The sequence below is a fragment of the Pelodiscus sinensis genome, chromosome 9 (genome assembly GCF_052426305.1).
Source record: "Pelodiscus sinensis isolate ZL-2025 chromosome 9, ASM5242630v1, whole genome shotgun sequence".
Taxonomy (NCBI): Eukaryota; Metazoa; Chordata; order Testudines; family Trionychidae; genus Pelodiscus; species Pelodiscus sinensis.
The window spans coordinates 5,015,119-5,086,399 of record NC_143060.1 but is presented as its reverse complement, the minus strand read 5'-3'; the positions used below and the strand labels follow the sequence as shown (position 1 = coordinate 5,086,399).

The following is a 71,281-nucleotide window of genomic DNA, read 5'->3' as shown; positions in this document are numbered from 1 at the left end:
GGATACCCAGAGTTGTTGTCAGGGCACTGGAGGGGGGGGGGGCACAGGGTCATGGCCTCATCACTTTTTACCTGCCATAAGAGCAAGCAATGGGGGGATGGGTGGAGGGGAGTGAGTGGGGCAGGGTGTCAGGGGAAGAGGTGGAGGGGGCAGAGTATAAGGGAATGGAGGAACATGAGTGTGGCCTCAGGGGAATGGCAGGAGCTTCAGGGAAAAGGGGTGACATGAGCCTTGGGGGAAAGAGAAAGGGGGAGGGCAGGGCCTTGTGGAAAAGGGGGAGCAGGTGCAGGGTCTTGGGGGAAGGGGCAGAGTGGGGGCAGGACATCGGGGGAAGTGGCAGGGCGGGGCCTGAGGGGTAGACAAGGAGCAGGGTGAGGTCTCAAAGGAAGGGAGACCTCAGGGGGAAGAGACAGAGCAGGGGAAGTGGCAGGATGTGGCCTCGGGAAGGAGCAGAGTGGGGGGGATGGGGACACATGTCAGGTGCTGGTAGGGACCCTCCCACCCACGCGGAGGGAGCTTCTGGTGCTGTCGTCATGGTTCTGAGAGGGATATTGAACCTCACGGCCAGGCAAAAGACGGGACTATGTAGCACTTTAAAGACTAACAAGATGGTTTAGTAGGTGATGAGCTTTCGTGGGCCAGACCCACTTCCTCAGATCAAATAGTGGAAGAAAATGGTCACAACCATATAGACCAAAGGATACAATTAAAAAAAAAATGAACACGTATGAAAAGGACAAATCAAATTTCAGAACAGAAGAGGGATGCGGGGGGTGGGGACGGAGGAAGGTAAATGTCTGTGAGCTAATGATATTAGAGGTGATAATTGGGGAAGCTATCTTTGTAATGGGTAAGATAACTAGAGTGTTTGTTGAGACCCACGCGTAAAGTGTCGAATTTTAGCATGAATGACAGTTCAGAGGATTCCCTTTCAAGTGCAGATTTAAAAGGTCTTTGAAGCAGGATGCAGGTAATTAAGTCGTTGAGACAATGTCCTTTCTGGTTGAAATGGCAAGAAACTGTTTTTTCTTTGTGATCCTGTCTGATATCTGTTTTGAGGGCATTGATTCTTTGGCGAAGTGTCTGAAACGTCTGTCCAATATACATAGCAGATGGATACTTTCGGCACATGATGGCATAAATTATATTTCTGGATGCGCAGGAATATGTGTTCTTGATCTAATAACTCACTTGGTTAGGTCCAATAATGGTATCAGCAGAGTGAATATGTGGACAAAGCTGGCAACGGGGTTTGTTGCAAGGGAAGGTACCAGGGTTGGTATTAGTGTGGTATGACCAGGATAAGACCTAAGTTGGATGGGTTCGTAGACTCCTCTGGAGTCATCTTGTCCAGTCCCCTGCCCAAAGCAGGACCAACCCCCAACTCCATCATCCCAGCCAGGGGTTGGTCAAGCCGGGACTTCAACATCTCTAGGGATGGAGATTCCACCCCCACCCGAGGGAACCCATCCCAGTGCTTCCCCACCCGCCTAGGGAAATTGTTTTTCCTAAGACCCCACCTAGATCTCCCCCAGGCCTCCTGTGGGCTCCTCACACCTTCCTCAGAAGCAGCTGGTGGTGGGGAACTGAATATTGGCCCTCGAGTCCATTCCAGCTGGCAATTCCTGGTCCCTTGACTCCTTCCCCAAGCTCCCCTCAGGGTTCTCCAGCATGTTCTGCCCTGGCTCTGTTTAACGGGAGGCAGATGCCGTGCCTGGCCTGAGGGGATTTCGTATGCTCTGGTGGCTCTGGTGCCAGCTTCTTGCCTGCTTTCACTTTTCCGGCCTGATCCCGAGATGCGCCCGACGCTCCTGTTGAATTGCAGGTGGTGCAGGCCTGGGGGTCCAGCCTGTGCACCTGAGTCATTTTAACTGCCTGCTCTCCCCCGGTTTGGAAAATCAGCCTGTGTTCAGGGAGTCTGCCATCCGCAGCATCTTTTCATCCAAGGCTGGCCAGGCAGTGCTCTGGGGACATGTTGCTAGGGCAACAGGGAGACAGGAACCACGATGAGTTTCCCCATGGGACTGGCTCTCTCCGGCCCACCTTTCTCCATCCCTTCCCTGCCATCGGAGAGGGGTGTGGGGTTTGTCCAGTTTCGCAGGAAAATGGCCTGGTATTGGTTGTCCATCCTCTGCTATGCCAACTTCCGGCTTCCCAAGAAACAGCAGTGCGGGTCTGTGACTAATCCAAAGCCCTTTGTATGTCCGTCCAGCGCATTAGTAGCCATTAATCAGAACTGGGGCATTAAAGACAAGATAACAAAGTATTTAGGCTTAGTGTGCTGATAGGATTACATGGTTTATTTTTAGGGGCAGCCAGCAATGACTGATCATGCAGGGTGGGCTAGCAACACACCCACAACCAGTGCCTGTGCATTCAATGCCAGGCCGGAGGGTCATTTCTGCAAAAGCCGGTGAGCTGTTTAGTGCTAGCCCCTAGGTTTGTCGCTAATCCGAGTGGTCCGGTTTTGCCAATCTAAAATTTCACCTGCAATTTGACTCGCAGGCCTACAGGGTCGATCAAGCGTTGCTATGGCAACACGCAGCTTGGCGGTTAATCATTTGTTGTGCTACAAGAACCCCAAGAGACCCCAACCAAGATCAGGGGGCCCTGTTTTGCTAGGTGCTGTACAGACCCATTGTAAGAGACTGTCCGTGCCCTCTGGAGCATCTAGTCTAAAAAAAAAAAAAAAGATTGGCAAAAAGAATTATTGGCCCCATTTTATGGATGAGGAGTGGAGGCTCAGAGCAACTGAGGCCAGACAGTCAAACGAGGGCAGCACGTTGGGGGCTGAGCTCTTCACGATCTAGCCACAAGTGTCACAATAGGAGTAGGGAGGTGAGCGGGTTGAAGAAAAGATTTCAACCAGCATCATTCATCCACATTGGCTCATTGTATTGAAGGGCATGGAGATCTAAAGCGGAAATCTGCAAATTTGCAGGGCTCTAGATACAAAGTTTGTATCCTCATCCCAGATCCAGATTCACCAAAATGAGCCATGGATATCTGCGGATTTGCAGGGTTCGACGGCTCAGGCTTCTGACCCGGGCAAGATGTTATAGTTCTGGGAGCAAGTCTGGGAGATTTGCGGGTGCCTTTCTCAGTGATTCATGAGTAGCTCTGGGAGCATTTGTGAACTCTAGCTTTTCGGGGCTGCCCATTCTGTGCAAAGCCATTAGGAGGGACAGCCCAGGCTGGAGAGTTAAGGGGGCACAGCTGGATATTTAGGGGGGGAGGGATAGCTCAGTGGTTTGTGCATTGGCCTGCTAAACCCAGGATTGTGAGTTCAATCCTTGTGGAGGCTGTTTGGGGCAAAAATTTGTCAGGGATAGTAATTGGTCCTGCTGTGAAGGCAGCAGATTAGTCTTGATGACCTTTCAAGGTCCCTTCCAGTTCTAGGAGATAGGCAATCTCCATTAAAAAAGTTAGCTGTACCCCAGTTCCAGCTTGTAGCCCTGGGGATCCTGTCACATTATTTCAAGACACTGGTCAATTACTGCTTGTTAGTGTTGCTTAATCTCTATTCCATCAGCCTTTGAAAACCCTGGATATAAAAAAAAGTTATAATATGACTATACAGAGAAAACTGTTTGCTCTGCTTTGCGGCTGAGATCATTTCAGACATCCAATCAATAAAGATTTATTCTGATGGGGGGTAGGAAATGGAACATTTCCACAGCATCTTTGAAAAAAACTCTCTTTTCTGCCTCCCCTAAGTACTGCAGATCTGTGTCTATTGCAGCTCTGGGGGACAGCCGGTGGATAATATTCAGATCAGGTCCCTGATACTGTTCAAGGGTTCTTAATCTGGTTTAAAGGAAAATGGGGGAACAGAGATAAATGATTTTCCTGGGCTTGGAATCATAGAATCATAGAATACTAGGACTGGAAGGGACCTTGAGAGGTCATCGAGTCCAGTCCCCTGCCTTCATGGCAGGACCCAGCACTGTCTAGACCATCCCCGATAGACATTTCTCTAACTACTCTTAAATATCTCCAGAGATGGGGATTCCACAACCTCCCTGGGCAATTTATTCCAGTGTTTAACCACCCTGGGTATGGCTACACTGCCACCCTAATTCGAACTAGGGTGGCTAATGTAGGCATTCGAAGTTGCAAATGAAGCCCGGGATTTAAATATCCCGGGCTTCAGTTGCATCTTGCCGGGTGCCGCCATTTTTAAATCCCCGTTAGTGTGGACTCCGTGCCCGTGGCTACACGCGGCATGGAATAGGTAGGTCGAATTAGGCTCTCTAATTCGAACTACCGTTACTCCTCGTGGCGCCCAGCAAGATGCAAATGAAGCCCAGGATATTTAAATCCCAGGCTTCATTTGCAACTTCGAATGCCTACATTAGCCACCCTAGTTCGAACTAGGGTGGCAGTGTAGACATACCCCCTGACAGTTAGGAACTTTTTCCTAATGTCCAACCTCAACCTCCCTTGCTGCAGTTTAAGCCCATTGCTTCTTGTTCTGTCCTCAGAGGCCAAGATGAACAAGTTTTCTCCCTCCTCCTTATGACACCCTTTTAGATCCCTGAAAACAGCTATCATGTCCCCCCTCAGTCTTCTCTTTTCTAAACTAAACAAACCCAATTCCTTCAGCCTTCCTTCAAGTTTTCTAGACCTTTAATCATTCTCGTTGCTCTTCTCTGGACCCTCTCCAATTTCTCCACATCCTTCTTGAAATGCGGTGCCCAAAATTGGACACAACACTCCAGCTGAGGCCTAACCAGCGCAGAGTAGAGCGGAAGAACGACTTCTCGTGTCTTGCTCACAACACACCTGTTAATGCATCCCAGAATCACGTTTGCTTTTTTTGCAACAGCATCACACTGCTGACTCATATTCAGCGTGTAGCCCACTATAACCCCTAGATCCCTTTCTGCCGTACTCCTTCCTAGACAGTCACTTCCCATTCTGTATGTGTGAAACTGATTGTTCCTTCCTAAGTGGAGCACTTTGCATTTGTCTTTATTAAACCTCATCCTGTTTACCTCAGACCATTTCTCCAATTTGTCCAGATCATTTTGAATTATGACTCTTTCTCATGGGGCGGCTCAGAACCGGCTCCCTGCAGCCAAACTGAAAGCGAGGCAAAGAGGGGATTGGGTAGAAATGGCGCCTTTTGAGGCTTGGTCTGCATTTGAGAGTTAGGGTAACGTGGCTACAGTGGCAGGGGGGGTGATGGTGAAAAATCCACCTCTAAAAGGCTGCAGCTTTGCCGACCTAACCCCTGACATGCACGGGAGTAGGTTACCAAGCATTTGTCCGCCAGAGGACTGCCAGCGACGGAAAAACTCCTGCTAGGGCTGTAGGAAGCATCCACCTTACAGCCCTTCAGCACCCATAGCGGAACATGGGGTTATGCGGTACGGGCCCAGTCCTGCAAACGGAGACCTCCCATTGCACCCAGAGAGCACGCAGGATCAGGCCCCATTTCAGCTCCGGGCGGTGAGTGACATTAATCCCACCCACAGAGTGGCCAGGCGTGTCCCACAGCGTCTCATTGGACTGGGAGCTGGGGGCAGCTGGAAATGTCTCCAGTGTAAGAACTGTCTTGGTCACCCCCAGGGATTGGGCTGGAATACTACAGAAGTTGAAGTGGGAGCCTCCAGCACATGAGTGAAAGGACTGATTTCCGCTGCTTGGGAGCTGTAGCAGAGCCCGATCCTCTGTGGATCAGGCCCCGAGAGGGACCCGTAAGGTTACACAAGCCCATCCAAAGGGAACACACGAAGCGCAGTTCGGATAATCAAGCAAAACAAGACTCTTAAAAACACTTGCAGCACCCTGTGGAAAGCAGGGGCCTGCGACACTCTCTGAGGCCTCTCACGGTCCGATTTGACAGGAGGAAGAGGACAGCACACTAGCCAGGGAACCAGGACACCTGGCTTCTAATTCCAGCTCTGCCACGGACGTGCTGCGTGACCTTCTGCATGTCACTTTGCCTTTCCCTGCCTCAGTTTCCCCTCCCCATCCTATTTAGCTCGTCGGCTCTTTGGGGCAGGGACTGTCTCTTGCTCTCTCTCAACAGTATCTCACACCTTGGGGGCCACAGTACAGCTCATAAAAGGGTTTGGATGCGACCGAGTGTGATCAGACTCCTGGGCTATACAAATCTTTGTGCAAAGTTATTTCTGCCGGAAGAGCCGGTGCATTTGCTGTGTCATCTGTGCAGCCCTCTATTGTAATCAGCACCTCCCCCTCGCATCGGAATGCTCCTTGATTAGTTCTGATTAGCCCTATTCTGCTCGGCACCTTGATTAAAAACCTACGTTCATTTCCCTGGCTACGCACTGCTTCCTTCCAAATCAGACACTCTCCCCCTCCTCCTCCACAGCCTCCCACACTGCCTGTCATGCTGCTCATCAGACAGGGACCTTGCCTAGAAGGACACAACGCCACAAAACTTCCTAAAGCCACAAACGACAATCCAAAGGCACTGCCGTCAGGAACGGCAATTTCTTCCTACACAATGATGGTGGCCACTAATATGTTCTTGACTTAAAACCCTGCAGGGAGATTTACTTATCTTAGCATCATGGCCACACACACACACCCCCCAACACACCCCAAAATGGCTCAGGTCAAATAGAATCGGATTTCAAAAAAAATTGGCGACATGAAAAAGTCCCTTTGGGGTCGTCCCAGTGCAGGGATTTGAACCACCACCTCTGCCAGCCATTTCGTGAAGGGCCAAAACAATTCACATCCAGTAAATTAAGAGTTCAGGGTCGACCGAAATGGCATGTGTAACTGAAAAAAAAAAAAAACTAATCATGGAACAAATGTTGCTAAGCTCTAAGCACGACTGATGTTCAAGGTGTACCGTCAGACAGTGCTGTGAGACAGCCGGATACAGCCACAAAAACACAAGAGTTACGTCTAGACTGGCATGATTTTCCGGAAATGCTTTTAACGGAAAAGTTTTCCGTTAAAAGCATTTTCGGAAAAGAGCGTCTAGATTGGCAGGACGCTTTTCCGCAAAAGCAATTTTTGCGGAAAAGCGTCCGTGGCCAATCTAGACGCGCTTTTCCGCAAAAAAGCCCCAGTCGCCATTTTCGCAATCGGGGCTTTTTTGCGGAAAACAAATCTCAGCTGTCTACACTGGCCCTTTTGCCCGAACGGGAGCAGCATAGTATTTCCGCAAGAAGCACTGATTTCTTACAGTAAGAAGTCAGTGCTTTTGTGGAAATTCAAGCGGCCAGTGTAGACAGCTGGCAAATTTTTCTGGAAAAGCGGCTGATTTTCTGGAAAAACTGGCCAATCTAGACACAGCCAAGCAGAACCCAAACCTTCTCAGAGCTCAGCAAAGCCATCGGTTGGTGTTCTGGGACAGATCTTCTTGGTACCCAATAGAGATTGCCTCTGTGGGCTAATCTCCCTGCAAGTTACCTACGGCTGGTTGCAATTTGAGTGTCGCCAACTTAAAATAAAGAGCAGGATTGAGGAGAACGAAGGCCAGCGTGGTCGATTTCTCGACGACCTGGGCATGATTAGAAAATGGAAATGCACAGGATGTCTGGGCTGCTCTTTATTTTTATATTTTGGCACCAGCAAGCAAGCACTAATTAGTTAATCTAGCATTTGAATATTCACCATGACTAAATAAAGGGAAGACATCTTCTTCAGCTCTTATGTAAATTAAATGCAGATTTTGTTAATTCACTGGCAGATTGAGAACCCCTTCTTTCCCCCCTCCCCCCATAGGCTGTAATGACACATGATGATGATTCTATTGAAGGCCACACTTTCACTGTATTTGCACAAAAACTGGTTGGGTACATCGACAGTGCAGAAGAAGTTCGAAGCTGCAGCCAGCCGTCAATCTTCCAGGGTTCAAATTAGCGGGTCTAGTTAAGACAGCTAATTCAAACTGAGAGGAGCACTCCGGTCGATGCTGGTAACCCTGCTAACACGAGGAGTAAGGGAAGTCGAAGGAAGAATGTTCTCCCTTCAAATTCCTGCAGTGTGGACAGCGCCAAAATCCAAGTTAAGCTACTTCAACTGCAGCTAACGTAGCTGAAGTTGCATAGCTTAAGTCGACTTTGTCCTGTAGTGTAGACGTACCTAAAGAGTACAGCACTACACCTGCTAAACTACCATAACAGGGTTGCAACCGATCTGTAAATAATCAACAGACAAAAGATTTAAGGGAGGGAGAAAAGGTGATGCTTAAGATCACGTCTGGATATGGAGGGCCACCCATTTTATTTACCCTCTGAAATATCATAGAATCATAGAATACTAGGACTGGAAGGGACCTCGAGAGGTCATTGAGTCCAGTCCCCTGCCCTCACAGCAGGACCCAGTACTGTCTAGACCATTCCTGATAGACATCTATCTAACCTGTTCTTAAATATCTCCAGAGATGGAGATTCCACACCCTCCCTAGACAATTTATTCCAGTGTTCAACCACCCTGACAGCTAGGAAGTTTTTCCTGTTGTCCAACCTAAACTTCCCTTGCTGCAGTTTAAGCCCATTGCTTCTTCTTCTATCCTCAGAGGCCAAGATGAACAAGTTTTCTCCCTCCTCCTTATGACACCCTTTTAGATACCTGAAAATGGCTATCATGTCCCCTTTCAGTCTTCTCTTTTCTAAACTAAACAAACCCAGTTCTTGCAACCTTCCCTCATAGCTCATGTTCTCTAGATCTTTCATCATTCTCGTTGCTCTTCTTTGGACCTTCTCCAGTTTCTCCACATCTTTCTTGAAATGTGGTGCCCAGAACTAGACACAATACTCCAACTGAGGCCTAACCAGCACAGAGAAGAGTGGAAGAATGACTTCTCGTGTCTCCTTCACAACACACCTGTTAATGCCTCCCAGAATAATGCTGTCTTTTTGCAACAGCGTCACACTGCTAACTCATGTTTAACTTGTTGTCCACTATAACCCTGTTGCGGGGTACCCCACCCCGCACAGTTAGGCCCTGAGGCCTAGTCCATCACAATCGCCAGCCCGGAGGACTAGGCCAATGCGAACGCAGGCCATGAGGCATAGTCCAAGCTCTGGGAGGATGGGGTGGGAAGCCAAGGCCCTCCCTCTCCACCGGGCCCCAACCCCGGGCTCCGGAGGTTGGACAGGAGTTCCTCTCTCCCTGGAGGCCAGCCCCAACTGAGCTGTCTCCCTGGCTTTTATACCTGGCCCACAGTTGGAGCATGCCCAGCACTGCTGCGGGGGTGGGGCTTGCCCATCCCAGCAGTCCAGCTGGCTCCTCCCTTGGCCACTGCGGGGCTGGACCACCCTGTCACAAACCCCTAGATCCCTTTCTGCCGTACTCTTCCTAGACAGTCACTTCCCGTTTTGAACGTGTGAAACGGATTGTTCCTTCCTAAGTGGAGCACTTTGCATTTGTCCTTCTTAAACTTCATCCTGTTTACCTCAGGCCATTTCTTCAATATCACCTCATTCATAAAACATTGGATTTGTCTCGCCTTTTTTATCCAGCCTGTTTGTGAAGTTGGCTTCATTTATTTGTCCCCGTGTTACGCCTGGGAGATGGAGCACACATCGGGGAAGGGATGTCACCACGTTGCTGGTGCTGTCAGCTGTTGGCTGTGTGGTTTTTCTGCATGCGGCATCACCCCAACGTCATCTTGAGGAGGGGGGCTGCAGCGGCCTTGGGGAGCCACTTCTCAGCTGGTGCCAAGCTGCTGCAGTGAGAGAGGGCTGGGGGTGTCCTCTCTCCCTAGGGCAGCCAGCACCCTGACCCCATCCTCCTCCACCCCACCCCAACGCAAAGATTCAAAGGAAGAAAACCAAAACCAAATTGAGTTAAAGACCTGAGCAAATCTTCTAATACTACATAAGTGCCAAATATGATCAGAGCCAAAGGATGCACCTTTGGGGTAAACCAGCCAGAAACATGGTGCCACCACCCACGAAGCCTTAGGAGACTCCCAGGATGCACCTGTAGGACGATAACACAGGCCAGTAGTGAGGACCAGGCCTTAGAAGTACAGGGAGCGCTCGAGTCCGGCCTGTACATGAATCGGCACAGCTGCGTGGCAGCCCGGAGGTCAAGAACAGCCAGGGCACTGACAGGTCGCCCCAGGGAGATGTGGGTGGGAGGCCACCAGGGCTGAAGCTGGCACCATTAGGCACTTGCTTTCAGGAGCAGAGAATTACCTCACCAAATGGAAGAGTGTGTAGGGCAGGGGTGTGGCGGGCCCCTCCCACCTGTCCTCTTACACCCAAGGCCCTCTGGCCCGAGTCTGTAACACAGTTAAGGTTGGCCCTTTAAGGCAAGGCCAAGGCCCTCCGGCCTGGGTCCAAAATGCAGTTCAGGGTTGTAGTGGGGGACCCCAGGTAGGGGGACCCGGGCCCACCCTACTCCACCGGGTCCCAGCCCAGGGCTCTGCGAGCGACCAGGCAGCAGGTCACTCCCTCGGCGAGGCAGTCCAGCCGAAACACACCGAGGTTCTCTGGGCAGGAGAGGTGGCTCCTGCTCCTGCCCTGGGCCACTTCCTACCTGGTTCCCTGGGGTTCCTTCCCCTGCACTTGCCCCGCTTGCTGCGAGCTCCGGGCCGGCGTCTCCTCGGCAGGCAGTGCCTGGGTCACACCAACTCGCCTCCGCGGCCTCTCCTGGAGTCCCTGGCAACAGCTGTGCAGGAGCCTCCTTCACCGGTCCTTCTCCTCCAGCTGTCTCCCCTGACTGAGTCCTTCCCCAGGCTTTTATAGTGGAGCTACAGCCCGGGCATGCTCAGTAGGGCTGTGGGGGAGGGGCCTCTGCAGCCAGGTAACCCTGGCTGGGCCCTGCAGGTTCAGTGCGGAGCTGCCTCGCCCCGTCACAGGGGGACAACCGATTTGTGGTCCGTGGCAGAATGATGCCCTCTCCCAGCGGCACAACAGAGGTTGACTTACGTTGTAAGTGCACAACCTTAAAGGGGCTGGTTTTAACTTACTCCACGATCAAATAGAACAGGGCCAAATTAGGTCGCACCAATTAAGCTGGAGAAACTCAAGGGATGCAACAGCCCTGCTAGTTCCCTGCCTGGCATCTTGAGGAGCCACGGACACCTGTATGTAGTAATAACTACGGGTACATCTACACGACAAGCGCTACAGCGGTTAGCAGCCCTGCTGTCGCATGGATACTTGCTGCAGTGGTGGAAGGGGATTTTCTGTCGCTGTAGTAAATTCACCCCCTCAGTAGGCAGTAACTAGATGAGCAGAAGAATTCTCGTGTTGTCCTAGCGGGAGCAGTTTTCAAACTTTTCTCCTCATGATCCACTTGAAGAAAATAGTTAGGGTTGCCAGATGGTTTCAGAAAAAATATTGAACCCAAAAAAAAACCATGCCAAGAAAAAGTTTGTTGAGCAACAAGAAGAAAAAAAGGACCCCGAGAGTCGTTAAGCAAAAAAAAAAAAACTATCCTGGCCCCTTTAAAAACCGCGTGGTGAGGCTTTTTGGCCCTTAACAGGCCATCTTGCCTCCCTGTACCAGGCCGGACATCTCCCCTGAGGAACCCTGTAAGCACTAAGCTGCCTCCGTACCTGGCGGGGAAAAAATCAGAAAGTACTGGACATTTTAGGTGTCCGGTATTTTCTGAATTTTTTTACCGTACAGGAGGCGAAAATACCAAACTGTCTGGTTCAATACTGGATACCTGGCAACCCTAAAAATGGTTGATGCCGCGACCCAACATAATGTGGCTAGGGTATGGACTCCAGGGTGAGCTGAGGAGGGAGCTTTGGGGTGCAGGAGGGGGCTCTGGCTTTGGGGGGTGTCAGGGCTGGAGCAGGAGGGGTTTACCTTGCAGTGTGGGGGCTAAGGCAGCTTCCTGCCTCCCCTGGCATCACAGACCAGGCTGCACCCCAGAAGCAGCCGGCAGCAGGGTCCCAGCCAATGGGAGTGCGGGGCTAGTGCTCAGGGCAGGGGCCGTGCACGGAGCCCTGTGCACCCCCCCACGCCCCCAGAAGCTGAGTCTGCTGCCGGCTGCTTCTGGGATGCAGCACAGTCTGCAGCTCAGGACATGCAGGGAGCTGCCTTAGCACCGCCTCTGGTCTCCTGATCCCCCTGCAACAACGAGACCCAGTGCCCCACATCTCACCCCCCAGTTTTGGATCTTGACCCCACGTTCGAAACCCCCTGATCTAGAGGCATCTGTACTGGAGCTTAGGGCGGGTTCATTACATCTTTCAGAGATGTGAATTTTTCACCCCCCTGAGTGACATCACTAGGTTGACAGTGTAGATCAGGCTTATGAAAATAGGAAGGATGCTCCCGTGGGCAAAAGGGCTGGATTTTACAAGGAGAAACTAAAAAGATCAGGGTGGTCCATGTTAGCAAAGCAAGGACTGTGAGGGGGGGATATAAGAGAGGTCTATAAAATAGTGAGTGGTGCAGAAAAAGTGAAGACAGAAGTGTTATTTACCTGCTTCTGCAATACAAAACCCAGGAGCCACCTGATGGAATGACTAGGCTGCAGTTTTAATGTCAGCAGGAGGGAGTACGTCACACACTGCTCCTTTTAACCTGTGGAACTCCTTGCCAAGGGATGTTGTGAAGGCCAAAAGTCTAGCAGGGTTCAAAAAAGGAGCTAGATGAGTTCAAGGAGGATTTGGCCGTCTACAGCTATTAGCCAAGATGGCCAGGGATGCAGCCTCAGAGCTTACATGATGGATGGCCAGAAACCAGGAGTGGAAGAGAGGTGGATCACTCCCGAATTGCCCTGTGCTGTACACTCCTGTGAAGCTTTGGTATGAGCCACTGTCAGAGACCAGCTGCTGGGGTAGGTGGACCATGCTCATGGCTGTTCTTATGTCTGGGGCTCCAGAGATAGCTCTGCCACAGCCTTCCCATATGAACTTCAGTTTGTCAGTCATCGGATAAGGATAACCCCCCTTCCATTCTCCCATTGCTGGCCTCTTTAGATTGCACATTTGGAGTGGGGTAAGGACTTCCCCTGGCTGCACAGATCCACACTACCTAGCACACCAGAGCCCCTACGGGCACGGCTCACCAACTTTGCCTTTTCTTTGCATGGGCGCCTCTAACGCCACGGCAGTGGGGAACTAGGAAGAAGATTAAGGAAGCTATTGATGTAGCAAAGCCAGCGGGGGAGGGAGGGAGACAAGCCAGCAAGCCTGGATGCATGGGTTGCCGCACACCATTGTTCAGAGGAGAGTGATCTCACGTGTGTCATGCCCGCAGAGAGGCAATGCCAAAGGCATCCCCGCTCACGAGCCGGAGAGCTGGCTTTGATCTCCGCACGGGGGAGAAAGCGGTGTTGGAAACCCACAGACGGGAGGCGTGTTTCATTGTGGCTCCTGACAGCCCCTTCGTGAGACGGGAACGTGACATTTCATCAAGAAAGAAAAGCCCGGGACGGCGTCTGTTTTGATGTGGGTGGTTTTCAGCTGGATTTGGTTCGTTTCCATGGCTGAGGGAAATGAAAGGCTGATTGGCCGATCAGTCTGCCTAGCTGCTTCCCCACCCCCTCTCACAGGACACCGAGGTGGGGGGAAGCCACCGGGCCCTGCACCCCATTGGCAGCCAGGCAGACTTGCAGCTGGCAGGGAGAACAGAAGGTTCATTAGTCCACAGGGACACAGCGTAGAACAGACTTGTCAGCACAGGAATCAGAAACCGTTGGTACAACCCATCCTGGGGAGAGGGGGCTCAAAGCCAAGGGTCCTGCCCCCCATCTCTGCACCCCAAGCCCATTGAGACTCGCTCACACACCCAGCAGCCTGTCTCTCCCTTCAGTCAGCCCTTTCCCCCAGCCTTTGTCCAGCTTCCTGGGCAAAAGGTGTCACCTGGTCACACCCCATCCCAGGCTCAGGTTACAGAAAGCATCTGTCATGATGTACCTGAGGGAGACACTCACACTGAAATTCCCATCCCACCTAGCTATTGGTGCAGTGCCCAGGGAAACTGAGGCCCACACAGAGGGTTACCACAGAACAGTAGAAATCCCATGCAACATAAGAAAGCGAACAGAGCGAATACAATCCCCACTCCATCACACCATCCTACCACAGTGCCTCACCCGCACTCACACACTTGTCCTCAGACACCCCTGCAGGGCAGGAAAGAGCTACGATCCCTCTGTTACAGGGAGGAAACTGAGGCGCGCAGAGAGAAGTGGTTTGTCAAACCTCAGTCCTGCAGGGAAACTGGCAGCACCAAGTCTCCTGAGTCTTGTATTGTGTCGTCAACTGCCCATCTTCTCCTAAAGCCAAACAGGCACGGTGAAAGCGTTTCTCTAGCAAGGCGTTTTCATGCCTCATCGGCGCCTGAGACTCCCCAGAGCCCCTTCTCATGCGAGGATCTCAAAGCACCGCCAATTTTAAAAGGACACTCCAAACTCCTGCTCTCTTCTCGCAGTGTTTCCATAGCTGGTCTCCTCCCTTTCCACCTAAAGAGACTATTTTTCTCGTCAGCAAGCTGGCAAACTCAGCATGGGAGCTGCGAGTCACGTTAGATTCTATCCAGCTGATGAGCAATAAAGCCCCCACATGCCAGATTTACCCGTCAGTTTCCTTCTCTTATCGCTGATGCGGCACAGTGGACTCTACCCAGCAAGTAGAACGGCATTCGCCATTTTAGCCAGAATCAAAACCTGCTCCCTCTTCCTTACAGGAGACGGCCCTGCAGTACTGCCAGGTGCAGAAAGCAATGGAAACTTGGCAGAGACAGTGGCTATGTCTACACTGGCAGCGTCTTGCACCAGAGATATGCAAATGAGGCTAAGCATGGAATAGCGCCGAGTCTCATTTGCATACCGAACGAGCCGCCATTTTTGCAGAAGAGGCTCTTGCGCTAGAAGGAGCGTGTACACTGCCCCTTCTTGCGCAAGAAAACCCCTCTTGCGCAATGCCGCTACGCTGATTATTTTCAGGAATAGCGGCATTGCGCAAGAGGGTTTTTCTTGTGCAAGAAGGGGCAGTGTAGACACGCCTTCTGGCGCAAGAGCCTCTTCTGCAAAAATGGTGGCTCATTAGGTATGCAAATGAGGCTCGGCGATATTCCATGCTTAGCCTCATTTGCATATATCTGGAGCAAGAAGCCGCCAGTGAAGACATAGCCAGTGGGTATCATAGGCAGGGAAGGCCAAACAGCCCCTGGCCCCGCCCACATTCCAACCCCAGACTGTCTACCGTAGGTGTACTGGGGGTGGAGTGTTGCTGCCCTCTCCATGCTCTGGGGCTGCCCGCTTTGCTCCCTCCCTGGTGCTCCAGGACTGGAGAGGCTGGGGCCACATGCCACCCCCGCTCCCCATACTGATGGGGGGTGGGGCCTGGGCAGGGTTAGGGCAGATCTGGGCTTGCCTCTCCAGCCCTAACTTCACCCACCGCCCATGACACTTGGTTTTGTCGCTAAAGGTGGTCATGATCTGGAGTGCACGGGGAGGAGCAGAACCACTGAGTAAGGGGGGGGGGCGTGTTTTACACCTGAACCCTCCCAGCCTTTCCTCAAACACGACAGCGCGTTGATTCGTTTATTTGTAATCTGGCTCACAGAAAGTCAGGTTCAGCTCAGTGGCAGTCCGACCCAGCCCCCATCCTGTGCTCTATTCTCTAGGGAACCCCTACCCCCATGCCAACCATAGACTCACCCCAGTTGTCATTGCCAACGTGCGACTGCCAGCGGACGAGCTGAGCAAAACGTCTCCTCACCGCGCACTCACTCATTCCAACCATTTCGGTGAGAAGGGCCCCGCTTTAGAGGATTCAAACAGAGGAACCCAAACAGGCTGGTTCCACTATGGCACCTTTAGATGGCTGTCTCTGCCCATTTTAAAGGGCCTGCCCTCCCTGAAGAGCTGCATGCTGGGAAAGAGCTTTCTATAAGAAGGCATACTTGCAGCAGGGCAGAGTTAATAGAGGGGAACAAAAGTCAGGACTATGCAGCACTTTAAAGACTAACAAGATGGTTTATTAGGTGATGGACTTTCGTGGGCCAGACCCACTTCCTCAGATCAAATAGCGGAAGAAAATTGGCACGATCATATATACCAAAGGGATACAATCAAAAAAAGTGAACACATATAAAATAGACAAATCAGATTTTAGAACAGAGGAGGGATGGTGGGGGGGGGGAGTTAATGTCTATGAGGTAATGATATTAGAGGTGATAATTGGGGAAGCTATCTTTGTAATGGGTAAGATAATTAGCATCTCTGTTAAGGCCCATTCGTAAAGTGTCAAATTTAAGCATGAATGACCGTTCAGAGGCTTCTCTTTGAAGTCTTGTGTTAAAATCTCTTTGAAGCAGGATGCAGGTAATCAGGTCGCTGAGACAATGGCCAGTCTGGTTGAAATGGCAAGAAACTGTTTTTTCTTTGTGAAACTCTCTGATGTCTGTTTTGTGTGCATTGAGTGTCTTGAGACGTTTGTCCAATGTACATAGCTGACGGACACTGTTGGCACATGATGGCGTAAATTATATTTCTGGCTGAGCAGGAATATGTGTTCTTGATCTTATAACTGAAATGGTTAGTTCCAATGATGGTGTCAGCAGAGTAAATATGTGGACAAAGCTGGCAACGGGGTTTGTTGCAAGGGAAAGTTCCAGGGTTGGTATTAGTGTGGTATGTCCTGTGGTTGTTGATAAGAATCATCCTGAGGTGAGGTGGTTGTCTACAGGAGACTATGGGTCTGTTTCCCAGAGCCTCTCGGAGTGTAGTATCCTGTTCCAGTATAGGTTGTACTTTGTTGATAATGTGTTGGACGGGTTTAAGTTGACTCGATGGAGCTATGTAGATTAGGCTGATCGGCAAAGGGAAATGAAGCCGCGATTTAAATAATCGCGGCTTCATTTAAATTTAAATGGCTGCCACGCTGAGCCGACAAACAGCTGTTTGTCGGCTCAGCGCGCTAGTCTGGATGCTCATAAGAACATAACATAAGAACATAAGAACGGCCGTACTGGGTCAGACCAAAGGTCCATCTAGCCCAGTATCCTGTCTACCGACAGTGGCCAGCACCAGGTGCCCCAGAGAGGGTGGACCAAAGACAATGATCAAGCGATTTGTCTCCTGCCATCCCTCTCCAGCCTCTGACAAACAGAGGCCAAGGACACCATTTTATCCCCTGGCTAATAGCCTTTTATGGACCTAATCTCCATGAAATTATCTAGCTTCTCTTTAAACTCTATTATAGTCCTAGCCTTCACAGCCTCCTCTGGCAAGGAGTTCCACAGGTTGACTACACGCTGTGTGAAGAAGAACTTTCTTTTATTAGTTTTAAACCTGCTACCCATTAATTTCATTTGGTGTCCTCTAGTTCTTCTACTTAGGGAACTAATAAATAACTTTTCTCCATGCTAGTCTGGACGCTCCCACGCCGACCTGAAAGCCCTTTATCGACCTCCTCGTTATGCCTCGTAGAATGAGGTTTACCGGGGAGGTCGATAAAGGGCTTTCATGTCGGCAGGGGAGCGTCCAGACTAGCGCGCTGAGTCGACAAACAGCTGTTTGTCGGCTCAGCATGGCAGCCATTTAAATTTAAATGAAGCCGCGATTATTTAAATCGCGGCTTCATTTCCCTTTGCCAAACAAATCTACATGGCTCCGTCGACGGAGCCATGCAGTTTAGACGTACCCTAGGTGATGACAAGTGATGCTGAGTATTGCGCTGCTGGCTTGTGACACTCACAGGGAAATCCTGAGCTGAAGTCTCTTATAAAACACCCCTCTTTGGCTAGTGTCTCCATTCCCTAAAGAACCAGAGCAGGATTTCTCTCCTAGAGAACGTTTGTCTAGTTTAGTTTTAATCAGTCTCTTCCCTGGGGAGATTGTTCTAGGTGATGCCTCACAGGAAACTATCTGTGACTTCGGCCTAGGGTTTTTCTCTCACTTTTCCGTTAAGCCATTTAAATTCCTTCCTAATCTGTCTCTTCTTTAGCATTTGCAACCTTCAACAGCCTGGGGGAGGAGGTGATGTCAAGCGTCCAGCCGGCATGAAGCATTTATGTGGCTTGAGTGACATAATCAGATTCTCCCAAATCTAAGCCTTGCTGTTTGAAAGGCAAAGTCGGCTTCTAGCTGGCAGCAGAAAGAACCTACCAAACCGTAAGCCAAGTGTAACTGATGCAGCGATAGCTTCAGACAGCCCTGGGTTAGAGCTTAGAGCAATTCCCCTGTCTGCTAGTGATCTGATGGGAGAATCAACTTCCACCTTAACTATTTCATCACTGGGCGTTTTAGTGGCTGCCTGCAAGGTTGGATGTTGGGAGTTGCTGCAGGGAATGCCGTGCAGGGAAAAGACCAAAGGAGATTTGGGAGAGAAAGGGGAAGGAGCATGCAGAAGGAAGTGATACCGAGGGCGTGAAGGGGAACAGATTTTGTGGCAAGAAGAACAGATACACATCACCTCTCAGACACACTCACCCAGGAACCTACCCCTGCAATAAACCCCAGTGCTATCTCTGTCCACATAGCGATACAAGCAACACAATCACAGGACCTAACTACATCAGGCACACCATCAGGGGCTCGTACAACTGCACATCCTCTAATGCAGTGGTTTTTAACCTTACTGCAGCCTGCACCCCTTTGGTTCTCAAAATATGTTCTCGCACTTCTTATTAAAAATGGTTGAAATAGGTCAGTTCTTTAAACTAAGATAGATCATAAAAATCTGGCATGTCTCGCACCCCCAGAAAGGACATCGAGCACCCCCAGGGGGTGTGTGCACCCCAGGTGAAGAACCACTACTCTAATGGGATCTATGCCATCAAGTGCCAGCGATGTCCCTCTGCCCTGTATACTGGCTAAACCAGACAGTCTCTGCAACATGGACACAAATCAGACATCAGAAATGGTAACACGCATAAACCTGTAGGGCAGGGTTACTCAGCTTTGGAAGCTCCAGGGACCACAATAATACTCACATCACATGCCGAGGGACGCAACTTAAATGTGGATGCATAGACATGCAAATATATATGCAAAAAGCTTCTTTCACACTGATGGCCATGAATACAAAGCACTTCCCACAATGCGCTGGAACTCCCAGCACCTTTTATTTTTTTTATTTTTTTCTCCCTGGGGACTAGAAACGCCGACACCCTGTACTCATCTGTGCCAGCCAGCCAGTCCACGTGCGTCTTTCAATGCTCACCCTGCCTGGGAGATGCCTCGCCGTTGTGGAGCGTGTTCCCAGTAGAGGCCACGTTCAAAAAATCCCACCCGTGGGCTGCGTGTTGAGCCCCGCGTAAACCCAAATTGCACCGCAGGCCGCGAACAAACGGCAACAAACAAACAAACATTTAACTCCTCGTTGACATTCAGGGCTGGACTAAGGCGTGGGCTAGCCGGGCAGCTGCCCAGGGCGCCAACCTATAGGGGGTGCCCAGCTCCCGGCAGGCTGCAGCGGCCGCCCGGGGTGGGGGCCATGTTAACCTCCACAGCACCGGCCAGCAGCGCCCTTCCCCCTGCGGCCGCAGGGCCCTGCACAGCCAGGCACAGATGGCCCTGGGCTGCGCGCCATCGGCAGTGGCCGGGCCTACTGGGCAGCGCATGTGCCGTGCGTCCACCCATGCACCCCAGGGGCTGGCCCATGTATGCGCCATGCGCCCCGAGGCGGGGCCATGCACCCCGGGGACAGCACCACGCACCTGGGGCTCCAAAATGGTTTGGGCCTGCCCTGTTGACATCAAAAGCAAAGTATGGGACACTGCCAGTCCACTCAATTAGCCTCATTAGCACCGGCACTACAATGAACAGGTATTTTTTTTACTCCCTTCTTTTTCTGTTATAAATTCTAGGTACCCCTCCCTTTTTTCCCCCCCACTTAGGCTCATCAGAGGAAGTGGGTTTTGCCCATGAAAGCTGTCAGCCAGCATTTCAAATTGGCCAATCCCTTAAAGACCTGACAACATGCGTCTTACAACAAAGAGACTTTCGCACCAGATTACAGAGGGAGACCTCAGATCTTTTATTTAAGATAAAATTCGACACGTTGTGAATGGGCCTTAATCGAGACAATAATTATCTTACACATTACAAAGACAGCCTCCCCACCTTTTGATATTTGTAGTGACCCCAGATTAACCACTTAATTGACTCTTACAGTAAGCAATTTCCTCCTTCTTTGTCACTCCCCTCCCTCACCCCCACCTTCTGGTCTATGTAGCTGATTTGTTGGTTCGTAATTGTTTTACTTTTGTCATTGTATCCCTCTGTTAGTTAATGGTCATGCCAATTCGCTTTCAGAAAATGATCTGAAGAAGTGAGTCTGCCCCACAAAACTCATCACCTAATAAACTTGAAACAAAAAACAGGACTACGTAGCACTTTAAAGACTAACAAGATGGTTTATTATATACTAATAAACTCGTTAGTCTTTAAAGTGCTACATGGCTGCTTTTTTTGTTTTACCAAGATCAGACTCACATGGCTACCTCTCTGTAACTATATTTATATATGAGAGTCTCCAAGGTGCCACAGGACTATGTATTGTAACAAAAATTCAGTTAGTCTATAGAAAGGCCGTATCTTCCCCAGAATCTTGGTGCAAATCTAACATCAGCCGGCACGTTACTGAGTTTGGAGCAGATATATAGGCCTGAATCTTTGCTATCAAACCCAGGTTTCTGCTCTCTCCTTGGCTTGTTTGACATCCCTCTTTCCGCAAACCCCACTTCATAATTCTGAAACTCAAAGGGTCCATTTTCTCTGGTCCGTGACGCGCCTGCAGCCAACTCAAGCTCTGCACACTGCCCTCCTACTGGAGTCCGAACACCTATCTTGCTTCAGGCTCATTTCCAGATACACCCCCACCTGAGGCAGCGAGCAGCTGAAAACAGGAGCTGGCTGGTTCATATTCAATGCAAAACTGTCTGAGAAACTCATTCCAGTGACTGATCCAGCCCAGACAGTCCCAGAAAGATCCCCCAGCTATGAGCCACTCCAGGACTTTGGAGCAGCCCTACAGAATCCTTTCTGGATTTTGCACATGTGGTACAGGAGAGTCTAGACGGCTCTTTGTAGAGCCGCTAGTCCTTCCCCTTAATCCGGAGGCTTAATAAAGAACAGCAGCCACTTTTTCAGCAGAGTGCGGAGAACGTTCCACTGATTTCCAGCTGCAGGAGTGAGTTTCCTGTCAATTATGTTTCCGGCAAGCACCTCAGCTAATTAAAGATTATGAAATGCATTTACCATTGACTCAATTAAAATCCATTCACACTTAATACCTTCCTCTTTCATCTTTTTCTTTATTATCTCTGGGAGGGGAGCCAAACCCTCAAGTGGATTCCCTGGAAGTTATTTGATATTTGAAACAAATCCCGCTCTGCTTATTTACACAATTTAGCTCCCCGGAGAATGCAGCCTGATTGGAATCTAATTTATGGCATTCATCAACATACGATTTAACGAGGTAACGCTGCAGTCTTGCACCATGAGATCTGGCCCTCTGGCAATTCTGGCTCTTAGTCACTCCAAGAGGGAAAAGAAGCTTTCCATCATCTCTATATGGCCCCTCCCTGGGCACTGCTGTCATCCACTGTTAAGTGGCCATCTGCCTTTACAGTGGAGAGAGAATGAGTCCGTGGTTGAGACAGAGGATTTTGAGTCAGGAGACCTAAATTCTATTCCTGGCTTTTACACTGAGTCCCTACGTGACCTTGGGCCTTATCCATGGAACTGGAAGTCAGTGGGAATCCATTTAGGGATGTATATGGACTTGGGATCAGGCATGCCACACCTCCGTGCCTCAGTTTCCTCACCCAATTTAAGGGAAAGCTCATACTTGCCTACCTTCTAAAGGTGTCATGTGTGTAAACCTATTCATGTGTAACGTGCATCGAGAAGGTGTTATACATAGGAAAAAGGTGTGTGTGTGGGGGGGGGGGTTTCTCATGCACCTTTATTATCCAAGTTCAAACTCTAAGGCTGTGTCTAGACTGGCCAGTTTTTCTGGAAAAACTTGCCAGCTGTCTACACTGGCCGCTTGAATTTCCACAAAAGCACTGACTTCCTACTGTAAGAAATCAGTGCTTCTTGTGGAAATACTATTCTGCTCCCGTTCAGGCAAAAGTCCCTTTTGCGCAAACCTTTTGCGCAAAAGGGCCAGTGTAGACAGCTCAGATTTGTTTTCTGCAAAAAAGCCCTGATCGCGAAAATGGCGATCGGGACTTTTTTGCGGAAAAGCGCGTCTAGATTGGCCACGGACGCTTTTCCGGAAAAAGTGCTTTTGCGGAAAAGCGTCCTGCCAATCTAGACGCTCTGTTCCGAAAATTCTTTTAACAGAAAACTTTTCCGTTAAAAGCATTTCCAGAAAATCATGCCAGTCTAGACGCAGCCTAAGCCTACGATGGACAAATTACCAAATGAAATAAAATCCGTGACGTCCCAGGTGCATGTTGGACTATTACCAGATAAAATCTAAAACCCGAATCACTTCTAGAGACACATTTGCTGATCTGGTGGCTGGAAAGTCTGGGCTATTGGACAGGGTTGTACAGCATAGAAATGGTAGATGGAAAAGGCCTCTTGCCCAATCTCTGGCGAGGGCCGGGGATTGTTCTGTGTACATTAAAGCAAATCGGTGGCCACCTAGCCACTTCCTGCTTGTCAGACGGAGGCACTTCCTGTCTCTATTTGGGAGCTTCCTAGCAACCTGGAGGATGAAACTCAGCACTTCCTGCTTCAAAAGCATTCAGTTCCTTCTACTAGACACTCGGTGCGGTAGTTTCAATTCTATCCAACAAAGGGCAGTGGTGGGCACCCATATACATTTTCCCAGTCGTTCTCAGACTTTTCCATCCTGAGCCTTTCCTCCCATCCAGTTGGGGGGCTATCCTAGAATCCCCTTTCCATCTATGAGAAAAGCAGGATGGGCACAGCCCCTTGACATCTGTTCATGGCCCCCCAGAGGTTGCAAGCTGGGAAGCTATGCACTAGCCAAATGCATGCTCTTTCGGAAGACGTTTTTTCGGAAAATCTCTTCTAGAAAAGCTTCTTCCAAAAGAAGCCTGCAATCTAGTCATAGCCTCAGAAAAATCCTGAGGGTCGCTATCTCATGAACAGCCAGAGGGGGCACTAAAAACTGCATTCCTGTTACACCCCCATTCTCCTGCATCCTACTACGCAAGGTCTGTGTAGGGGGAGACTGGGACACAGACTAGTTGGGCCAGTTGAAATTTTTGCATCAAACTTTGTTTGTTTGTTTGTTTGTTTGCAGTTAAACTGGTCTTTTTTTAAATGAACCTTTTTCTCAGAGACTCTCCAGGCTGGTGGAAAAGTTCCGGTTTTCTGATCAGAAAAACAAAAGGAAAACTTGTCTGTTTTTTCCCCTAACGTTTTTTTTTTAATTGGTGTCTGGGTTGGTTTTTTTGTAAATTGACACTATGTGAAGAAAATGGTGAGAACTAAGGCTATGTCTAGAGTGCAGGCTTTTTTTGGAAGAAGCTTTTCTGGAAGAGATCTTCCGAAAAAACGTCTTCCGAAAGAGAGCGTCTACACAGCAAAGGCGCATCGAAAACGCAATCTGCTTTTTTGAAAGATAGCGTCCACACTGAATGGACGCTCTCACATATCAGCTGTGATTATTATGGGCGGAGTGACCACCAGGGCACCTGTGCTTTTTCCTCTTTCCTCTTCTTCCAAAAGAACTCCCTCTTCCCCATCCACACACACCTTTTTGAGAAAGAGCTCTTTCACAAAAAGGCTTCTTCCTCATAGAAAGAGGTTTACCAATGTCGGGAAAAAAACCCCTCTGTTCTTTCAATTTTCTTTTGAAAGAACACGATTGCAGTGTGGACATAAGTGAAGTTTTTCAGAAAAATGGCCGTTTTTCCAAAAAAACTCTGCAGTGTCGGCATGCCCTCAGAATGGCTGCGGAGGGTTGCTGGCAATCGAGAAGAGTTACGCAGGTAAAGTTGGAAAAACATGCCGTTTGGGTGGAGGGCAATTTCCAGGGAAAACTGGGCATGTGCCAAGCAGCTCTCCAGCGTGGCACATTGCTCACCAGGCTACAGATACTCTTTGGTAGCGAGCCATCCATCGGTACAATGCCGCTTGCCCATGTTCATTGTCAGCGGCTGCTGCCTCCCACAGTTCAAAGCGGAGCCACTGTACCGAGTTCTATGGAAGCAATTTCACCTCAGCCAGGCAAGATAAATGGGTCGGATAAACCCTGACAGGTCTCATTCCGCCGGACAATGGTCAGGGATAAGGGGCTGATCGAACCTAGGAGAGGGAGGCAGGGGGGTGGCCAAAGCTGCTGGTGGTGAGACGCTGCACAAAATGCAGCGAGTCACCGAGAGGATTGTGCTTGTGGGCAGAGACTCTGGCTAGCCCAGGGCTTTGAATAATGTAGCGGCGGTGGGGAAAGGAGGAGGAAGGATTGGAGCCCCTGGCCATGCTGTGGGGACAAGGCAAATAGAAATAAACAGGGTGAGTTTGTGTCTCTAGGCCAGGGGTGGGGAACCTAAGACCTGGAGGCCCTGATGGAGCCCCCTAGAATCATAGAATCATAGAATAATAGGACTGGAAGGGGCCTCGAGAGGTCATCGAGTCCAGCCCCCCGCCCTCAAGGCAGGACCAAGCTCTGTCTGCACCATCCCTGACAGATGTCTATCTAACCTGTTCTTAAATATCTCCAGAGAGGGAGATTCCACCACCTCCCTGGGCAATTTATTCCAATATTTGACCACCCGGACAGTTAGGAATTTTTTCCTACTGTCCAATCTAAACCTCCCCTGCTGCACTTTAAGCCCATTACTCCTTGTCCTGTCCTCAGAAACCAAGAGGAACAAATTTTCTCCTTCTTCCTTGTGACACCCTTTTAGATATTTGAAAACCGCTATCATGTCCCCCCTTAATCTTCTTTTTTCCAAACTAAACAAGCCCAGTTCATGAAGCCTGGCTTCATAGGTCATGTTCTCTAGACCTTTAATCATTCTTGTCGCTCTTCTCTGTACCCTTTCCAATTTCTCCACATCTTTCTTGAAATGTGGCGCCCAGAACTGGACTTGACTTGATCCAGCCCCTGATGCTCAGGGCTCCCCCAGCATTGGAAAGCCCATGCTGGTGAGGGGTGGGTTGTTTTTTTTGTTTTGTGTCTCTCCCTTGTGTGCAGCCCCCGACAGATTTTTCTGTGGGTCAGTGGCCTCTAGCCCAAAAAAGGTTCCCCACTCTCGCTATGAGTAAGGGGCCAGGTATAACTTGCACCATTCCCACTGAGCCACATTTCCCCTCTCACCTGCCCATGTCTGTCTGCTACACTCAGCGCCCTGTGAACTTGTAACGCCGACAGGTGGAACTGAACCGGGGACCTCTGGAGCCTCTGCAGCCTGAGCTAATAGCCAGCTGGCTCCCAGCAAAGGCCATAGAGCAAACTCCTTTTCTCGCTCTCTCATTGGGCCCGGTGCCACTCTATGGGACAGAGCCCCACACCCAGCAGGTCCATGGGTTACACCCTGTCTCTCTGAAGGCTGGTCCTGCTCGCCAGGGAGTGGCTGGCATGTTTTGTTTCTTGAAGGCAGGCGTGAGAGGGGCGTCGCTTGTTAATTGACAGGCCGCACTTCAGTTCAATGTCCATAACGCCCGCTCCCTTCCTCCAGATTTGAAGACAGCGGCACCTCTCTTATGACCAAAGCACGGCCCCCCAGCAGCCTCGCCCTGCTCCTCAGAGCCTGGCGGAGGTCAGACGCAGCCCGGATAACCACAAGACAAAGGACATGCCTTTCAGCTGCCAGTGGCTCCATCTTTTCAGTCTCAGTCCCCTCCGTCCTGCTGTCCAGGCTGAGCACTGGCGCCCAGAAGGAAGCCGCTGGATTTTAAAGCCCATTCAGAACACGGCCCCCAGGTTGACTCAGCCACCCACGGCTCCGTCATCTTTCTCGGCCGCAAGGGTGCAACTCATGTGGCAAGGGGACAGGATTTTCTTGGTGGCTGGCCCACGATGTGGGAAGAGACAAGCCTGGACACGAACCTCAGCAGAATGAAAAACCCAGCTTCCTGCAACCAGCCTGCTCCCAGTCATGTGCATAGAAGCCCCTTCCCGCAGAATGGGAAAAGGAGAGGGGTTGACTGAGGTCCCCTCACTTGCACACTAGAAAGCGTGTAAAGCAAACCAGTGCCCAGGGGTGGGCACAGTCCGAGAACCTAGACAGACGGATAGAAAAAGCGACAGGGACTTAACTCCCATTGTGCCTCTCAGGAAGTGCTCACGGCCTCACAGACGGGGCCCTGAGCACACACAGTAAATGAGTCCATCACAAAGTCACAGGACGCCGTAGGATTAGTACGTCCGATTATAGCAGGGGCCACCAGGTGGCGCTGTTACATGTAGTCTTGCAAGTTCTCTTTCTTAGTGGGAGAGCAAATGTTTAGTCTTGGAAGAAATGCCGAATTGTCGGTTTCCTGATGTGGTTCTGTTGGCAGCATTTGACCTCTGGCTTAACGTCTCTTACGCGAGTCAATTCTTGAGGTAGGAGTGCTCTGTGAAATGGGACATTGGTGTTGAGTTGGGATAGCCCTGCATGCTGGTTGTGGCCACCTCTGCTCTAGGACTGATTTATAGGTGTAAATAAATCCATCCCCTCCAGTGAGAAGACAGCTGGCAAGGCGCCTGATGGTGCTGCTGCTCAGAAGAGGGAAAACAGCATTTTAGCTCAGATAAAAAAAATCGCGAGGTTTGCCCATTCCTTGTCTATTCTGCTGGAAGATGATCACAGAGCTCTGCAGGGGATAGATGTTCTGTTTCACAAAGGATTTTGAGACTTCAGAATTTGGCTTCCTTCCCAGTTGGAGGAAAATCCATAAACTTTCCATGAAAGGAATTTAAAAATAAACAACGCTGCTTTGGGTCATTCAAAACAGTTCATTTCCCTTTTAGAAAAGAAAAAATTAATTTCCAAATGCAAAAGTGGTTTCCAAATGAAAAAGTGAAATGTTTCATTCTTGAAATGGGACATTTCAACATGGTTAGAACTTTTTTCCCCCCAAACCATTCTAGCAAAAGCTACCTGTGTTTGGGGAGCAGTTCCCTTTTGATGGAACTAGACACTCCAAAAAATATGGATTTGTCAAAGTGTCTCTGACCAGCTCTAGATGGTGGGGAGAATCCTTCTATTATATAGTAACTCTCAGAAAACTTAGCGTTTCCCATTCTTAGAGCTCACTTCAGTTCAAAAAGAGATATAGAATCATAGAACACTAGAACTGGAAGGGACCTCAAGAGGTCATCAAGTCCAGTCCCCTGCCCTCATGGCAGGACCAAACACCATCTAGATCATCCCTGATAGATGTCTATCCAACCTGTTCTTAAATATCTCCAGTGATGGAGATTCCACAACCTTCCTAAGCAATTTATTCCTGTGTTTAACCAGAAAGTTTTTCCTGATGTCCAGCCTAAAACCTCCTTTGCTGCAATTTAAAGCCCATTGCTTTTTGTCCTATCATCAGAGGCCCAGGAGAACAATTTTTCTCCTTCCTCTTTGTAACACCCTTGATACATGAGCATAATAACTTGCATTCTACAAATTGGAAAGTGACTTGACCATGGTTACCCACTGGCAGAGTCAGGATTAGAACCCAGCTCTCAACGCTTAAGCCACAAGACTGCATTGGGTTTCCCATGTTCCCTAGGCACTGGTTACTATCACCACCAAGACACTCGAATAGATGGCTCATTGGCCTGTTCCAATATGGCCATTGTCATGTTTACTATGGCTGAACTCATGAAATGGGTAAATTTTGCACTCTGAGTCAGTTTCGTCTGGACCAGTGCACTGTATGCAAATGAAGCATCAGTACTGCTGCTGTAGCTACACAGATGGTAGTCTGCAAAAGTGTGTGTGTGTGGAGGGGGAAGGATAAAATATATGCCTGGGGTACAACTAGAGCAGATATTTTAGACATTCATCATGCAACAGGGGGCAAAAATATTTCCTGATCCACTAAAACCTAATTTGCCTTTGTCCTCAGAAGTCAAAAGCAAGCCCTCCCAGGTGAAAGATGTGCCACCTCTTTTATGCACATGTCCTTAACTGTAATTTGTTCAATTGCTTTAGGATCAACAGCCAATCCCGCCATCCATTTGGCATCCATAATCAATTCCTCTGTCAAACAGCATTGAGTTGGAATTGTGGTGATTATGAATTTTATGTAAAGTGATTTATCGAAACCATTAGCAATGTATGCTGAGTGAAACCGACTGCTAGCCTTTAATCCTCCGCTGATTGGCACAGATGCAAACAGTTTCTTTTGAATAATAGAGACATTGAAAAATAAGGTTCTTAAAATCTGTAGTTTTCTTTTTCTCCCGTCTCTCTCTTCTTAATGGGATGGAAACCAAAATTATGAAAATATACTAAAGTGTCTTCCTAGTAGAGGAGATGCAGGAGGTGTCTGATGAACAAGTAAGTGACTCTCTAGTAGCTCTGGATTTATATGGGTATGAATGAAAATGAAAGAGAGCCTACTTGGCTAATTTCACCGCAGAAGAAATGCAAAGTTGGTTTTTCATGAACTCACGAGCTGCAAAGTTGCCAGATCCCCACTTGCCCTTCCGCTACACTGTTTCTGAAGGGATCCATTTCTGCTCCCATTTAAACCCATGGCAATTTTTGCCCCTACTCCTGTGGGCCATCTAGATGAGGTTCTGTGCTTAGGTTTTCATAGGAATTGTCATACCAATCAGGCCTAAGATGGAGACTCTAGCCAGTGCCAGATGCTTTAAAAGACAGTGCAAAAAACCCAGGCCAGTTATGGCGTAACCTGGAACCTGACAGTGGCCATGGTACCATCCAATGGCCACTAGGATCGGGGTTCAGGCCACCAATGTATAGGCTAGCTGTGATGGGGCGTCTGCCCCACACTGGCCCTATAAGGGTTTAAACCCAGCCCTGGGAGAGGGTTGAGATGGTGGCGCCCACAGCTGAGGCAGGAGATGATGTGGCTGGTGAACACTGTTGTTTGGCTGCCTTACTTTTTTATGAATACATGTATGCTTTATTTGTGTTTTGGTTTGCACATTCCCTCATACGATTCATGGACAAATTTTCTTTTTAAATTCTGTGTCTTTTTTTTTTTATGGTGAGCCTGGGAATATTAAGGCCAGGGCTTGGTTGTTTTATTTTTGGTTGCGTTAATTTTTGGAGGTTTCTGTAAAAACCCTAATTTTCAACTTTTTAAAACAAAAAAAAAGGGAGCGCAGAAGCGAGGTGAGGAGGTTCGTGTGTGTGTGTGTGTGTGTGTGTGTGTGTGCGCGCGTGGGTGCGTGCGTACGTGTGTGGTTTGAACAGCAACCTAGAAAATTAGCAAAGCCCGAACCAAGAGAGAAGTGAGTTGTGCCCATGAAAGCTCATGATACTACCTACATGTTTTGTTAGTCTATAAAGTGCTACCAGACCATTTGTTGATGTTTTTTCTGTACAGACTAACTCGGCTACCCCTTGAAGCTAACTTCATAAAGTTAAGTATCAGAGGGGTAGCCGTGTTAGTCTGAATCTGCAAAAGCGACGAGGACGACATGCATCTGACGAAGTGGGTCTTTGCCCATGAAAGCTTATGCTCCTACACTTCAGTTAGTCTATAATGTGCCACAGGACTCCTCGTCGCTTTCATAAAGTTATTTTAAGGTACAGGCGGCAGCAGCAAGATTAGCAAACAGAGCAAGTATGCTTCAGTTAATTGTTTGGGGGCCATTCCGTTTGTTAATGTGTCAACCCTAGCTGCTAATCCACTTCACTTGCGGGTTTCACTTTGCAATTCATTTCTCTTTGCTTTCCTGTGAGTGCGTCAAGGCACCTGTCTCCTAATGTGCTTTCTGAACTCTTCCATTTCCCCCGTCGTGGGATTAAATCACAGCGAGGTGATGCCGCTGTCACACCATCGTTATAATTACAATGTTCTTACACACCTGAGGACAAACCGCAACTTGCGGACAGCTCTGAAAGGCCATCAGCTTCAGAACGTTACATGCTCTTACCGGACGGGTGTTTCTGCACAGGAGCATTATGTACAACCAGTTGATCCAGCTTATTTGTTGGGTTCAGAACATGGGGCATGTGACCCAGCACTGTTTACAGCCTCTATCTACAAACAATTAGGGTCATTTGCTCCCACAACCCCTATCGACAAGGTGGCTCCAAAACCACCTTCCCCTAACCTCCAGCCTAGAGGTAAATGAACACGATGAACCGATTGTGATCCTGAATCCAGAGCACACTGAATACGCTGACTCAGAAATAACTGGCAGGCAGATGCCTTTTAAACAACAGTGTTGAAAATCATTAAAGCAAATAATTAAAGAATCCATCGGCAAACATCTGGAAGATAGTAAGGTGATAGGTAACAGCCAGAGTGGATTTGTAAAGAACAAGTCACGTCAGACGAATCTGATCGCTTTCTTTGATAGGATAACAAGAACACTAGGAGTGGAAGGGACCTCGAGAGGGCATCGAGTCCAGCTCCCTGCCCTCACAGCAGGATCAAGCACCATCTAAATCATCCCTGATAGATGTCTATCCAACCTGTTCTTAAATATCCCCAGTGATGGAGATTCCACAACCTCCCTGGGCAATTTATTCCAGTGCTAAACCACCCTGACAGTTAGGAAGTTTTTCCTAATGTCCAACCTAAACCTCCCTTGCTGCAATTTAAGCCCATTGCTTCTTGCCCTATCCACAGAGGCCAAGGAGAACAAGTTTTCTCCCTCCTCCTTGTCACACCCTTTTAGGTACTTTAAAGCTGTTGCCATGCCCCCTCTCAGTCTTCTCTTTTCCAAACTAAACAAACCCAATTCCTTCTCGCTTCCCTCATGTTTTCTAGACCATTAAGCATTTTTGTTGCTCTTCTCTGGACCTTCTCCAGTTTCTCCCCATCTTTCCTGAAATGTGGTACCCAGAACTGGGCACAGTACTCCAGTTGGAGCCTAATCAGCACAGAGTAGAGCAGAAGAATGACTTCTCGTGTCTTGCTCACAGCACTCCTGTTGATGTATCTCACCTGATCCATCTGCTCTGACGCAGATCAGACAGTTCTATTCAGCTGTCCCTGCTCCGAGTCCCACAACATAAGTTTGATGAAAACATCTCTTCCAGATGGCATCCCATCCTGATTTGAAGACAGCAAGGGTATGTCTAAACTACATGCCTCCGTCGACGGAGGCATGTAGATTAGACAGATCGGCAGAGGGAAATGAAGCCGCGATTAAAATAATCGCGGCTTCATTTACATTTAAATGGCTGCCCCGCTCTGCCGATTAGCTGTTTGTCGGCAGATCGGGGCAGTCTGGATGCGCCGCGTCGACAAAGAAGCCTTTCTTGATCAGCACAGTAAACCTGGTTTCACGAGGCATACCTGTGCTGATCAAGAAAGGCTTCTTTGTCGATGCGGCGCATCCAGACTGCCCCGATCTGCCGACAAACAGCTGATCGGCAGAGCGGGGCAGCCATTTAAATTTAAATGAAGCCGCGATTATTTTAATCGCGGCTTCATTTCCCTCTGCCGATCTGTCTAATCTACATGCCTCCGTCGACGGAGGCATGTAGTCTAGACACACCCCAAGAGAGGGAGAATCCAGCACTTCCCCTGACAGTTTGCTCCACTTGGTAATCATCCTCGCTGCTACAAATCGGTGCCTTATTTGTCATTCGAGTTTGTCTAGCTTCAGCCCCCCGACACTTGGTCTAGGCCCATGTAGACTGAAGAGCTCTTTCATGAGCTGTGTTTTCTCCTGGGGAAGCACCTTTCTATCTGGACACTTCTTGAGTTCTGGATCTGGGCTGAGTATTGGAGACACATTCATAGAATCATAGAACCATAGAACTGGAAGAGACCTCAGAAGGTCAAGTCCAGCCCCCTGCCCAAGGCAGGACCAATCCCAACTCAATCATATCAGCCAGGGCTTTGTCAAGCCGAGACTTAAAAACCTCTAGGGATGGAAATTCCACCCCCTCCTTAGAGAACCCATCCCAGTGCTTCCCCACCCTCCTAGGGAAATAGCTTTTCCTAATATCCAATGTAGACCTCTCCCACTGTAACTTGAGACCATTGCTCCTTCTGCCATCCATCACTAGCTCTGCCATCCATTCCCTGGACTCTGTTTTAATGGATTGTTGTCTTATTCTCAATCGCTTTATTTCCTGGTGGTGGGGACATTTAGTGCTGCCGGGGAAACAGTGCATTTGCAACTATTCAACCACTCACTTCTTCGGTCGCAAGCTGATTGCCCGGAAAGTGGCACAGGGCTTTATTTGCAAATGTTTTGCTTTGAACTGATTGGGCGCGGTGTATACTGGCAACTCCCTGAGGAAGTCGTTCTATTGCAGTAATGCCCAGAGCCTGCAACTACCGGGGGTGTAATTGACTGTCGCAGAGGTGTAATCGACTTGATACTCTAGAGCCTCGTTAGACCCCAGGACTTCTGCAGAGAAGGATGGTCTTGCTTCCCTCGCCTCTGATTGGTTGAGCGACGAGTACCATGGCAACCCCAAAAGCCAAACAGCTGAGTGAAACAATGACTTTAGTCAATCTTTTAATTAACAAAGAAAGGCAAGCGTGCCTTTGGGGGAGGGGGGGGGGCTGTACCACTGTCCCAGGGTGGGGTGTGTGTCTCTGCTGGAGTGGGATAAAAAGCAGGAGGGATAAATAGCTCAATGGTGGAAAGCGGGGAAGGGATGGTGCGGAAGAAAAAGGAACGGGGGAAGCACACTTTGAAAAACAGGTGCTGCTGCTGTTTGCTTCTCCTGCCGATGCACCCAGAGCAGAGGACTTTGGAGGCAGGAGATGAGAGAGAGAGAGCTCCCAACCGGGCCAATGTGCGTAGAGACCTTGGGCTGGAAGGGCAAAGTCCATAGGTGCCTGAAAACAGGAAAAGCCATCCCTGTGTGCTTCCCACACCAGATCCGAGGGCGGCTTCTCATCCCTCCACACCCCCATGGCTGTCAAAACCTGTGTAACAATCTGAATCGAGGGAGAGGCGCATACTCATTGGATCGGGTTGCCGCAAGGTGGGAAGGGGGAGGCAGTAGACCGTACACTGGACTGGGGTTCAGGAGGTCTGAGTTTCAGACTCCGCCATGGGCTTTTCTTGGGCAAGTCACTGCACTCAGCTCCATGCCTCAATTCCCATCTGTAAAATGGGCATCGTCGATTTAAGGCCATATGAGCATCTCGTCCTGCAGTTTCGAGTGTCACTGCACTGCGACCCCCTTCTGACCACAAAAATGACTCCATGACCCCAGACAGGGGATGGAGGAGCAGAACCCGAGTCCTGTACTTGGTCTAATCATGCGTGTTTGATTGAACAGCTCTCCAAGGAAGGCTTCTTGTCTTCCCTGCCTCCTGGATAATCAGTCATGAGGCCCTCACATCTTACCCTGATGAGGGCCGTATGAGTACCCAGCTGGAAGGGAAAGGCCGTTTCCCCCAGATTTTCAGTACTCTTGGCTTTATGCAGTGGATGGGGGGGCACCAAGTTGGCGTACACACAATCGGCTTGTGTCCAAAGAGGCGAGGTGGTTGCATAGTTGCAAGAACTGTACCCCAGTGAATAGAGTGTCCAGTACACCAGGGCGGTGATCCCTGACAGGAACGAGGATAACTTAGCTCGACTTAGTATGCTAATAATGATCACCGTGTGGCTCAGTTTTGTCTCAATGCATTTTTTGCTAAAGCTGCGAGTTGTTTCCCCTGGACAGACCCTTTTCCTGGGTGGGGGACTTCTCTAAAAATAATAGTTGAAAAAATAAATCCAGGATCTTTTAATTTATTTATGTTCACATATTTCCTATATCAAATTTCCTCCCCACCCCTCCTTAAATAGATGGGGCTCAGTTCCACAGCCCTTCCTGAGCCTAAATTCCAAGTGAAATCCTATTCTGAGGCAATTTTGTATCCATGTGTGGAATAATTTTATGTCCACCGAGACATGTGCGGATGTGCACCACCAATAGAAACACAGGCTGCTGGCGGTGGGCGCTGTGCTGATCAGCTGGGTGGCATTTGAATCTCTCGGAGGCGGGGAAGCATCCGGCTTCCAGGAAACACTGTTCTGAGAGGAATCAAACATATTTCAGGTGATCCAACTAACTCAGCACAAAGACTACCACTGCTTCCAGGACTGGAAGGCATTTTAGGCCAGCCATGCAGTCCTCTCTCAGGCAAAACACCCACTGTCGTGAGGTGAAACTCGCCAAGGACGGGGAGGTCAGAGGGAGCCCTGCCTGCCTGAGGGTGGCACAAATTCAACCTATCGGCTCCCAATCGGGGGCCTTTCATCTCTGTCCCCTTCCCCCCAGTAACTGCTGTTCAGTTCCTCCCCCGGCTTGGAAACAAAGGCTTTGGTTTGCAGTTTTTGTGCAGTCCAAGGGACAATCTGGCCGGGGGGTTGTTTTCTCCCCACAAGAAACTGGAGCTGCCCTCGTAACGGCCCGACCCTCAGGATACGGCTGGAATACGATACCCACCCGTCCCCTCCCCCCCAAGGGCTCCCCTTTCCTCCCCCGTGTTTCCCACATGAACCTCCCTCCAGACGCTGGGTTTTCACTCCCTGCAGACGGAGCCAGGCGCTCGGTGCCTTTCCAGCGCTGTGCTGTGACATTGAAAGGGTTTATCTGGAAGGGGCGGGGGAGAAGCTGCCAGGGATATTTATCCCCCAGCTTAAGAACCCTGGCTGGGGGGTGGAAGGGTTTATTCTGTCGACATCACCAAATCTCCCGGTGGGTCCGCGAAGCCTCAGGAAGGCGTTTGCTCAACAGACAGCTGCGTTCCCTCCGGGAGCGGCTTGGCTTGGAAAAGCGGCTGGAATTGTCAGAAGAGGAGCCAGCAGCAGAAAGAGAGAGAGCGAGTCTAGGCAGCAGCCCTGAATCACACTGGTAGGGACACAAGTGCTAAATAAAACAAGCAGGAACCCCGAGAGCTCCAGAGTAGCAGGTCAACTCCCTCTGAACCCACCTATAAAGCAAAATTGACAGACCCATCTTCTTTCAGCACGGTGGAGGGACTTTTCTACAGAGGCTGGACCAGGCTGTGTGTTCGTTAATTTCATACCCGTCTCCTCTGATTGTGATTTTTTTTAAAGGGAATCCAAGGGGAAAACCCTGATGGAAGAAGTTGGCGAAGTGTTTCCCGCGTGACAACACACCTGCCAGGAGGAGATCTGCGTGTGCGGATCTTGTTTGGAGCGCCCAGCGCTCGGCTGGACTTTCCTGCTTTTGTGTATTTGGCTTCCCCTTTGGGGACAGTCTCTGGGATGTGCCTGTTTGGAGACGCGGGGCTAAGAATGTCGGTGGAGATGGGGGAGAAGCGTGCATGTCGGCTGCTAAAATAACACGCTGCGTGCGGGGGACTGCGAACAAGCAACCATCCCTGGCGATTTTTGTTCTCGCGGAGGATGGTTGCCTGCTAAAAAGAAGCTGGAAGAGGGGAACTTCTCTTTCCTTTCTGGAGGACTGAACGTATCAAGAGAATTCTCTCACTCCAGCTTTGTCGGAGGGAAACAGCTGAAAAACAGGAATGAGACAGACCAGGTTTACTCTAGCGCCTGCTTCTCGGTGAGGGTCCTCACGACCCCCGGATCTGACTTGGGGCATGTCAGAATGTAACGCCAGTGTGTGTCCACACGCGTGTGTGTCTGATCATGTGAGAACCTGCATCTAACCCAGAGAGACTTTCTCCCACGGGTTTGAGTGTACCGAAAGCTCATCCGCTCCCCCCCAGCTTGCTCCACGGCTGGGTCTGAAGGGTTCTTTCTCCATCCCCATTATGATCCTCTGCAACATCAGCGCCATCAAAGACTGGAGCACGTTCCTCTCTCGGATCCTGCCCAGCGTCAACAGGACCCTCCGCTTGGTTCAACAGGTGGAAGCCAGCACCAGCTCCGTGGTGAGCGTCCTCCAGGACCCCAAACAGGAGAGCTACCTGCCCGACGGCCCCTCCATGAATTCCGGCAACTTCACCACCGACCTGGACCACTTGTTCCAGTACTCGTCCTCAGACCACGATCAGCTCTACAAGGAGTACAAACCTCCAGCCCGAGACACCATCCCTTTGCCCAAGGCTGTGCTCTACCTTCTCATGGCGGCTCTGGTGGTGGTGGCCGTGGCCTACGCCATAGTCGGCCACCTCATCAAGGACCTAGTTCACGATTTGATAGGTGAGTGCCGGAGCTGTATGTTCTTCAGCTGTATGGGTAACCCACACACCTGCTGGGGTGGGTCTCTACCCCATCTTGTGGCATCTAGACCACTGGCAGAGAGAGAGAGAATGAGTGAGCTCTACAGCCTGAGCTGAGCACCAGCTGGCTGTGAGGCCAAGGAGAGAGACTCCTACACTAAGCTCTAGAGGTCACAGGTTCCAGGCTGCCTGTCGGCCTTATGCGTTCAGTGTGCTGAGCTGGTCGATCACGGTGGCCTGGCAAATATGGGTCAGTTTTAGTGGTCCCTGCTGGGCTTAACCTCTGATTGGGGGTGATCGATATCTGGGTGGCGGTCAGTTTCAAGCGGAGTGCCCCAAGGATGGGTTCTAGGGCTGGTTTTGTTCAACATCTTTGTTAATGACGTGGATGGGGGATGGATTGCACCCTCAGCAAGTTTGCAGATGATACTAAGCTAGGGGGAGAGAGAGATACGCTGGAGGGCAGGGATAGGATCCAGAGTGACCTAGACAAATTAGAAAGCGGATGAGGTTCAACAAGGACAAGTGTAGAGTCCTGCCCTTGGGACGGAAGAATCCCAAGCATTGTTACAGGCTGGGGACCAACTGGCTAAGTAGCAGCTCAGCAGAAAAAGACCTGGGGATTACAGTAGATGAGATGAGTCAACAGTGTTCCCTTGTAGGCAAGAAGGCTAATGGCCTATTGGGGTGCATTAGGAGGAGCATTTCCAGCAGATCCAGAGAAGTGATTATTCCCCTTTATTTGGCTCTGGTGAGGCCACATCTGGAGTATTGTGTCCAGTTCTGGGCCCCCCACTATAGAAAGGACGGGGATGCACTGGTGAGGGTCCAGTGGAGGGCGACCAAAATGATGAGAGGTCTGGAGCACATGACCTATGAGGAGAGGCTGAAGGATTTGGGTTTATTTCATCTGCAGAAGAGAAGAGCGAGGGGGGATTTGAGAGCAGCCTTCAACTCCCTGCAGGGGGTTCCAAAGAGGCTGGAGAGAGGCTGTTCTCAGTAGTGACCGATGGCAGAACGAGGCGCAATGGGCTCAAGTTGCAGGGGGGGAGGTCTAGGTTGGATCTTAGGAAAAACGATTTCCCGAGGCGGGTGGGGAAGCCCTGGGCTGGGTTCCCTAGGGAGGGGGTGGAATCTCCATCCCCGGAGGTGTTTAAGTCTCGGCTTGACAACGCCCTGGCTGGGATGATGGAGTTGGGGGTTGGTCCTGCTTTGGGCCGGGGGCTGGACTTCATGACTCCTGGGGTCTCTACCAGCCCTGGGATTCTAGGATTCTATGACTCAAAGCCCAAAGAATCCGCTCCAAAACCCATTGACATTGTTGGGGGTCTTTCTACCATCTCCATGAGCTTTGGATCGGGCCCCACTTCCCCACTAGTCTAAACTACGGCCTCTGTGCCTGGAGCCGGTGAGCGCCCTAGAAGACAGGCATTGGTTTGTACAGTACCTGGCGCGGTAGGGAGCAAGGCTCGGGGTCCTGTGGCTGCCGCCACAACAGAGCCATAACTACGTAAAATAACGGGGCAGACTAGCTCGTCCTTTAATGCCTTTTAAATGCCCAGGCTTTCAACACATGTGGAAGGCCATGCCAAGTGGTTGTGGGGGAGGGGAATGCATCTCTGGGAGGCATGAGGGTTCCCCCCATAGATGGAGGTCTGCTCCCACACTATTTTGGCCTCAGGTACTAACGGTAAAGTCTCTGGCCTGAGAGATCCAGGTCAGGCTATAAATAATTGCAGCAGTCCATTCTGATTTTGAAGCCTACGGGTTTACCCATGATATCTTTGGACATTGTGTTTTCCTGACCATTTAATATTGTATCTATGCTCCTGGGCAATATAATCACTATATTACCTTGCTGTTCTCTAGGGCTTTCCATCAGCAGGTCTCAAAGGGCTTTACAAGTAAGGGCTGTGTCATTATTCCCATTACTCAGATGGGAGAACTGAGGCACAGAAAGGGACAGTAACTTGCCCAAGGTCAAAGACTGAGTTGGGAATAGACTCCATGCCGCCTCTCTGTCTTCACTGCTCTCACAATCAGGCAACACTGCCTCCCTTATTTGCTCTCCCCCCCGCCACCCCCGACTTCCAACACTGAGCCATAGGTCTTGCAGTTTTGCCATCGAAATGGGCTTCATGTAAGCGACCCCCAAACGAACGGTGTTTAACGTGCCCCCTTTAGCCATATGGAACTCTGGGAGCTGCTAGGAGCTGCTAGTGGTGTCTCCGGGCTCCGGGGCAGACCTCCCGGGTTTCGGAGTGCACCCTGATTTTCCTAGCCCAAAATATTCCGGACCGAGTCACTGCCTTAAACCGTGTGATTGATTGCAGAGCCCAAAGGGGCCAGTGCTGTTCAGAGCTCTGTTGGCCTGGGTGTTGCGCAACACAGAGACCAGCCCCTGGAGAGTTCCCAGTGGTTCCCAAGGCTGGCTGAATCCTGAGCTCTAATATCCAGGGCCAAAACCTGGCAGCTTCAGCCCTGCACAGCAAGATTCAGGTTGCGGGCCTCCTTCCTGGGGCTGATGCCCCTGAGCATCTGTTTTGACCCCCTCCCCCCCGGGGCAGACTCAGGCCCTCCTGCGGTTGTTAAGTATGTTTGTTGCCAGCGGGGGTCGTGACGTTTAAGAACCCCTATTCTAGAGCCCTGGCTCAGCAAAGCACTAGAAATGAAAGTCTGCTTTTCAGCCTGGGTGAGCCCCCACTTGTAAAGTCATTAGCAGGAGAGATTGAACCTGCGACCTTAGGAACTAACACCACGAGCTTCTACCGCAGGGGCTAAAAGCCACTTGTCTCTCAGCACAGGCTGAAGAGCACACTTCACTCTCCCTTTCTCAGTGCCTCTGGGTGACGCTTGTGTTTTCCCTCCTCGCCCAGGATAACCGCACTGGCCTTGCTTTGCAACGACCCAGCAGATCGCGGGGTGCTCTAACCATGAGGCAACACTGCCTCCCTTACTGGCTCACCCCCGACTTCCTAGACTGAGCAATCAGCATTGCAGTTTTGCCCCTGAGATGGCCCCACCAGGCTTCACATAAGCGACCCCCAAACGAACGGCATTTAATGTGCCACTTTAGAGCTAAGGTGACTAGTAAAAGCCCCACTCAGCAAAGCACACGCTTCACTTTAAGTACGTGCTTTAGAATTGTGCTGAATTGGGGCCTGAAAGAGACCTGGCTCTCCTGGATCTTCCCTAGTTTTGTCAGGACTGTACGAGATCACCGACTCTTCTCAGACCTCATTAATTGTGTGGCGGAGAGCCTGGATTTCCCAAAATAGCGCTCAGAGATTCCCCTCGTCAAAACCAGAGCTTGGCGGGGCTGCAGCTCTGAAGAGATCTCGCATCCTCTTGAGGATCAGACCAGAAAAAAAAAAACACCCCCAGCAGTTTCCGCCACATGCAGACGGAAATATTAATGAATTACTCAGCCACCTCCAGAATCCAATACACGGTACAGTGCCAGCCGGAGCGCCTGCTACTTATCACGCCCTGCATGTCTTCTCACCGTTGATACACTTGAAATTACGGCATGCTCTGGGGATGGGGGCTGCCATGGTGTGTGTTAACCTTGTCAAACCCATCATCCTTTAAAGAGCAGGGCTCATTTGAATGCATTTGCATAAAATGAGTCCGGGGACGGGGCAGGAGGCGGGGAGGAATGGTAAAAAAGCCTGGGGTGCATTCACACGTTTTGCACGAGAACGGTATCAGTGCACTCAGCGGCAGCACAGCCTTTCCCTCTCGGTGCCTCTGTGCTAATCAGATTTCCGATGGGGAAGATAAGGAATAAAATGATACCCAGAGAGCCGCAGCCTGGCAGGGGGAGATTAAAGTAGAAGCCGTGAATTGCTATTTTCAATGTGCATTAAGAGACAGAGGATCCGTTTGCCTCTAAATAGCTGCATGTAAGAGAACATCACAGACAGCTGTGTACGCTCAGGCCTATATCTCAGGGCGGATGTAGTTTTTAAGCGCGATTTAAGCTTTCAGCATACACATGAATTGGCCGGTGTATGCTGGTGCATATTCACAGAATCACAGAGTCCTAGGGATGGAAGAGACCTCAGGAGTCATCGAATCCAGCCCCCGGCCCAAGGCAGGACCAACCCCAACTCAATCATCCCAGCCAGGGCTTTGTCAAGCCAAGACTTAAAAACCTCTAAGGATGGAGATTCCACCCCCTCCCTAGGGAACCCATCCCAGTGCTCCCCACCCGCCTAGGGAAATGGTTTTTCCTAAGATCCCACCTAGACCTCCCCCACTGTAACTTGAAACCATTGCTCCTTGTTCTGCCATCCATCACCACTGAGAACAGCCTCTCTCCATCTCCTTTGGAACCCCCTGCAGGGAGTTAAAGGCTGCTATCAAATCTCCCCTCTCTCTTCTCTTCTCTTCTCTTCTCTTCTCTTCTCTTCTGCAGACTGAACAAGCCCAAATCCCTCAGTCTCTCCTCGTCAGTCATATTAACAGCGTATCTTTTATAAGGAGCTTCTGGTCTGAACCCCGGCTGCTAGAACGACAGGGCTGTGTCTAGACTGGCATGATTTTGCAGAAATACTTTTAACGGAAAAGTTGTTCCGTTAAAAGTATTTCCGCAAAAGAGCGTCTAGATTGGCAAGTGTCTTTGCGCAAAAGATTTGCTTTCTGAAAAAAAACTCTGTAGTGTAATGTAGACATACCCTTATATACAAGGTTTCTAGTTAGGTTCAAGCGCTCTCAGCACCCCCACTATCAAAATTGTCCCAACGCCCCCTGGGTGAATGAAGGAAACAGCGACCGGAAAGGGCCTTAGAGACAAAGGAATATTTCTTCACTAGAGCTTTATAAAAATTCAGCTCCAATGTGTTCTGGGGCTCTTGAACTGTCAGAAACCCAAAGGGAGATGAATTCTTCTGAGTGGACCACAAAGGCAGGAAGGAGAGGCAGGCTTGGCAGGAGGAAATTGGACAGGGTGGGGGAAACAAAGCATGAGGGATCATAGAAGCAAAATCCCCCAGAGGAAGGCTGCGAGTTCTGTCGCTCAGCTCATTTCAAAGCAGACCGGACAAAGCATTCAAGAATACGCAGTTCAGAGCTGGTCTTAACTGCTCCCATTTCTCTTTGCCATCTCTGATTGGAAAAGAGCAGACCGAGAAGGGACGTGATAGCAGCCTTCAAGGACCTAAAAATGTTACAAGGAGGAGGGAGAAAAATTGTTCTTCTTGGTCTCTGAGGATAGGACAGGAAGCAATGGGCTTACATTTCAGCAAGGGAGGTTGAGGTTGGACATTAGGAAAAACTTCCTAGCTGTGAGGATGGTTAAACACTGCAATAAATTGCCTAGGGGGGGTCGTGGAATCTCCATCACTGGAGATATTTAAGAGCAGGTTAGACAGACATCTGTCAGGGATGGTGTAGACCAGTGGTTACCAAACTTTTCAGCATCACGCCCCCTTTTTGATTTTTGAGAAACCCTCAGGACCCGCCTCCAAAAACATTTTGCAGCAAAACTTGTTAGGCAAAAAAAAAAAAAAAAAAAGTTGCCCCTTTTAAGAGCAGAGCAGGCATTGCCCTTTGAAGTCTGCCCAGGATGCTCCAACTCCCCCCACCCGAGCAAGTCTTGGGGAGGGATTGGGGGGAGGCTGGGTTGCCTTGTGCCCCCCCCCCAGTACACCCCCCAGTTTGGGAACCTATGAACTAGATGGTGCTTGGTCCCGCCATAAGGGTAGGGGACTGGACTTGATGACCTCTCGAGGTCCCTTCCAGCCCTAGTGTTCTATGACTCTATGGTTTCTGTGACCCTATTATTACTCGGAAGTTTGGGGTTTAGTGCACCCATGTTTCATATCTTACTCAGACTAAATTCGTGTCCCACAAACCCTTGCTCACATGAGTAGCGCCGGCTTCCGGGGGTTGCTTGGGGAGTAAAGTACTTCTGAGTCTGAGGGCAGATACTAGAATGGGGCCCGATGCTGGAGCAGGCACTAAAGGGAACATCTCCGTTCATCCGAGCAACCTCTGGGAGTCATAGCTGGCAGGGCTGGGTCCCGGCACACCGGCCAGAGCACTTGTTGGTCCCTTTCTAGGGTATCCCACTGTGACTCCCAGGTCACTGCGCCGTAACAAGCCCATCTGTATACCGCAAAACAGTTTGCCTTGGAGGCGGGGAACATTGCCCCATTTGACAGGTGGGAAACTGAGGCACGGAGCGGCCTAGGGATGAGGTCAGGAGCTGGGTGCTGAGTTATATTTAAGGATGGAGAAACACTCAGAGAATCATAGAAGATTGAGGTCAGGAGCCATCGAGTCCAGCCCCCTGCCCAAGGCAGGACCAATCCCCACTCAATCATCCCAGCCAGGGCTTTGTCAAGCCTGGATTTAAAACACCTCTAGGGATGGAGATTCCACCCCCTCCCTAGGGAACCCAGCCCAGGGCTTCCCCACCCTCCTCGGGAAATTGCTTTTCCTAAGATCCAACCTAGACCTCCCCCACTGCAACTTGAGCCCATTGCGCCTCGATCTGCCATCGGTCACCACTGAGAACAGCCTCTCTCCAGCCTCTTTCGAACCCCCTTCAGGAAGTTGGAGGCTGCTCTCAAATCCCCCCTCGCTCTTCTCTTCTGCAGACTAAATAAGCCCAGTTCCTTCCATCCAGCTAGAAATGGGCAATGCGATCCGGAATCGAAGCAGGATTTTAGCATGAAAATAAAGTCTTATTTCCCTTTGATGGACCAAGCTAATGTACCGCTGGGGACTTTATAAACACACAGATGCACTCAATAGCTTAGGGCCTGATCCAAAACCATTTGGAGTCAGAGGTGAAGCCGCCCTCAGATCTGGTCCCTTTCTATGTGAAAAATCAGGTAGCCACACTCAGAAAGCCGCTCCCTGGAGCTCTGGGGGAATATCAACAGCAGATGCTGCAGATGATTTGCGGCTTTGCATATGATGAGCCTGTCTCCAACATCTGAAGAATTTAATTACTGAAATCCCGGGAAGAGGCGTCCCCTGGCAGATCAATGCAAATCACCTTTATTAACAAAATGATAAAAAAAAAAAGTTTGGCGTGGCACAGCAAAATGAGAGAATCGCCCGGTTGCCAGGGAGATACTATTGTGTGTGAGTCACGGCACAGAGAAAATCCCATCGAGGTGCAGAAAACAATCCAGGGCCTCGCTTAGTTTGTGCCTGCGATTTGCAGGGGACGTTGCTGTCCCTGCTGGAGCCAGTAACTGGCAGAGCAACAGGCCTAGGGATGCAGTGGAGTCTTCATCCTTTGCAAGGCAAGACTGGATCCACCTTTCTAAAAGATGCACTCTAGCTCAAACAGGAGTTACTGGGCTGGGGGAATCCCTGGGGGCAGGCCTTCTGGCACCGGATGATCTAAGGGAACATATGGCCCAGGGACCGAATCTGGCCCCCAGCTTGTCTGGATCCGTCCCCCGAGGCTCCTGCACCCTCCCTCCCACCCAGTCTCCACACCCCAAGCCTGTTTCCCAGCAGCCCCCATCCCCTACAATGAACCCCTCATTTTTTACCCCACCCTAGAGCCTAGGGTCCCCACAAAAACTACTACCCCAGCGCCCCCCCCCCCAGGCTCTGGTGTGCAAGGAGAATGTGGGAGTATCTTTCTGCTTCTCAGTCGGAGGCCACATCAGCAACTTTTTTGTTTGTTGCTCCCTTTTGAGTGGCCCCCAACTGATTTTTCTGTGGGTCAGAGGCCCCCAACCCGTAAAAAGTTCCCCACCCTGATGGGAGTTTCTTAAAAATCTGTTACTGAGCTCTCAGCTGAAATCCTCCCTTGGAAATAGACACCGATGGGTCAGATCTCCAGCAGGTGTTGATCGGGAGAGCCCCGACAAAGTCAATTTACAACGCCTGCAATTCCGGTCTGTGAACTGCAAGATTCATGCAACTCTCCAAATGGAGACCCACTTCTGTTTGCCCTTTTGACCTGCTCTGTGTGTTTTTAGTTCCCAGTCTTACCTCCATCCACCACATTTCAGTTCTCTTTAGGGTATGTCTACACTGCACACTTATTTCGAAATAAGTTATTCCGGAAGAAACAATCCAAAATAGCTTATTTCAAAATCACGCATCTGCACTACAGGGACGCCTCGAAAGTTGTCCGAGACAGGCTCCCCTAATGCAGACGCGCTACCTCAATTTAGAGCCCCAGGAAGCCGTAGTGAGTAATTATTCTGAATGGCCCTGCGAATGAGCTATTCCGAAATAGCAGCAGTGGAGTGTCCACACTACTGCGATTTCAAAATAGCAATTTTAGAACAGGCGTTATTCCTTGTGGAATGAGGTTTACAGAAGTCGGAATAAGCCATCTGTTATTTCGAATGTATTTCGAAATAACGGAATTGCTGTGTAGACGTTCACATTGTTATTTCCGAATAACGGCCTTTAGTCCAAAATAATGCTGCTGTGTAGACGCACCCTTTAGGGAAAAGAATTGGGAATGAATTTAGTGCTCCAGAAAATAAGTAACTGTAAGACTCTCGTTCAACCTGGGTTGGTTTTAATCATCCCCATTTCATTCTAAGCCACGGCAGCTTAGTGAAAATTCAGACCTAGGGTTTGTTTCAGAGCTTGCCAATTGGGCAGAGAGAAGTATCCTGATCTCTTCTGTTCCTTATACTATGCCCCTCATGGTATTATCTATGCTTGAAACAATGGGATTTTGTAGGTTAATGTCAATACGGCTGTGTCTAGACTACATGCCTCTGTCGGCAGAGGCATGTAGATTAGACAGATCAGCAAAGGTAAATGAAGCCGCGATTTAAATGATCGCGGCTTCATTTACATTTACATGGCTGCCGCGCTGAGCCGACAAACAGCTGATCAGCTGTTTGTCGGCTCGTCGCTAGTCTGGACGTTCCCCCTGTCGACATCAAAGCCCTTTGTCGGCAGCCCTGTTATTCCTCGTGGAATGAGGTTTACCGGGGCTGCCGACAAAGGGCTTTGATGTCGACAGGGGGAACGTCCAGACTAGCGGCAAGCCGACAAACAGCTGATCAGCTGTTTGTCAGCTCAGCGCGGCAGCAATGTAAATGAAGCCGCAATCATTTAAATCGCGGCTTCATTTACCTTTGCTGAATAAACAAATCTACATGCCTCTGCTGACAGAGGCATGTAGTTTAGACGTACCCTACATGTCAATTTCACTGGACACATGCAAACCAAAGAAAAAATATTTCCACTGATTATATTAGATATTTACAGATAAGCAGCATTTTTCTTCCCTTGCCTGAGAACTTATTGGATTTAAGGATATTACTTTGCATATTTTGATAGGTGATGCTGGCAGTTTTTGTTCACTAGTTATATAGCTTTGACTTGAGTTTCAAAATCTCCTGTCATTAAATAATTATCTTTCCCACAACTGTGAGAATTTAAATAGAGAAAAATTAAATTCCTAAACCCCATAATTTTGTGCAGCTGTGACAATGTCAATCAATAAAAAATAAAAAGTGCTCCAAAACAAACATTGAGATTATCTGTCAAAATTATATATAAAAAAATCAAACTCTGCCAAGTCTAGTGATATGTGATTATCTTCTAGAGGTAAATAAAACCATAGAAGATGCTTAAATGTGAGTTTCCTTTCTGTTTCTGCCCCAGTTATGGAGTATGAACTAGATTTTGCATTTGGACCTAAATAATAAAATAATAATAATAATAATAATAATACAGGATAACAGTTTTCAAGTACCTAAAAGATTGCTACAAGGCGGAGGGAGAAAAATTGTTCTCCTTGACCTCTGCGGACAGGACAAGAAGCAATGGGCTTAAACTGCATCAAGGGAGGTTTAGGTTGGACATTAGGAAAACTTCCTAACTCTCAGGGTGGTTAAGCACTGGAATAAATTGCCTAGGGAGGTTATGAAATCTCCATCATTAGTGATTTTTAAGAGCAGGTTAGACAGACACCTATCAGGGATGGTCTAGGCGGCACATGGTCCCAAAGGCAAGGCACTGGACTTGATGACCTCCCAAGGGTCCTTCTAGCTCTAGTGATCTATGATTGTATGATTCTATATCTTCCTCGAGTACGGATATGAGCCCCATTACAGCAGTACCTGGAACTGGACACTATACTCCAGTTGAGGCCTAACCAGCGCAGAGTAGAGCGGAAGAACGACTTCTCGTGTCTTGCTCACAACACACCTGTTAATACCTCCCAGAATCCCATGTAGATCCAGTCTCTACTGTGCTAGGCACTGCACACACACGGCGTAAGAGACAGTCTCTGCCTTGAAGACAGGAGGGGGGAGACAAGTAGAATGATCCCATCACCCTCATTTGATAGAATGTAATGGAGACACAGCAATTTACCAACCATCCCCACAGAGAATGTGGCAGAGTCAAAAATTGAACCCTCTGAGCCTGAGTTAAGTGTTTTAACCATCAGCTCATCACTCCTATCTATGGCCACGTCTTTTGTGTGGGCCAGACTGAGGGGCAGTAATCGATCCAGCAGGGTTCGATTTATCATGTCTAGTATAGGCACGATAAATCAACTGCCAAGCGCTCTTTCATCGACTCTGACTCCAGTCCTCCACCAAAATGAGAAAAGTCAACGGTGTCAGTGGGAGAGCATCAGCTGTTGACTTACCGCCGTGGAAGACACTGCGGTGAGCAGACCTAAGTATGTCGACTTCAGCGACATTATTCACACAGCTGAAGTCGCATAACAGGTGAATGGCCAGCGGTTTTAGAAATAAGGCCTACGTTTGCTCCATAAAGATTAGCTAGATCAGAGACTACTGGTGTAGGCTATTGGTTTTTCCAGCATAAATATGGTGAAAGGGGCATCATTCCTAAGAGGGAAAAGCTGTGAGTGAATTATACAGGTCATCCCAAATGAATGCCAATGAAACCTCCATATCTAACACACACACTCCCTCTTTGGTAGCAGTCTAGCTCTGAACAAGCCATAGAGAACTCACTTTTCAGAAAATAGTAGGGCTGGAAAGGACCTTGTGACGGGCCCCTCCCGCCTGCTCTCTTGAGTCCAAGGCCCCCTGGCCCGAGTCCACAAGGCAATTTATAGCTGGCCCTTTGAGCAAGGCCAAGACCCTCCAGCCTGAGTCCACAATGCAGTTCCGGGTTGTAGCGGAGACACACCCCAGGTAAGGGCACCCGGGCCCACCCTACTCCACCGGGTCCCAGCCCAGGGCCCTGTGAACGACCAGGTAACGGGTCACTCCCTCGGCGGGGTCAAAACACGCCGAGGTTCTCGGGGCGGGAGAGGCAGCTCCCGCTCCTGCCCTGGGCCACTTCCTACCTGGATCCCCAGGCTCCCTTCCCCTGTACTTGCCCAGCTGGCTGCGAGCTCCAGGCCAGCATCCCCTCAGCAGGCAGTCCCTGGGTTGCACCAACTCGCCTCCGCGTCCCTTCCGGCCTCTCCTGGAGTCCCCGGCAACAGCTGAGTGGGAGCTCCCTTCACCAGTCCTTCTCCTCCAGCTGTCTCCCCAAACTGAGTCCTTCCCCAGGCTTTTATAGCACAGCTACAGCCCGGGCATGCTCAGTAGGGCTGTGGGGGAGGGGCCTCTGCAGCCAGGTAACCCTGGCTGGGCCCTGCAAGTTCAGTGCGGGGCTGCCTCGCCCCGTCACAGACCTCAAGAGGTCATCTGGTCCAGTCCCCTGCCCTGTGTGTGTCTTTGAGGTGTGCCTATCCTTCATGCTGATCACAAACTTCCTTTGCAGAAAATGTAGCTAACTCTTCTTTTCTAAAACCAAATAGAATTTAAAAAATGTAAAAAAGTCCTACTTAAATGATGCATCTACATTATTTTTGAAAGAACATTTAACAAAGCCAAATTAGCTTTAAAGATGTCAGCCATGGTAAGGACCAAATTTATGAACGCGCAAGAAGCTGATAGACGCAAGAGAGGGGAAACACGCTATCAGGGTAACAGGACGCTGATAAAATGCAATATTTATGACCATTTTTCGGAGTGGAGCAGGGTTCCTGGAAGCATTCAGATTTAATGCTTCCTCCTTATCCCTCTGAAAGTTTCCTCAAGGCCATCTCTGATGGTGACAACCCCATAAAGAGAATGGATTGCCTCTCTACCTGTCCGTTTGCAAAGCCGTTTTGAAAACATTTATAAAGCTGCTCATGCATTTCTTTAGCAGGACCTCTCATATTAAGCCATCATGGTTGATTTGGGAGCTTTGTTCTAAAGAGGAAAGGAGACATGCCTTTTATTGCCAGGTATTTAGAAAAAATTGGAAGCCTAAGAGGGCTGCTCTGGGTAACTCGCAAATGTCCCATCTGAAAAGACTGATTTGACAAAGTCAAAACATGTCACAGGAAGATCTTGGCCTTGTTGAAACTTTTATCAAACTGTTTTGTTTTCATGGCCTCATTTTGCCTTACTGGAATTAATTGAAACGATAAAGTTGAAACAAAAGGTCATGGTGAAGGTTGAAAGAAATAGGTTCAGAATTTTCTTTTCTTTTCTTTTCTTTTCTTTTCTTTTCTTTTCTTTTCTTTTCTTTTCTTTTCTTTTCTTTTCTTTTCTTGCAAGAAAAATCCTAGGTTTCAACTTTTTTGTTCCAATTCAGGATAAAACCAAATTTATCTCAGAATTTCCTCTGGGATAAAAAATTCTGATTTTTGACCCGCTTCATGTGGTGCAATGTAAAAAATAAGGACTGATTACTCCAGCTTTCAAGTGTTTTCCTCTTTAGAACAGGGGTGGGGAACCTTTTTTGGGTCGGGGGCCGCTGACCCACAGAAAAATCAGTTGGGGGCTACACACGAGTGAGAAGCAAAAAAACAAAAACAAAGAACCCCAAACAAACCCATCCTCACTGACGTGGCCCCTGACTGAGAAGGAAAAAGACCCTCCCCACATTCCCTTCGCACACAAGAAGGGGGGTCCAGCCGAGTAGATTTTGTGTGGTCCGGCCCCACATTGGGGGACCTGGGAGCTGGAATGCCCGCCCGAGCACCTCAATGCTGAGGGGGAAGCTGGGCGCTGCATCTCCCCTCCCAGCAACCTGTTAAATACCTGAGTCAGTTCCTCGGTACCGCCTCATGCCCTGTGGTCGCAAACCCAGCCCCGAAATACCCTTCCCCGCCCCCACTGTGACCCTGAAATCCTCCCTCCTCCCCGTTGAGACGGGTTCAGCTAAGTTAGCGGCCCAAGGGCCGAGTGTGGAATGGAGGCCGCACCTCGCCACATGCGCAGAGAGTCTGGCCAGCGGGGCCGGGCAGGCTGACCAGGATCCAGCCCACCAGCACCCGGATGTCGGACTCCAGCAGCCCCACGGCGCAGGTATGAATGGGGGCGGAGCAGCGGGGATATTGCCAGGGCAGCAGCGGTCCTTCACAGGCAAGATGGAGGTCAGGTCTGCTCCCCCCTCCCCGCCACGCCAGCCCTAGCTGAGTGTACGTCTACCGCCACAATGGGACGGGTAATGCTAGTCTATGTAACAAGGGTGATAACCATTGGGTTACCGGGTGTCACCGTGTGAATTGTAGCGGTGACACGTTCACACGCTGGGGGGCGGTGGGAAGCGGTGCTTGTGGGGAGCGCTTTTAAGCCGACTCTCCCCAAGCATTGGCTCCTCCCCGCCCTCCTACCCACCCCCGGCCCTGGCTGTCTCTGTGGAAGGCAGTGGGGCGGGGGGCATACAGTTTCATGGAGCCAGCCCATGTGGAGAGGCAGCTTAAAAGCCAGCTCCCTGCACATACTGGCTCCCGCCTCCCCTGCCCTTGCTGCCTCTGATACAGAAGCAGCAAAGGGCAGGGGAGTGCATGTAGTCGACAGGATTAACCGATAAATACAGGCTTGTCGGCTAATCATGTAGTCAACTACATTTTGACATCCCTAATACATAAGCCTCATTAGACTCATTGAAAGCTTACAAGGGGAAACTGAGGCATGGATGTAATTGTGATGCTTCACTGGCTTGCAAAGGGGCATGCCGGGGGTAAGTGGACCCCCATTACAGCCACCTATCGAGGTTTATGAGTGCATTGCAGACACAGCTGGTTGTGTGTTAGCTCCAGCAGCAGGGACATCCTTGTGTTAATTCAGCAATGCTAGGATCAATCTACACAGGGCTTGGCATTTTCTAGAGTTGCCAGATACTTTCACAAAAAATCCCGAATATGACAGAGGACCAAAATTGTTGAGTCAAAAAAAAAAAAAAAAAGGTCACTGCGCCTTTAAATCTCCCCACTTCCCCCACCAGACACAGCAGGGGAAGAATGTCCCCACCGGCTTTCCATCTGAGAAAAACATTTTACATGTCCGGTATTTTCTGTTTTTTTACTGAACAGGGGCCACAAATACTGGACTGTCCGGGGAAAAGCTAGACACCTGGCAACCCTAGTATTACAAAACACAGGCTTTGTGCAATTCCTTCCTCCCAGTCGCTCTGCTCTGCTTTTCCAAAAACTCCCACAGTACTGCCCTCTGACCTGTTCCATGCGTCAGAGGGCGCCTCCTACTCTAGTCAGGAACCTCAGGGTATGTCTACACTACCCCCCTAGTTCAAACTAGGGGGGTAATGTATGCATACCGAACTTGCTAATGAAGCCCGGGATTTGAATTTCCCGGGCTTCATTAGCATAAAGCCGACTCCGCCATTTTTAAAAGCCGGCTTGTTCGAACCCCGTGCCGCGCGGCTACACGCGGCACGGGCTAGATAGTTCGGAATAACTACATAGTTCGAACTATCTGTACGCCTCGTGGAACGAGGCGTACAGATAGATCGGAATGGCTACATAGTTCGAACTATCTAGCCCGTGCCGCGTGTAGCCGCGCGGCACGGGGTTCGAACAAGCCGGCTTTTAAAAATGGCGGAGCCGGCTTTATGCTAATGAAGCCCGGGAAATTCAAATCCCGGGCTTCATTAGCAAGTTCGGTATGCATACATTACCCCCCTAGTTCGAACTAGGGGGGTAGTGTAGACATACCCTCAGTTCTGAACCACCCCGCCCCAGCTGATCTGGAGTCTTCTCACTGGTTTTATGGTCTGGGTGAGCTGGAGATTGTCAGGGGAAAAGCTCTTCATTCGGGGAAGAGGGGTCCATCCTTTTTTAAGAGGCTCGGTTTCTTAAGAAGTTCCCCAGACTGATCATGCAGAAATGGTGGTTCAACCTCCCTCCCCCAGCTAAGACAACACAAGGACAGGGGATATTTAGGACAGTCACCTCCTGGCTGAGCTATCCATGATCTCCCCGCGCTCAGTGAAGATTTTTAATGAGCTGCAGCAAAGGGAAGCCCTGTCAAATGCTGTCTGGAAAGCGGTGTCAGCTAAAGATTAGCCGGGGAGAAACAGGCTCCAACACTCTGATTACGGTGCAGACATCCAGTGCCTCATCTAGCTGCATGCTGGGCGTTACCAAGTCCTCAGGAGAGCTCTCCGAAGGACTCCGCCATTGCTGGACCCAAATAAGGAGTAATTGGCTAATTACTTCCCTCCTTACTTACACTGTAAAAGCAGAAAGTCCTTGCAGTCAACCCCTGCTAACGATCTCCTAATTACATCTGCCTGCAGATTACCAGCTAATTACATCCGAGGGGGTCCCAGAATAATTCCCATGGAAATGGCCGTTCGGATTAGTGCGCGCAGGAGTAAATCCGGCCTCGGTGTGCGCTATAATAAGCCGGGGATTCTGTTACGTAACGTCCCGCCGCCCTCTCCGGGACGCGGCGTGGCCCTGAAATCAATTCCCGGCTGTAAATGGCGGAGGAAGGCCAGGAAACATAGTGTTGTCTCCTCCGGGTCTAACTCAGCGGTGGGGTCCCATGATACCCAGCGTACGGTGACCCTTCATGAGCGTCATGCCAGTGTTCCTTGTCCCCTGGTGCCTTTTGTTCTTGTATTCCGCATGAAGAAACCACACGGCAGGGGCGTGTCTATCCGGTGTCCCTTTGCTGCCTAGCCACAAACAGGCAGGGACTCGCTTGTGTGCAGCAGGCAGCCATCTGGAGTGGGGTGCGGGGCATGGACAGCAGGCGCCTGCCCGAGGCTCTGACTGGGAGCAGCTCGCAGTCAGAGCCTGCCTCTGGCACCCCAGCCCTTCCCTCCCCCAACCCTCTGCTCCCCCACCAGTGCCCCAACCCCATGCAACCCAAACCTTCCGCACCCCTGCTCCTGCACCCATCCCCCCCCCCAGACTCTGCCCCTCAATCTCCTGCCTCAGGTGACAACCCAAACCTCTGCACCCTCTCCTGCCCTAGGACACAACCCCCACCAAGACCCTGCACTCTCTCCTACCCCCCTCCTCCAGGTCAGAACCCTCTCCTGCGCCCATATCTATATCCCCTCCTGGACCCTGCACACCAATCTCCTGCCCAGGTCACAACTCCCTCCTCACCCAGACCCCACGCCCCTTCTGTACCCCAATTCCCTGTCCCATCCCCCCTCCTTCACCCAAACACTCCTCCAGACCCCACACCCCTTCTGTACCCCAATTCCCTGTCCCATTCCCCCTCCTTCACCCTAACACTCATCCAGACCCCACAGCCCTTCTGTACCCCAATTCCCTGTCCCATCTCACACCTCCCCTCCTTCACCCAAACACTCATCCAGACCCCACACCCCTTCTGTACCCCAATTCCCTGTCCCATCTCACACCTCCCCTCCTTCACCCAAACACTCATCCAGACCCCACATCCCTTCTGTACCCCAATTCCCTGTCCCATCTCACACCTCCCCTCCTTCACCCAAACACTCATCCAGACCCCACACCCCTTCTGTACCCCAATTCCCTGTCCCATCTCACACCTCCCCTCCTTCACCCAAACACTCATCCAGACCCCACATCCCTTCTGTACCCCAATTCCCTGTCCCATCTCACAACCCCCCTCCTTCACCCAAACACTCATCCAGACCCCACGCCCTCTTCTGTACCCCAATCCCTTACCCCCAGCTCCCTTCTGCACCCAACTTCCATCCCCCCATGCATATCATGGAAGAGTGCTGCCCTTAATCACTTCCCACATTCTTGGAGTGGCGCGCCCCATCAAAAATTATTGCCCACCCCCGCACTATACCTACTGTCCCGTGAGGCTGTAAATAGTTCTTCCTCCATTTTGCACCTGCCCCCGCATCCTCTGGGGTTTTAGCACTGATGTCAAAAGGATCGTGCCCCGGCCTTTAATAGGATTTATGGGGGGAAATCTTATTACTCCGACCTTCACCCTCACTTCCTCCCTCTTGCACATCACTCTCACTTGTTACATCTGCTCTGGGAATTAGACTGTACATTCTGCAGGCATTTGCCTGGGGGGTTGTACAGCACCTTGCAAACAGGGGCTGTGTTTCCACTGGGGCTGCAGAGCAATGAACCAATTCCTCACAATGCAAATCAACTGCTCCTACCTGTCTCCTCTCCCCGGCTTTTCCTTTTCCTGGACCATTAGCACTGGACCTACGTCGAGCATGCAGCACAGCAAAGGAAGGCATCCTGGACGTGACTTTATGCCTGCGGCACTCGGGGTGGGAAGGAGGGAAATAAACGGGGAACATAAGCATCACTTTTTCCCTCTCTTTTTGGCATTTCCATTGCCGGATCCTGTTGTTCCCTCCCCCCCCGCCAGTCCAGTTTTGAGGAGCTGTGTACTTAACCCCCCAGATGAACTCTGGCAGCGTGCAGATCTCGGGTGACTGAACAAACCAAACAGAGTTGGAGCAATCCCCAGCTACCTCTTTACTGATTTTCATCACAATTGGGGCAACTGCGGCCTCCGGGGGGCAAGGGGTGCAGGGAGGGAGCATGTGGGGGCCCCCCATTTAGCAATTTACATTTTGGTGGCGGCATGAGGAGAGGGCTCTTTGACAATATTCAATTTTTCACAGCAAGTATCTGCTTTCTCTGGAGACTTTCAAATTGTCACACCACCAAACCGAACGCACAGAAATAGTTCAGCCAGAAAGGGAAATATTTCAATTTGGAAACGCTGCTGCAGTGACTCTGGGTTGTAGTTCAGCGGCTCTGGGCACCCATTCTCCTCTGGGGCTCAGGCCCCCTGGCAGACTACATTTCCCACAATGCACCATTAAAACTGTCAATGATGAATAGGCTCAACATTGACACTGGGTGCTTTGCAGACTCTATTCATTCAGGGGGCTTCTAAATCTGTGCAGAGAACAGTATTCGGTCAGATGCATGAGCTATTCGAATCCCATCTAGCTGCGAGTTGGAAGGAAGGATGCTCTTGGGTTTAAAAGAGTCAGGAGATGTAGGTTTCTGTCCCTGGCTCTGTCAGACTTCCCACATGACCTTGGTCAGGTCACTTAAGTCATGCTGGCCTCAGTTTCCCCATTTGTAACTACAGTAGACTTCCGATAATCCGGAACCTATGGGACCTAGGTGGTGCCGGATTATCAAATATGCCGGAGTATCAGGAGGTACTATAAGCTGGTTATGTATATACTGTATATAGTATATACTGTATATAAAGTGTTCTTAACCTTTTTTATTGTACATACTATATACAGTATTCTGTACTATATACAGTATTCTGTAATGTTTTAGTTTTTTTAAGCCTTTTTTACCCTTTTCGCTCAGTTCAGCTGCTGCCGTTGTCATCTTCTGACTCATTTTTTGCCGATGCTCACTCACTAGGCTCTTGCCATTTTGATGCCGGACTATCAGGAGTGCCGGACTATTGGATGCCGGACTATTGGAGTTTTACTGTATATTGTAATCTGTCCCTACCTCTTCAACATTGGGGTATCGTCGGCCTTTGGTCTCTACCAAGTTGTTTGAGATGCTCAGAGAAAAGGTGATCCGTATATTATCTGATCACACCAAAGAACAGGGAACAATTAGCAGACTCCTCTGTTTTAGCATCTGGGAGGATGGGAGAGCTAAAAGGGATTGGGTGAAATTGGATCAGACTTTGTTAGGAATACACTGCGTTAATCCACCTGGCTTTTGACTGAGATGCTAAGATGCCACGTGCTTGCCATAAATGAGTCATCTGACAAGCCCTTTTGGAACTTCCTCAAACTCACAGGTCGCTACTCGTGACAAGCTGCTTGGGACATGGAAAAGACGTTCTCTGTTTAGAAAGAAGTGAACGTATTCTTAGTCCCTGACCCTGCGCTTGTCAGCCCACCGCACCGCAATGCAGATTTGCAGCTGAAATCTTCCAGAGGGCTGCCAGCGGCAGGCAAAGCTGTGAAATTGCCACAAGGTGTCTGGTGGGCGGTGGCACCTTACTGACTCACAAACATACGAGGGCATGAGCTTTCGTGAGTTATGGCTCACTTCGTCAGGTGCATGAAGGGAGACACTCAGGGTGTGTCTAGACAACACCTCTCTGTCAACAGAGAAATGTAGATTAGGCACATCGAAAGTGCAAATGAAGCTGGGATGTAAATATCCCACGCTTCATTTGCATAAGCATGGCTGCCGCTTTTTTTTTCCGAAAAAAAACGGCAGTCTAGACGCAGATCTTTCGAAAAATAAACCCTTTTTCAAAAAGATCCTGTAAACCTCATTGTATGAGGGATAAGGGATCTTTCGAAAAGGGTTGTATTTTCGAAAGATCTGCGTCAAGACTGCCGTTGGTTTTTCGAAAAAGCTCCGTTTTGAAAAAAAGCAGCGGCCATGTTTATGCTAATGAAGCATGGGATATTTAAATCCCCGCTTCATTATCAATTTCAACGTAACTAATCTACATCTTTGTCGACAGAGAGGTGGCAGGGATATGTACATACTTGGAGAGACGGGAGTGAAGTAGCCAGCGCCGGGGGAACCCACAGCCTGTGGGGGCAGCTCTGTGCCCCTGGAAGGGGTAGGGCTGAGGTTGGGATGGGCGGGGCCAAGAGTGGAAGGGGCGGAGCCAAGGGCAGTCAGCTCTCAGCGCCGCCTGGAGTGCACCCCCTGCCGCAGCCCTTAGCACTACCCAGTGTGAACAAAGCTCCAGCAGTCAGGGCCGCCCTTAGGATTCAGGGGGTCTGGGGCAAAGCAATTTCGGGGGCCCCTTCCTGCGGGGCCCGGGGCAGATTGCCCCATTTGTCCCCCCACCCCGCAAGTGGCCCTGCTGTGGTGTTGTTACTATGGCAACAACCAGAGCCCCGGGTGCCTTTGAATTGCCTGGTCCCGGGGTAACTGCCCCTTCCCCCTCCCTATGCGCAGGCCTGGCCAGCACTCGCAAAGAGCCGGCCGGTGTTTCTGAGGAGTGAAGTGGTTTCAAAGAGCAGACGTTCCTCAGAAGCAAAGCAAAGACCCTTGTTCTGTGGTGTGGGACCGGTGAGCCACCTCTGCTTCATTTCATCAGCCGGGATTTCCCTCGGCCGCTGCTCCCTCCTTTTTCCAGACCTGCCAAGAGAGCGCGGGCTCCGTTCGTCTTCCACGTGGCCCCTCGGATTCAGAAATAGGTCAGACTGCCCTTCAGGAAAGCTAATTATAACACTCCCATGGCTCCCACGTGCCCCGCAGTCCGCCGGCTCAGTGGCACGCCATGATTTGAGAGACGAGAGAGACAGGAGCGGGATCACAAAGCTGCGGCAGTAGTGCTGAGTGAGCAGATCCAGTACGCTCACTTCACTCTCCCCTCCCCCAGCCTGTCAGCACTGCCAGGGGCATCCCTCTGGTACCCCAACGTCCCAGGCTCTGTGATAAGCTCTGGACACGGCTCCAGCGTCTGGGCACAGAGCATAAATACCAACAGCGTGACATCCCCCAGCTGGTTTCGATTTTTTACCTCAGGAGCCTTGACGACGGTTGGGAGCCAACGGAAAACTTTGGGGGAAAATAATCCCGTTACATCCATCCCGTCTCAGTCCATTGGCTTCGGACCAGATAACTCTGGCCCTCCGCTTAAAGATCATTCTCCCCTTGAACCGTGTGGGCTGCGCAGAGGTGAAGCTAAGCGGGTGCACTGTGGTGCGTAGCTCCGGCAAGAGCTGGCTGAGCGGCGGCCAAAGCCAGCCAGGAGCTATTGAAAGAGCTGGCGGGGACCCGGCTTGCAAGACGACAGGACCTGTAAGAAACTGTAAGTTGCTTTCAGCTGGCGTCTCATCTACTGTCATCGTTCACTTGAGTTCGATGAGCTTTGGATCGGGCCCCACGAGGCGCCTGTGTGGGAAAAGCCTGTGGATGTGTTATCCCCCACCTTCAGAGAATCATAGAGCTGGGAGAAAACATCAAGTCCAGCCCTCTGGCCAAAGCAGGACCAAACCCAACTCAATCATCGCACCCAGGGAGTTGTCAAGGCGAGACTTAAAAACCTCTAGGGATGGAGATTCGACCGCTTCCCTGGGGAACCTATCCCAGCGCTTCCCCACCCTCCTAGGGAAATCGTTTTTCCTAAGATCCAACCTAGACCTCCCCCACTGCAACTTGAGCCCATTGCGCCTCGATCTGCCGTCGGTCACCACTGAGAACAGCCTCTCTCCTTCCTCTTTGGAACTTCTCTTCAGTACAGAGCCGGCCGGAGGTATTCTGGTGCTCCGGGTACAGGCACGTGGCGCCACCCCCAGGTGCACGGCCCATGCGTGGCCCTGCCCGTGGGGTGCAGGCCTTCCCCCGGGGAGCGGGCCTGCCCCCCTAGGGTGTGCAGGCCCGCCCCGGGGCGCAGGGCGCATGTGTGGCCTGGCTACAGCCGCTGGCACGCAGCCTGGGGTCCACCCCCCGGCATGCATGGCGCAAGTGCGGCCCAGGCCGGCCTGGCCATCGCTGCAGGCACACACGCCGGGCCATGTAGGGCCCCATGGCCATGGGGAGAAGAGTGCAGCTGGCCGGCGCCACGGGGATGGGGGCAGGCCAGCGCTGTGGGAGCCGGGCGCACGGCGCCTGATGGCAATTGTAAGGGACGCCACGCACCCCTTACAGCTGCCATTAGGTGCCTCCCATTGGTTGGCGCCCTGGGCAGCTGCCCGGCTCACCCATGCCTGCGTCCGGCCCTGCTTCAGGAAGTTGAAGGCTGCTACCAAATCCCCCCTCACTCTTCTCTTCTGCAGACCTTGTTTTCCAGCAGCTGCTAAGCAGGCTGTTTGAGCTCCCAACAGCACAGGTAACTCCCTCCCGCCTTAGCAACCGAGATGGAGTCCATGCAAATGTCCCAAGTAACAGAAAGGGGCAGAGAAACACATACTACAGCCGGTGTGTTTTCTCCCTTCAGAAGGTCCTTCAAGGATTTGCAAGAGGCGCTGGCAGACCTCAGATGCGCCACTTGATTTATCATGACAGCAGAAGCCTCATCTGGGCTCCAATCATCACTCTCCGAGCTTCCCCTGCCAGCTTGTTGCAACACCTGGTTCCCCGAGCTCCCGAAACCAGGACAGAGACTCGCTGGGGCCTTTCCCTGAGAAGACAATGGCGTGACCTCTTTCGTGACCGCGAGTGTCAGGGACTGGATATGGGGTGTAGCCTGGAAGTAGTGATGTGTGCTCATGGCTCGTTAGCCCTGCTTCGCCCTGGATGTTTTCCTTCATGCTTGATGGTGACGCATGTTAAGATTAAAGATCAGGTTAGATAGCCATCCATCAGGGATGGTCCTGCCATGAGGGCAGGGGACTGGACTCGATGACCTCTCGAGGTCCCTTCCAGTTCTAGTGTTCTATGATTCTATGATTCTCATAACAGCCTTCATCTCCCACCTTGCCTGCTGTGCATTTAATCGCCCTCTTGGTTTTGTTTTTAAAGCCTACGTTCGAAAGCACCTGTCTGAATGTAGCAGGGTGCTCTGAACCATAAGAACCAGCAACTCATTCCATGACAGATTCACTTGGGAACAGGACAGGCGTCTACTCTACAGAGCTGACAGCTCAGGCCAGGACTACGCTACGGGAGAAACTTGACCTAAGATACACAACTCCAGCGACGAGAATAGCGTAGCTGGAGACAACAGACCTTGAGTCAAATTTCTGTAGCATCCCCAGTGTGGGAGATCAACAGGAGAAATTCTCCCATCAACTTCCCTACTCTAAAGGGGAAGGTCAAATCAAGATACACAACTGCAGCTCGTTTAATTATATAGCTGGAGTTGACGTACCTTGTTTCCTTGCTGTCCCCATGGTGAGAGGCCAACGGAAGCAAATATTCCCCGTCAGCTTCCCTTACTCCTCGCAGGAGCACTGGACGCTGGCAGGGGCATCCTCTGAGTTCAATTTAGCGGGTCTTAACTAGACCCACTAAATCAAACTCTGGAAGATTGATCATGGCAGTATTGATCTTCCCCAGAGTGGAGACATGGCTTTAATCCTTGTGACCTGGGGTCGCCGGGGCACCATCAGCAGTCAATTTAGCAGGTCCTTACTAGAGCTGCTAAATCAAACCCTGAGAGATCAATCTCCAGATTGTCAATCTCCAGGAAAATGAAGATAAGACCTTAGCTGGGCATGCGGCAAGAGGGAAGCTAGCTCCTGGGACAGGGACAGGAACCGAGGGAGGGGTGCAGGGTGAAAGCACCTGGGGTGGCCAGGGAAGTAGCTTTTTTGGGGTCACTGTGCAAGTCTTTGGTTTAATTTACTCAATCGTTCCTTGAAGGAAGGGCCCAAGCCATTTGGGGGTGACATTAGTCCTACCGGGGCTGGGGAAACTGCCCCGCAGTGAACTTGCAGCTGCATTTCCGAATGCCCAGTGCTCATGATTTCCAACAGAGCTCACCTCATTACCTAAATGAATAAAGACCAGATTTTCCCCAGGAAAAGGCCAGGTCTTCCACAGAGTCAGCACCCCGCGTACTGGGCAATTTGGGGAACCTGGGCACAGATTCTGCTGTGTGGTTTTTTTAAGATGATCTTTATTTGCTACGAATTTACGGAGCCTCCCACAACTTCCTAGCCTCCGTTTTTCACCTTTCCCGCCTGCCTAGAACCAGGCAGACTGGAAAGGTTGTTGCATTTCGTTGCAACTTCTGTAAGGTCTGCAGTCTCCTCTGGAGCACAGGGCCGTGTTGGTATCTTCCCAAAGCGATGACTTCGGTCATTTCTCCCTGGGCCTTCTATAGCACAGGAACAGAGGTTATTCCATTAGGTCCTAGACTGGTATGACCGTTGTGCCTCGGGACCCTGCCCAGGGCCGTGCTTATCTACACGCACAATACACAACTGCATAGGATACTCAAAAAACTGGGGCACCGCTGGGTCTTAGTGTCTACCCATCCGCCTCTTCCTATCCCTGGTCTGTGGCTCTGCTTCCTACAGAGAGGATCTAGTGATATTAAAAGGGACAAAGCTGTCCAAAGCTATTTGCAGAGCATGAACCCGTGAACGAGCCAGCCGAGATCGGGGTCAGCCTCCCCAGTCAGCACAATTCCCAGCGGAGGCACCCGAATGGCTGCCAGGTGGCTACAGGGCGTGATGCACTCAGGCAGCTCCCCCTGGCTCTGGCAGGAGCCAGGGTGGCAGGGAAGGAATCCCAAGCCCGGCAGGGCTCGCCATGTGCCCATCGGTGGTTCAAATGCACACGTGCATCCGTCCGGGTATACGGCCCTGTCACGTTTGGTGCTTCCGCCTTCTAACGGCCGCCAAGGTGATGTCCAGCCGCACTTTTTGCTGTGGAGCTGAAATGGGAGGAGCCGTGTGGCCAATCAAAATGTCTGTCTTATCAAACCGCTCACTACAGACCTAAAACTATAGGTGGAAATTATTCCGTGAATCATTTTGACCAAGTGCACCTGGAGAAATTGTTCCCTATTTGATGCAGACAGAAAAAGAGGGGACATTTGTTACTTGCTTCTTAATTATTTGTCTCGTTCTAGCTAGGTCCCATCTTTACTTGCAACTTGCTTGCAGCCTAGCTCCACTCACAACAAGTACCTCTAGACTGACCGCAGCGGAGTAATAAACTATAAATAAATGGAGATTGCCTATTTTCTAGAACTGGAAGGGACCTTGAAAGGTCATTGAATCCAGTCCCCTGCCTTCACAGCAGGACCAAGTACCATCCCTGACCAATTTTTGCCTCATCTCTCTAAATGGCCTCCACGAGGATTGAACTCAGAACTGTGGGTTTTGATGCTCCAACCACCAAGCTCTCTCTCCCCCTCCCAAGTGTGAGGGAATACACCAGGGTTAGAGCAGACAGGAGAGACTGGAGTATTTAAAATTATGAAGAGTCTAGCGAAAACTACCCAACCCCTTCTATTTATGCCATCTCAGTTATAAAAATGAAAGAACACTCAATGGAATTAATTCTTGGTAATATTGGAATAAGTAAAAGAAGATTCCTCCCCCCCCACACACACACACACGCCACGCATTTAACCTGTGGAACTCCCTGCTACATGAGGATGAATCAAATATCGAGACCAGATATACTTTTAAAAAGAGCCAGATAGCTTCATGGCCAATACTTACATATGGAGCAATGAATGTTAGGTATAAAATAATCACCACTCATTCTGTAAGCTGCAAACTAGTTGCAAACTGGAATCAGGAGGTAATATTGCCCCCACAGACAGTCTTGCAAAACTGGCCAGGTGCATGGTGGGTTGTTTTTCTCCCAGCTTCTTCAGAAGCATCCTGTGCTGGTTACCTGCGGGGGGGGGAGGGCGGGGGAAGGATCGCAGAGTAAAGAGACCAGTCACCTAATAAAGGATGGCAAGGTGCATGTACCTGTCAGCTTCTAGAAACCAATACAGCCCAGGGCTGCCTCCCTGCTCGGTCACCTTGCATAATGCACGGCAAACCCAGACAGTCGCTTTGCATATTTCATCGCTGCCCAGGTTTGTCAGCAGGCCTGGGTTATCACTGCCGTGTATCAGTCCTACTGTTGCCCCACACTTGTCCTCTGCAGCTCTGACAAGGGAACAAGGCCGGCAGTATCAATGCTTGGCTGGCGAGAGCTGGCGTGTGAACTAGTTATCCTGCTTGCCCCCGGGGGGGGATTAACTCACATGCAGGCCGTGCCAGAGATAATCTATGCCACTTTCGTGTGATCCCATTGGCTTGGCTCGGACGCAGGGAATCCAGCACGGACCAAGGAGGCCTGTCTATCTGACGCCCTGGAGAGGGACCTCACTGGCTCCTCCCACACAGATGACATGGACCGCCCCTTAAAAATGGGGAGGGGCCAAAAAAAGAACTGGGGGTCAAACTGATGACAGGAAAAAACCCCAGTCTGGATGGGTAGGGGTCAAAGGTCAAACGGAAGCCACCTGGCACTGAGTGCACCCATAGCGTTGAAAGCCTTAGGGACAGGACTCAGCAACTCCGCAGCCCATAAGGAGCACCCAGGGGTTACTGGGCTCCAGGCAGGCATGAGCCGGTAGCGTCTCATGGTGGTCGGAATTAAGCCGCTGGTCGGATGAGACGACCGTAAATCTTCTAATCTACGAACAGGTGCCAGGAAGGAAGATCTACCCTGCTGTCCTCTGAGATCTGATGCGCCTATGGGGAGACCCAGGGTCCTCTCCGAAAAGGTGGGACTATGAAAGAAGGCATGGGGAAGCTCTGAATTGCTGGTGCTTGTCCTCTTGGCTGCTGGTGTAACCCATGCCTGCTTGCGGTGATGTTCTGTCCCCCCCAGGGGCAACTAGACCATCTAGGGATTGATGTGTCTGCTCTGACCGTAGCTAAGAGCCAGGTGGCTTTTAGTTCATGCAGTAGAGGCTCAGAGACTACACTACTGGAGAAAGTCGACTTACGGTATTCTCATAGCTGGAGTTGCGCATCTTAAGGACCTTGCGTCGACCTTCTGCAGTGTCCCCAATGTGAGAGGTCGACGGGAGAATTTCTCTCATTGACTTTCCTTACTCCTTGCGACCCCGTGGAGTAGAGGGATCATAAGAACGGCCATACTGGGTCAGACCAAAGATCAGTCTAGCCCACTATCCTCTTCTGACAGTGGCCAGTACCAGATGCCCCAGAGGGAGTGAACAGAACAGGTAATCCTCACATGATCCCTCTCCTGTCATGCATTTCCATACAAACAGAGGCTAGGGACACTGTTCCTACCCATCTTGGCTAATAGCCATTGATGGACCTAACCTCCATGAATCTATCTAGCTCTTTTTTGAATCCTGGTAAAGTCATTAGCCTTTATCACATCCTCTGGCGAGGAGTTCCACAGGTTAGCTGTGCATTGAGTGAAGAAAAACTTCCTTTTGTTTGTTTTAAACCTGCTGCCTATTCATTTCATTTGGTGACCCCTAGTCCTTATACTGTGGGAACAAGTCAATAACTTTTCCTTATTCACTTTTTCCACACCAGTCATGATTTTATAGACCTCTATGATATCCTCCCTTAGTCTCCTCTTTTCTAAACTGAAAAGTCCAAGTCTTTTTAATCTCTCTTCATATGGGACTCGTTCCAAACCTCTAATCATTTTTGTTGCCCTTTTCTGAACTTTTTCCAGTGCCAACATGTCTTTTTTGAGATGAGGCAACCACGTCTGGGTGGAGGGGGCGCCATCAGCGATTGATTTAGCAGGCCTTTACTAGACCCGCTAAATCGAACCCTGAGAGATTAATCACCAGAGCATGTAAGTGTAGACCTGGCCTAAACTCCAGAGGTTAAAGGTTTGATCCCACCCACTGATGGCAGGGGGTCCATCAGTGATGGGTTACGCTAACAGGAGAGTATACTAGGCTGAGACCCCATGCTCTTTACAAACAAGCCACTAAGCAGCCAGTAAATGATTTCTGGGCACTCTACAGGGCCAGCAACATCAGAAGTTGAAAGTTTCATCGATGAATACTAGTCCCCTTGGCCACCCCGCCCTCGTGAGCATTTCTAGCTGAAATAAAGCAGGGTGCTAATCCACCGACCAACGCTCAATGGTTCCAGAACACACACACACACACACACACACACACACACACACACACACACATCTCTGCAGCGGCACATCAAAGTAGCACATGAAGCGGCAGTCGCATGCTCCTGAAGCACATTGTGCTGAAAATAAACTGCCAATCAGGTAGGACTCGTTCTGGCTTCTGAACGATAGTCCAGACCCAGCCACTTTCACCTTGCAGAATCCCGAAATGCTTCTCAAACAGCTGCATATCAAGGAACTGCACCTCGTGCCAGGAAGCTGCAGCCACCTCTGGTGTGGAGCACGGCAGCTGTGTAACAGCGCTCAGCAATGACATGCGATGGGACAGAACCGACACAGGCACATTGGGGGCCAGATTATATCAACCCAATAATCCATCTAGTCCCGTACTCTGTCTGCAACGGTAGCTAGTCCTAGTTGCAGGACCAGGGGAGCATAGGGCCCAGGGCACTTCCTCACCTCAGGCCCCGCCTCTACTTCACCCTGCCCCACCCAAGCTCCACCCCTTCCCCAAGCTCCACCCCTGCTCTGCCACGCCCCTTCCCACCCTTGCTCCTCCCCCACCAATACAAACCGGGGGATTACCTAGGGCCAGGACTCTGATTCCTGCTGTTGTGGAGAAGCTGAAGCCAATGGGGTGGGAGAGGGTGGCAGAACAGCGTGGAAAGGACGTGCCGGGCTGCTCCAGTGAGTGCGTGGGGGCAACCCCTGCTCCTGCCAGCTAATCCCCTGGGTCCTGTCCATAGGACGGTTGAGGCAGCCACCCTCAGTCCCCTGTTGCCCGGGACAGCCATCTTAAACCGTCCTCTGCACGGGACGACTCTGCCTAGATGCTTTGGAGGACAGATGCCAGGATCCCAGCCTCTGGCATGACTGTGGGGTGTCCGATTAGGCCTTTTGCTTCAGCTCTGTAGCTGCAGAGCTATCATAGAACACGAGGACTGGAAGGGATCTCGCGAGGTCATCGAGTCCAGTCCCCTGCCCTCATGGCAGGACCAAATACTGTCTAGATCATTCCTAATAGACATTTATCTAACCTGCTCTTAAATATCTCCAGAGATGGGGATTCCACAACCTCCCCGGGCAATTTATTCCAGTGTTTGACCACCCTGACAGTTAGGAACTTTTTCCTAATGTCCAACCTAAACCTCCCTTTCATATGGCTCCACAGCCTCTCAGACAACACGCTGCCTGCCAGCCTAGGCCTCCGTCCAGGGTGATACCCGTTCGCTTGTTTGAGCAGTGGCTCCATTTGAATTCCAGCCTGTTTTAGGTGCCCACGCCCAAAGGGCCTTTTTAAGTGTAAAAAACACAGGCCTGGTCTCAGTCCAGGAGCCTCAAAGCTGCACGCTCTTGTCTCGTTCGGTGGGTTTGTCCCCCAGGGGTGAGCGGAGCGGTCTCGTCTGCATTCCTTCGAGTGGTTCCGTGTGGATTTAAGGTGCCCTGGCAATGCCGGGAGGTTTCCGACTGCTGACAGGCTGAATTGTAACCCCCCCCCTCTCCCCAGCTGGAAAGAGCAGAGGCATGTTTGCATCCCCGCCAGGGAGGGGGAGCAAGGTGCCATGGCCCCATCACTAAGGATGAGCAACAGGTGGAAAGGAGCAAGTGGGGGGCAGGATGAGGGCGGAGCGTCAGGGTGAGGGCGGAGCTTCAGGGAGAAGGGGCGGTACAAAGATGGGGAGGGGCAGGGCAGAGCCGCAGGGCAGGCGTCGGTGGCCCCCACGCCCTTTCAGGGAGTTTCTGCCGCTCCTGGTCCCTGGAGATAAGTCATTAGAGACAAGCGCCGACTGGAGTCCTACCCAAGGCATGGGAAGCAGTGATCAGACAGCTAGTCCAGAGGTGTGTGTGGAGGGGTTGATGGGTGTGATGGGATCCTCATTCTGTAAGGAATGTTCCCTGCCAGGCGAGGGCCCAGAGCATCCTCCTCTGCTGCCGGTTTCAAGCATGCGCGTCTCACCCTTCTGTTCTTTCCGTTTGGCCCCAGACTGGATCTTCGGCCCCAGCCCGGACGACAGCAGCGACAAGAGCGACGTCAACTGCATCAGCCACAGCGTGAACGAAATGAGCGAGATCTCCGGGCCACCCCCCCGGGAGCACCACCCCCAGGACGTGGTCATCTCCATCCCCGAGACATGCCATCTCCCCCAGCAGACGTGACGAGCCGCCGCCGCCGCCAAGAACGCAAAGCATGCTGGGAAGGGCTGGGGGAAGGGGGGTTGGCGGTAGGAACCGGGGGTGGGCCAGGGTCTCCTTTTTACTCTTTTGTTATAAGTCACTGTACTGCCCCCGTTGTGTCTCTCATGCTGGGCTGGCCGGGGGCCTTGAGCTAAAGAGGAGCGAGAACACATGGCATCAACCCATTGCTCCCGGAGAGCTTGCCCAAAGCCGGGGCGGGCATGTGGGCAGCGGGTTCGGCATCCAGGGGAGAACAAGAGCACGAGATGCATGCTAGCCCTTCCTGCTCCAGCCTGGGCATCATTCCATCTGCCGTGACTCGTTGCCGCAGGAAAAGACCAAAAGGAAACACGCGCGAGGGACTAGAAAAGAGCCACGGACCCAGGGAGCAAACAGTCCGCACCCTCCGCGTTGCCAAATGTCTAATAAAATGCAACTGATGCTGGTAGACCCCGGGGAGGGATGCTGCGTTCCGAGAGTCCTGTGTCCGCTGGGCTGACTTCTTCCCCTGGCTCTTCCATCTTCTCCTTGCTCTGCGGAGGAGAAGGAGCTAGACAAGCGGGGGGTTCCTTTGTGTCTTTTCGGAGGAGATTGATCTGTGCGCCAGGGGGCAAAGAGGCTTTCGAAAAGATTTTCTTGGGGGGAGGGCCTTGGTTTTCCCTTGTGTGTCTCGCCGCCGGGCTGTGATGCCTGGGCTTTCCGGAGCGGGAGCTGGAAAGCAAGAGGTGGCAGACAGAAACGGTCTCCGTGCTCCCGTCTTTATGGCCTTCTGTATGAAAACGGGCAGGCGTGGCTGCGTTTCTTTGGGACGGCCTTCCCGCAAGGAGAAGATTGCAATGCTGCTGACCTCCTTTGTTCCTCCTGCAGGTGGCAAGTTGACGCCACCTCTAACTGACTTACCCATGGGCCTGCTGGGAGAGTTATCCCCATCGCAGGCCATGCCAGGAACGGTCCCGATGGGACCAGGCATCGCTTAGAACATGGAGGAGAAACATCTCCCATGGCTCTGTGCTCCAGAACACATAATTTGTCGCATGCATTTGCTGAAAGGTGCTGGGTTCTCCCCCGTCGGCCCAGCCGACCCCCATCCCCCAAAGGGAATTAATAAAATGTAAACAGCCCTCAACATAAACTCTGCCCCAAAGAGGGAGCCGAGGCAGACTCCCTGAAGCCCACGAGGAACTCGGCTAATGCTATTGAGCTTGCGTCGAAGGGGCTCAGACAGTGATGCTGGATGGGAGGATAACATGGGGAGAAGAGGTGCATTGGGCTGGAGAGACAGGAGTGGATGGATGTGAGGGCTGTGTAGGAAGGGAGGGAGGATGGAGAGAAGGATGTGGGGGGGGATGGATGGATGGAGATGTGGGGGGACGGATGGATGGAGGGAAAAGATGGAAGGGCACGTTTGAGGATGGAATGTGGGGTCCGGGCGAGCATGGATGGACAGACAGATAGCCAGCTCTGGGATCTAAGAGCCCCTCACCATCCACAAAGCAGTCCCCATGCAAACTTTCTCCATGCAACACTCCTTCCTCCACCTGCCTCGGCTCTTGAACCTGCAGGCGTGGAAGGGCGGTTCCGTTTCCACAGCGCAGCGACTGCCCTTTCTGCTGACTGTCCCCGAGCCGGCCAGTTGGGGGGGGGGGGACCTTGTGCTTCGGACGCGTGGTCCCCGAACCGAAATTCCCAAGTCCTATCATGCAACCGTCAAATGTAACCGTCTGGTCTCTATAACCTGGGCCCAGTTCTAACGATCCCCCTGGCGATGAAACACGCCACCCACCCCGTCTGAGCAAGCCAGCCCCTCCCCGCCCTTATTTTTCCCTTCCTTCTTTGTTGATCTTGTTTCTAGACCTGGGGTTGTCCTCTCTCCATGGGGCACAGAAAGGGAGGCCCCACAGAAAGGGAGGCCCGCTAGGCACCTGGAGAGTCAACAGCTGCAGGTCCCTGCCCTGAGGCAGAGCTAAGACCATCCCTGACAGGAGTTTGCGTAACTTGCTCTTACAAACCTCCAGCGATGGAGAGTCTGCCACCTCCCCGAGCTTAATTATGGAGCTTAACAGTCAGGAAGCTTTTTCCTAATGTCCAAGTAACTCTGCCATTGCCGTGACTGAATCCTAGTACTTCTTGTCCTGTCCTCCGTGGGAAAGGAGACCAATTTCTCGCGCTCCTCTTTAGAACAGCCTTTTAAGTAATGGAAGACTTGTTATCTCTGTGCTTGGTCCTCTCTTCTCCAGACTACACCGCCCTCTTTTTTCCCTTCCTTCTTTGTCGATCTTGTTTCTAGACCTGGGGTTGGCCTCTCTCCATGGGGCACCCTGAAACCCTCATTCCCGGCCCCTCCCCAAAGCACTCATTTAAATGGAGAACAACATTTATTTGAGTTAAGGACCCGAGGGCAGTCTTCTAGTTGGCCCTAAATTCCCACTCACGCGTGCGCCAGCCATCCCAACGGACTGCAGGTCAGCGTGGGAGCGTTTGAGGATGATACGGAGTTTATTTCTCACATCATAGACCCTCGTAGGTCTCGCCCGTCGCTGATTGCAATGAGACTGTGATCCAGCCAAGCTCCATGACCAAACAGATGTGCTCTTCCTCCTTGGGTAGCAAGACCTGGGCTTGTGTCGGACCTAGTGGGCCAAATCCACCCCGGGTACCTTGGGCAGGATCGTGCCCTGCTGCTTTGACACAACCGTCCCAGTTGCATGTTTCCAGAGGAGAAACAATCGCCTTGGGGCTGCTCTAATTTGCTCTCAGCTGGGGTCACTCTGGCACCTGCTGGTCAGAGCCCTAAAAGCCAGGAGGGGGTGCCTGGAGAAAGCCAGATGTGCCAGCCCCATGCTGCCGGCGGGGTCCCCCAAGCTCAGGGACATCCAGCCCAAAGCAGCAGCGGGACAAGGCTCTGCCCCTTTGTGTGTGGGGCGTGGGGGAGCTGAGCCCCAAGCTGTGCTGGTATCCAGAGAGAGAAAGCCCTTCCCTCTGCACTAACACTAGGGCACATGGCCGAGGACTCTGATCCAGCCAACTCCGTCTGGGGGCCCTCCTGTGGGGGAGGGTTGGTGGGTCGCTTCCCACCCCTTGTCCATCTCCTGGGACCCACCCGTCCTTGTGTCGCTGTAACTGACTTGCCTTGGAAGCCCCGGTTGATTAAACAGAACCGGCAGAACTCTTGCTAGAGAAACATTTCTGCACAGGGGCTGAGCCCCTGTGCCTGTGACAAGCAGCTGCCCTCTCCTCCGTGTGAATTTCCACTGATCCACAGAGCTATTGTGCTCACTCGGCCCCGGGCCCTCTGGCTAGCCAGGGTCTGAGAGTTTCAGCAAGGACAGGTGAATCAGTAGCCTGGTTAACTTATCAGTCTGTTTCCTCCAGAGCAGCCAGCACCCAAAGTAACTGGCCTCGCCAATCAAACCTCATCACATAAGAACGGCCACACTGGGTCAGACCAAAGATCCATCCAGCCCAGTATCCTGTCTGCCCACAGTGGCCAATGCCAGGTGCCCCAGAGGGAGGGAACAGAACAGGTAATCCTCATGGGATCCCTTCCCTGTCACCCATTTCCAGACAAACAGAGGATGGGACACCATTCATACCCATCCTCGCTAATAGCCATTGATGGACCTAACCTCCATGAATCTATCTAGCTCTTTTTTGAACCCTGTTAAAGTCCTAGCCTTCACCACATCCTCTGGCGAGGAGTTCCACAGATTAACTGTGCGCTGAGTGAAGAAAAACTTCATTTTGTTTGTTTCAAACCTGCTGCCTATTCATTTAATTTGGTGACCCCTAGTTCTTATAGTGTGGGAATAAGTAACTAACTTTTCCTTATTCACTTTCTCCACACCAGTCATGATTTTATAGACCTCTGTCATATCCCCCCTTAGTCTCCTCTTTTCTAAGCTGATGTAAGTAAACCTATTTAATTAGTTAATCGATTAAAGGTTAAACGATTAAATGGGAGCAGGCGAGGGCAGCCCCCATTGGATAACCGTAGCCAGTAAGCCTCACCTGTTAACTATTCACATCCCTAGTTCAGACAGTGCCATGTGTTGTCTGAGCCCCACCAAATCCAATACCCCATGTCTTCACCTTCTCTTCCCAGTGCCTAGCCAGAAGTCCCTGTACACGGCAGTCCACCAGCCTGAATCCATTTGTGAGCATAGTGCTAGAACTACAGATGCGGGAGGGATGCTAGAGCACCCCCTGGCTGGAAGGAGTTTTCATCCTACATGAGGTTTGCAGTTTGGTTCAATGGCTCTCCGCTCTACCAGGTGTTCCAGCGCTTCTGGTTGTGAGGTTCCTGGGAGTGCGAGTAACAAGCTATCCCTGCATCTCAGGGGGAGCACCACCCGCTCCATCGGTGATTGTACCGGAGGAAATGACTCCGTGACAGCCTGCTCGTGAGTTCACATTACAACAGCTCGTGGGTTTGATTTGGGACGTCCCTGCTCTGATTTCCAGCGTGGGCCAAGACTGGCTGAAACCAGACAAGAGATGAAAACAACCAGCTCATCACCCACGACTCCCCTCCCCTCTTAAGCATCGGCAAGGGTTGAAACAGGTTCATTTTGTTTTTCTCTTCTTGCAAACGTTCACACCCTGTTGACTCCCCTGGCTCCTAGGAAAGAACTCCAGCACCAGCTCCAAGGAGAAGGCTTTGCCTCCGTGTGACGAGACGGGGCTGTGTGAGGACACATCGGTGCTGGAACAGCAGGTTGAGACGCCTAGCGTTAGCGAGTCTCCGTCAGGCTCGAGATCTTTGTGGGACTTGTGCAGGTTTTCCATCACTCTCACAGCGTGTCGGACAGTGTAATCAATCTCACGCTACGTCCAGCCTAGCAAAAGCCAAGCAGTAAAAATCCTCCAGCCTTAAGCAATTTCCAACCCAGTTCTTCAACCCAATGAGGCATGACGCAGGGGGACTTAGTTCTTCACAACGCACACAGAAAATGTGGAGAACTAGTCAAGCAGTCACCAGCAGACAGAAAATGCCTCCAATGCAGGCTCCTAGTTGGTTCATGAATCACCCACCAGCTTGTTCCACGAGGCGTACAGCTAGTTCGGATTAGAAGCCTAATCCGAACTAGCTAGTCCGTGCCGAGTGTAGCCGCGCGGCACGGGGTCCGAACTAGCCGGCATTTAAAAATGGTGCCGGCCGGCTTCATGCAAATGAAGCCCGGGAAATTCAAATCCTGGGCTTCATTTGCAACTGCAGATGACTACATTACCCCCGCTAGTTCGGACTAGCGGGGTAGTGTAGACATACCCTTAGGTAGCAGGGACCGGATTCACTGTCACGATGTCTTCACACGTCCCTAG

General features: G+C 50.9%; 1 protein-coding gene across 1 annotated transcript; it reads left to right on the top strand.

Annotated features, from left to right (window-relative positions):
- Positions 1-34,552: 34,552 nt before the first annotated feature.
- LOC149523905 (uncharacterized) lies at positions 34,553-67,130 on the top strand. Its single transcript, XM_089780399.1, has 2 exons — positions 34,553-36,070; positions 65,772-67,130. The coding sequence occupies exons 1-2, from the start codon at positions 35,680-35,682 to the stop codon at positions 65,942-65,944; spliced, it is 564 nt and encodes a 187-aa protein (XP_089636525.1). The 5' UTR covers positions 34,553-35,679; the 3' UTR covers positions 65,945-67,130.
- Positions 67,131-71,281: the final 4,151 nt, after the last annotated feature.

What these genes read in the sequence shown, in the direction of transcription:
- LOC149523905 (XM_089780399.1), top strand. Translation starts at nt 35,680, where the DNA reads ATGATCCTCTGCAACATCAGCGCCATCAAAGACTGGAGCACGTTCCTC. An exon ending in CCTAGTTCACGATTTGATAG is followed by an intron (nt 36,071 to 65,771) that starts GTGAGTGCCGGA and finishes GTTTGGCCCCAG; the next exon opens with ACTGGATCTTCGGCCCCAGC.